This window comes from Ammodytes marinus (genome assembly GCF_949987685.1).
Source record: "Ammodytes marinus genome assembly, chromosome: 10".
Taxonomy (NCBI): Eukaryota; Metazoa; Chordata; class Actinopteri; order Uranoscopiformes; family Ammodytidae; genus Ammodytes; species Ammodytes marinus.
The window spans coordinates 20,350,648-20,411,595 of NC_137214.1; the positions used below are offsets into that span (position 1 = coordinate 20,350,648).

At 40.6% G+C, this 60,948-nt stretch overlaps 1 protein-coding gene across 1 annotated transcript; it reads right to left on the reverse strand.

Annotated features, from left to right (window-relative positions):
* Positions 1-13,551: 13,551 nt before the first annotated feature.
* pcgf3 (polycomb group ring finger 3) lies at positions 13,552-60,745 on the reverse strand. The gene is made up of 10 exons (XM_080034990.1): positions 60,656-60,745; positions 38,326-38,436; positions 35,890-36,007; positions 33,237-33,333; positions 30,741-30,796; positions 30,332-30,439; positions 22,018-22,106; positions 18,107-18,244; positions 16,305-16,385; positions 13,552-14,720 (listed from the first exon to the last, which is right to left on the reverse strand). The coding sequence occupies exons 2-10, from the start codon at positions 38,338-38,340 to the stop codon at positions 14,673-14,675; spliced, it is 750 nt and encodes a 249-aa protein (XP_079891116.1). The 5' UTR covers positions 38,341-38,436; positions 60,656-60,745; the 3' UTR covers positions 13,552-14,672.
* Between the last annotated feature and the right edge of the window lie 203 nt (positions 60,746-60,948).

Below are 60,948 nucleotides of genomic sequence, written 5' to 3' on the forward strand. Positions count from 1 at the left end.
CTAATTGGTTAAAGGTCAATATTTAACGTACAGCTGTCACCTAATCGGTACACTAAAGGCCCACTCACACTAGGGCCGTTTGCCTGTTCCGTGCTGCAGGAATATTCAGCAAGATTCCCCCCCTCTCCATTCCCCCCGATGGCCCGCCCGTGGTCACACTGCTCGTGGCCTGGGCACGATTGCACCTTGCCTACGCAGTGGCGGCTCCTGACAATAATCTCAGGGGGGGGGCAATTGTTGCCATGATGGGTAAAATGACCCAAAATTAACCTAAATCAGATAGCTAATATGACAATGTCATATTGCATTTAACAGTTTGTTTTTCCTGTTCATCTGGCATAACCACTCTGGCAACATTAGACAAGCATTGTACTGTACAGTATTTTTGGACATAAAGTTAGTTAATTTCTTGAATAAAATTATTTTAGCTCTAAAATGATTTAATTATCCGGCTGTGGCCATCACAGATAACTTGTAATCTACCAGTGTGCTCCTCAGATAGGCTTCCTTTAGAAGTTAAGAGACCTGCTCTACCATTAATCACAATAATCTGATTGACTTGACAGTTCTGTTCTGATTAAACAAAAATGGATGCTGGCATAGCATATGTGCAATCATCACATTGGTTTGCGTTACTACTGTCTACCTTTCTTTATATGTCCATGCTGTCTACAGCACCGTTACTTGGTAGGCGGGTTTATGCCGCAGACGGACAGCAGTTTATACGATCCCCCAATCCATCTTGGTAGATACTTGCTTGATGGTTATATTTTGTCTGGAAAGGGCCTAGTCCTTTTAATGATATGATCAAGTAGCTTGCCAGCCTAGCCTGAGTTGATATTAGTTACGTTGGTCTTGACTCTTGAATATGACCGCTTTGGGCAGCAGACCGAACATGTGACTGTATCAGTCACTGTAATTGGTTCATTGTTTACTGTACGTATGACGACAACACGTTTGGGCGAGCACCCCCGGAACCCATTGAGATTGCATTGAAGTCTATGAGAGCGCTCAGGGCGATTTTCAACCAGCCCGAAATCGCCCCAGAGTGACGGTACAGAGCACAGACGCTGATTGTACAATGATATTCAGACTTAGATGTAGGTAAAAACTGTATTGAAATAATAGATTATGATTATAAATACAAAAAAAAAAATATTATTATCCTTATTATATTTTTGTTTTTTGCTGGTATGGCTCAAGGAGGGCGTCGCCCTATCGCCCTCTATGGGCGAGCCGCCGCTGTGCCTACGTCACCGTGCGCGTTTAGGATTTGGAGCGTAGGCTACTTGTAGGCTATAAGACTGTTTGTGAATATTTTCATCCGGCCAAATTTGCATCATATGTTCCACTTCCACATTAGAGCAACGAGAATCCTTAAGCTATTGTTTTTTTTTTTTTAAATGTAGCCTTGACGTAATAGGTCGCGGTGGACAGTCTCATATTTGTGCAGCACGCTGTTTATTATTAATATAACGGCCCGTCATCAGACCATACGTACCGGATGGTTTTATACACACATACTTTTTGTATGGGCAGAGATCGTTATTTTAAGTGTCTTTATAAAGTTTCTTGTTAAACCTATAGTGTAGGCTACTGTTTCCTTATCACCGGGCCGCGGAGTCCCGCTGTGTGTTGTTTTGGGTTTGTCTCCACCGCCATGCGTAAAGACAGTATTATGACAGCTGACGAGAGGAAAAAGAAAAAAATCATCTGACGAACATGAGTAAACACGAAAACCTTTTTGCTTTGCTTTCTGCGCTCACCTATTTAGCTCTCTCCCTCTTGTATTAGCCCATACCTAGGCCTACACACACGTTAATTCTCACACCTTTTATGTAGCTACAGTCCAAGTGGTGGGCAATTCTGGTGCCGACTAGTAAGGCAGCGGACGTTAACAGACTATGCATCCTTAATAAATTCACGTCAGGAACGCCGCCTGTGCGCTTGCTTGTGCGCGTGTCATCTCATTAGCATCTGTACTTTGGCCACGGCACACCTCTCCCAAGTGTGCCGTGGCCAAGGGGCTGTTCCGTGCTGGAATACGGATGGCGTGGTCACACTAGCCAAACGTTCTAGACTTTAGTATGCAAATGAGCTCGGGCACGGGGCCGCGGCCCCTTAATGAAGACAGGCTATTGAACAGCTTAGGCCCTTTGCATACAGTGGCATCATTATCGTTCGTGAACATTTTATAAACATTCAATCAACATTTTGATATGCAACCATGACCTTGCGACCATGAGAGATATATGACACACTCACAAATAACACAAAAGAGGCAGCCCGCTGGTTGGTTCTATTCAAAATGTATAATCCGTTTTTGCCTTGAGCAGTGTAGTTTATTTAATTATTTTAATTGTGTGGTGCCAAATATTTGAGTAAATTGGAAAGGCAGTATTCTCCAGTCCCTGCTTAAGTGCATAAAACAAATTGTAAAGTGAATGCTGTTAGATTGCATAAAGGTGACACAAAGTGAAATTTAAAAGTGGCAAGAATGCAGATTAAAACACTGATTGGAAGTATTATTATGTAGAACACAAATTGAGCCAAACGCGTGAAACGTTTTAACAATGCAGTTGTATGATTCCATTTTATTATACACAGACACGCAGAAGCAATAATGAGTCTTGTGGGAAGTCAAACTGCTGAAGCCCTTTGTGAGTTAAGAAATCAGTCTGAGAGTGGGTGGCTTGTCAGCCTAAAGTTCTTAAGTTTGAGTCTCAGGAGGACAGCAGGCATCATGTGTTATTTAAATTCAATGCAGTTTTTAGGTGTGTCTCCATCAGTATGGAACTACATGGATAACTTAAAAAAATAAACTTACTAATTTAACTTTTAGCCAGTTTAAATTTAGTAGGCTACCTAATTTCTACGGAGCTTCATAGTTTCGTTCAGCTCACTGTTTTATTTTTACGGTCCCCAGATTCTAACGTTATGAGAAAGTGCCTGAATCGGTCAAGAAGATATTTGTCTATAACATAGCAGAATTTTTTTAGTGAAATACCTGTGAAATTTCATCAAAAGTTGTATAAAGTTGTTAAATGTAGGTTACACTCGGTCGCTGACAAATTATATAATAACGTGATAATTTAAAAAAGTATTAGACGAGTAAAATCTTTCCCCTGATGATGTTGCTCGGTAAAGATAGAAGTCACCAAAGTTATATCAAATCCGACTGAGGGAAACTGCACATATCTGAATCCAATTTGATGGCAATCCATCCAAAAGTAATTCCATCTTAAACCATGCGACCAATCGACAATATCGTCAATAATTGCAGTTTTGCTTGATTGTAAATGAAGCAAGCACATCATTTTGATTTATGATTTTTATGTTCCTTATATTTAAAAGTAACATCAGAATAATAACTTTGAGATTTGAATGTAGCCAATGAAATGTCCTTGCATGACTAGCAGAGTTAACGTGTCTTTGAAAATTGATTGGAAGCTGTTGAAAATGACAGCTATCATGGAGGGTCACTTCATGGAACATGTCATATTTGAGAAATTCTGATTCTGAAATAAAAATGGGGAAACTTACGACTGAAGCTTTGTAAACTCTTTCTGGGGTTGTACAAATGATACTGTATAAAAGGTGATTGTGGTGAATCATCTTGGTCCTGTTGTTTCTGTTGGTATCCCCTCACCACTTGAACAGAAGACTTTCAGAAGGTGGAGCCTAATGGGTTGAACCCAGCGGTGTTGTGGAGCGGATGAGAAGAGGTCAGCGAGAGGCAAATCGATTGAGGAGTTGATAGGATCACACGCTCAGCAGAGGAAGTAGGGAAGCTGATCCTGCATTGATGTCTTTCACTTCCTATGAACAACCTGAAGGCTCGGGATTAAAGCATGTGAAGGGCACTGACCGTTCTTTGGTGGGAAACAGAAAGTCTCTCTCCTCCCAAGAAATGCTATCCCATCCTGATTATATAGTAAACACACCTGAGTTACCACTGTGTTCACTGATTTGTATTATATATATTTTCATTTATTTTTTTTTTGGTTCCATTTTAGCTTTTTAGTTTTAGAAATACAATATATTCAAAAGAGAGAGACTCAGTGGGACCTGGATTTACCAAATAAATTGGCGATTAAAGATCACATGCTGGGGGGCGCCCTCAGCTCAGATGGTAGGGCGTCCCCCCCATGGGCCTCGGCCAGCAGCGGACCCGGGTTCGATTCCAGCCCGCGGTCGTTCTCTGCATGTCACTCCCCTCTCTGCCCCATTTCAACTCTGTCTCTACGCTATCAATAAAGCATAAAAATGCAAAAAAAAAAAAGAGAGATCACATGCTGCAAGTAATTAATCAGTAAGTGCAAAAGATTCTGTAAACCAATAACACAGTTTTTTCTTTTTTACGCATTGTCAGTGTAATAGTAATGTTCCTATCATTATAGCCTACTAAGGTATTGTTCTGCTGCTCACCTTCACTTTTACTTTTCTGTTTGTATGAGACGTATAAGACTTCCCTTCCTAAACAATGTCACAATGTCACAGAATTCATGTACAAATGCATTATATTGCTACTTTTAAACACAGAATTAAGAATACATGGCTGTTTTTTTTAAGAAGTTGGTCAGTGGGGATAGTAGAACAACTTGAATGCAGCTCATCAAATATCGCACACGTTCTCTGAAGGGATGTTTTGAGGCTGGGTTAAAGTGACCTGAACAGTTGGTTAGTATTCCCTGAGTGTGAAACAGGAAATGTATGCGCAGTCAAACTATATCATACAAAACCTGTGCTGTGGTTGGTTTCTAGCCACCTGCAGTGCTCCATAAGCCTCTGCAATCTCTCCACCAGTCACAAAGCGCCCACATAATATAGTGCGGTATACAGAAGTCTCAGGGGAGGTTATAATGTTTACACATGTTTAACGCCACAGTTTACCTCTTGTGAACAACTCAGTGGTGCTGACCATTGCTGCAGCCATGAAAGTGCCCTGTTTGTCTGTGTGTCTTTGGCGAGTGTAGGTTTACTAATGTTGCCATGGTGACAGTTAATGCCAGGAGGGCTAAGGGAGATGCTCCCCCGAGTGTCATAACTCCCAGTTCATGGGTGTTGACACCATCTGTAGTCTTAAATTCAGACAACATGGATTACAGTTTGAAAAATGTTGAATCTGTAGTTCTTAAATCACCATCGAACACGCACAGCTGTTTTATTATCTCCTACTTTTCTGATGCAGCTTCTCACCAGGTTTGTTACAACAGTTTGTGCCTCTGAGATGTATGCTGCTTGAAATTTAAACATTAGCCTATTCTATTCTATTCCTATTCTTTTTTCTTCTTTTTTACTGTGAATATGCACTTGTGATTTTAGGTTGGAGTCCAAAGACAGCCAGAGGAACCTAGTCTGCTGCTGTTTCTGGGGCCCTGAGCTTTTCATGTGTTTTTAAGTCTACTTAATTTTTTTCAAGATTATTTATTAGCATTTATCAGCTTTTATTAGATGGATTTGGAGAGAGAGTTGAAATGGGGGAAAGAGGGGAAGACATGCAGTTGTTGCCTAGTGAGTTGTTTATAGAAACACCAAATTGTAAATACAGTACTTAGTGGAGTTAAGGCTTCCATAACAGAGTGGTTGCTAGTACCATGCAATTTTCCAGTCATAACTTAGCAACTGCAGGCATGGAAGATCTCAATTGGTCAATGTTTTGATTTTTTTTCATGATGGTTATGATACAATTGCCATGAATCCAATATTTCATTGTCAAAGTTGGAACTTAAAGGACTAAATAGCTCAGGATGCAATGGAAGGTCCAAACAGGGCAGAACACAAGCAAATAAATACTTTTACAATTTCATAGAAACTTCATATAACAACAGTGTCTTTCCTCTGGAGCTGATTTTGTGTTGGTTGATGAATGATTGACCTTTCGTTTCTCGGGCGGTTTATTTGCCCTGTGTCGCACACAGCACTAATAACCTGAAGCAACACTATTGCCAAACCCATAAAGGGCAAGAATTGAAAATAAATTAAAATAAATAAATAAGAAAAATTAATTTATAAAGGACAGGACCGTAAAAACTCCTGTACGCTTCCAAGGTTCAATCTTCTGGCTTAAAGCAATTTGGGCCAGTCACCGTCATATTATACCCACTTTGATGCTCAATCTAATTGTGAATAAATAGTGATGGGCAAACTTTGAGGGCCTGGTCTTTGATGGACATGATATTCTGTCAAGGTTAAACTGATTTACAGCAGGGCTTTGGTTTAAGGCAGGCTTTTGTCAGGGCAATAGAGGCTGCTGTCAAAAAACAGCTGCACAGAGGATATCATGCAGCACAGGGTTCGTCTCGTTACTCCCCCCTCCCTCCCCCCTCGCATGGCTGTCTAGAACCATCAAGAGAATTGGGCGCACTGAGAGAAGCCGTGACACTTGCCCACCCCTCCACTTACCTCATGCAAGCAACCAAGCAAGTCCACTGGGTCGCCCAGTACGAGGGGAAATCTTGTTCATCCATGACTCTGGCTCAGAATTGCCTGATGTGCTGTAACCCCACAGCTGTCAGCTCATTCAGAGGATATGGTGGGGCCGTTTGAGGACAGTAAGTTGCACACTTTACAATGAATGTCCCTAAAAAATACTTGCACAGCATTGGCCTTACTCTTATGTCTGCTTTGTTTAGTTTAGAAGGTGTGCAAGGAAACGTTAGCACTGGTGGTCCCAAGAGAAAACTTTAACTAGAACAGCGGTCGAAAAAATATTCATAAGGTCTTTAAGAAATGGCAATACCAATGTGCAAAAGTATTGGGTAAATTTACTAAGGAACAAAATTGTAGGGCTGGGCTCGCTCTGCGGTCCAGCCAAAAATGTATATTTGTGTTGTTGTTTTTTTAAATTACGATGCATCACAAATGACCCTGGATAAAATGGGGAATTACCTATAAACACCAGATTAATGCACTGAATTGAAGTGCATGATTTTATTCTGAAATGTATTGGAGTAGAAACATAAAGTTGCACAAGTTGAGAATGCTCATCAGAAGTAAATGTACCTTAAAATTGTGCTTAAAAGAAAGTCATTCTACCTTCTGAGCCCAAATGCTAGGCTCAGAAGTTTTTAGCAAATGTTACTCAGTGTTCACAGTTGTAAATGGTGAATTGGTTGGGTACTACTCTCAGCGGCGGATACATCCACAAATGGTGCTATAATGAGTTACTGGAGCAGCTGGATGGCCCATTTGAGATTGAGTCAAAATCCCATCCCATATAATAGAGAACCCATGCTAATCATATTAGTTTAATGTGGTTTTAATGGTTTTTGGCCAAGAATGGACCTTTGAAAACACAATGCCTGTTGCTTGTTGCAGGACATGTCGACTTGTTGAAATAATAGTACTTGTAACTTGTAGAATGTTAGACTAAAACTGAGTTTGTGTGGTAATACACTTAACACTTGAGGTTGGAAACCACATTATTAAATCATAAACACCTTTCATGGGTCTTGTCCTGATTTTACTGCCCTGCATGTTACTCCCCCGCTGTTGTATTAATAGAACTATGTGGTGGAACAACACTGATGGAAAAGGAAAGATAGATCCACAGGCTTGGTTAATGAGTCAATAATATGCTTTTCCTCTTCTCAGTTCACACATCTGAGCTCTCCGCCCACAGCAAACAACACATCGCATCCTAATGTCTTATGAGACTCATTTCTTCTAAAAAAAAAGCAAACAGCAAATTAAACATGTTACTGCGGGAAAAGGGGGGGAGGGGGGCAGCATTGAAACAATATGGATGGAAGGATGGAAACCCATCTTGCCTGGAGTATCAGCAGCAGTGTGACAACATTCTCCATATACTGTATAGTGTTTTGATTGCACAATATGAACACAAGAACATACTTACTTTGTTTGAAATACTAGACATTGACTGGAGCTAGCGCGTCCATCAGTACTGAGCTAGAATAGACTATATACATATTTGTCATTGCAAATTTGGTATTAGTGGCACTGTGGAGAGAATTAAACATTTCCATATATTTGTATGCATAAAATCACACCTCCGTCCGTCACTGCTGCTTCAGATGGTCTCACTAAACACTGGACATGATAATCTTTATGAATGAAGTATCTACAGCATTTCAGGCTTGTTAAGTATGTCAAGGTATTTAAGGTATTCAATAATACTGTGTCCATCTCCTGTAGATTCAAAACCTTATTTATTTTTCTCCAACTAATACATATGTGTAGAAATGTATCAGCTCCGAATATCAAAACCTGATAACAGCTGAGAAGCAGCCACAAACTCTAACGCTCTAAATCAGTTATGTGTGAAATTGCATTTGAAAAATAATCCATTATTTGAATCTACTTGGAGTATAACATTGGCAGGATTTACCACAGAAAATGTATCAAATGTCAAATAAAAATCAGAATACTGAGAATTTTAAACATTGCAGTTTTTCAATCAGTTCAATTTCATTTAAACAGCTAGCTACAAATAACTAATAAAAAGCATACAGATTATACACTAACAGTTGGGTTTAACAAATGAGCAAACACTGCACAATTAGGACCACTTTTAAAAGGCATTTATTGATGAAATACACACTTAGGTTTTGACAAAAGCATCTGTAGTTTTGTTTCGTAAGAAATTCCAGACCCATTCTAGACCTAAAACTCCTTGAATTATTTGTGGCAATGGAAACCAGTTCATTACATGTTCAATAAATAACAATAATACAAAAAGGAGGCGAGGAAAAAGACACCTGAATAAGTGCCACTTTTAACCTGAAAAAAAAAAATCTGAGAAAATTGTTACAGGGGAAAAAAGGGAGAAAAGAAAAGAGAGAGACAAGACTAAAATATAATCCAGTCGTTTTGTATTTCGGGTGCATTAGTGTATGTTCTGAGATTTCCTGGTCACCCTCAGGACCAGAAGGCAATTTAGTGACCTGAGGAAACTGACTGGAAAAAAGAAAAACAGTAACAAAAAAAATAAAAAAATAATTAAATATTGGAGTTTTGCGCCGCAACCTGGAACCATCTGAGAACCGTATATTGCACATTGTCCTTGCAAATACAATAAACACATTGCCAGATTCAATCAATTTAGTTTTTTTGTTTGTTTTTTGACCTAAAATAGAAAAAGAAAAAAATTAATTTGCAGATTCATAATTTAAGCCATTTTATGTGTGAGTTCCATACATATTTCACAAAAAAGGAGGGATACAAATTTTTGAGCAAAAAAGGAGAGCAAATCTCTTCCAAAATTCATTGACCAGGAAATTACTGCAGAAGTCACCTTTTTAGCATAAATAAATAACATTAATAAAAAAAAGGACATATCATTTAATTGATGACATCTGTTATGGCTCATGGGGCGGGGGGGACAAGCCACTGTGAGGTTTGGTAGCTGTTGCAAATTGATCTGGGAATCACTGAACCAACCATCTCAATGTAGTACACAGAAATCGCAGAAAAAGAGAGATGTTGCCGACTACATCTTTGAAACAATTGAACAATCTCTAAACGCAACAGTCGCCATCTTGAATTGGTAAAACATTCCATAATTAACCGGTCACTTGCTCTTCAAAATGCACCACCAATGGCAGGCATGAACCAGTTTACTTTTGCGGACATTGGAGCAGGCATCGGTTGCAGGACAGTCTGCCAGACAATACCTATACTTTTTTGGAGTGTGTTTTAGTCCACAAAGCCATTTGAGTGAACCCCCTAGGTCTCCCTCTCTCTGGCACAGACAAAGCCTGCCTGTGAGATTACTGAGCTTTACATAGGAGACTCGTCAATGAAGAAGGAGAGGGTGAGCTGGACAACAATGAAACAGTGCCAGAGTTGAAACTCATTACAAGAGGGAGTGAAGAGAGAAGAGGCATTCGATGTTTCCAGGAAATGCCAACAAGCTTGAAATTGGACGGTGTTGTCTTTTTTAGAAAACAGGTTGCTGAGACATCTTTGAAATGAAGAAAAACTGCATACAAAGCAGCCCAAACACGGTTGTTTAATTGTAAGGACGGTAAGTTTGGGTGAACCACAATCTGCTGGTACTGACCGACCCCGTGAAGCCGATAAAAGCATTCTCGAATCAAAGATTTCACGCAGCTCACCCCCTCATCTTGGAAGGAGACAACAAACTGACTGACAGGTGATCAAGGTCAAAGCAGAGACGATGAAGCTCTGACAGCCCCCGGCCTGCCTCCCTCCGGCACACTGTCTGCAGCCAGGCAGAGTCCAGCCTCCTGTAGTAAGCCTCTTAAGCTCGGCTGTCAAGCACAGCAGCACTGATGTCTCCATGTAAGTGCCAATAGAAAGCGTGACCTTCCAATCCATTCTGGTGCATCGGCGGTGGAATATGCAGCCAGCAGAAGAAACACACACCATGAAGGTAACATTGCCCAAGAGAACTTTGGGAATATTAAAATCAAAACCAACCGAATGTGATTGTGTTTTGTTAAGGGATGTTCTGTGCTTGCAAAGCCAACAATCTGTTAGATTTAGACTGACTCTGAAGGAGGTGCAAACATCTCACCAGAGAAGCCTGTAATGAGTTTGAGTTTCAATTTCTGACCAGTTTTCTCTTATTTCTCACAGCATCAGCCCCATTACAGTCTATGACTTATTCAAATTCATCCTATTTGCTTTCCAGACCAAGAGAAGGCAAGTGGGTTAAACTAAACCCAACAAATCCATGAAGAAAAAGAATGGGGAAAAAAAACACCTTTTTAATCTGCACAGGGAGGCAGCTCTGACAAGAAAAGACACAGAGGACTGGAGCATGAACACACAGAGGGCAAAGATCAGTGGGAAAACGGCATTTGGAGAATGTTGAAACACAGTGCTTTTCAGTCTCTGGCTGAATCTTGCTTGAGTTGTTAGCACCATAGAGAGCACCAGTGCCAGAGACCAGTCACTTTGGAAGAGACCCCGCCCCCTTTCCAACAGGTTCCCTTCACGTTACACACATCACAGGGTTCCTGGAACAATTGTTTAAAAAAAAAAAAAAAAAAGTGAAAGGCTTTGTTCACACTGCAGCCCTTTTGTGCATTTGTGTTTAGTGTATGGTGAAACAAGAGGAACCGCAGGGCTGTAAAATAAATGTTTAGTTTTGCACATGAGATTTAGGGCGGACACCAAGGTTACTTGATCTACTTTCCACAGGTGTGTTTCTGTTATTAAAACTACGCCTCAAACTACTCACATCTTCACACCTAGTGCAGCAAAAGCAGCTTGTCACGTGCATTTTGGCAGCCACAGGAGCCAACACACAACCATTGCAGTTGGTTGTTTAAAACTAAAGAAAATAGATTACGCAGCATTTGGGAGACAGACATAGTATGACTGAAATATGAGCGTGCATTTACCAAGGAACCTATGTGAGTCAATGACCGAAAGAAGTGCAAAAACACCCTGTGACACGGCGGTCAAAATCTGAATTGACAAAGATAAGGAATTTATTTTTCTCTTCACAGTAATGTGGAAAAATCTGATAAAGGGGACAACACAAAAAGGTGCAGCGTGAACGCAACAACATTTAAACAAAAACAGGGAAGAAAATAAACACATAAACAGATGTAACATTTGTTTCAATGCCAGTCCTTCTAAACACTACATGCCAGTGTTCTGCATACAACCGAAAGATGTGTTGAGCATTTTTTTGTTCTGTTTGTAGTCATCATTATAGTAGCACCTTGTATGAGGGGAGTTACAGCTTAATCACCTGAGGAAAAAGCTTATGCACATTTCAGAGATTGATCAAAACAAGACTGGATGCTTACAGCAGAACTGTGAAGTGAACAGTAAATATGACTCTGGTTGGGTGAAGATAACATCAAAGATTGTAGTAACAGGTAGCTGAATGGCAAAATAACACTGACATATGGGATAGCTGATATAAAGTTCAAACAGCCTTTTTCTTGACAAACTTTCAAAAGCCGATTTAAATTAAATTGTTTCTAATTTATTGTTGTTATTTTAGTTGCGTTGTCTCTTTCTAGTCACCAAAACTGGGAAAAGTAAAATGAGGGATAACAGAAGATTCTAAGTAATTGGAAATTTAAAAAAAAACATGAACACTTGCTAAAGGATACTGGGTTGAGGGCCTTAAGGTTACCATAAGAAGTGAAGTTAACCACACTGGTGATGATGATAACGACTGCAGGAGGAGTTTTGGTTGAGCTGGTTTGGTGCAGACCTTTAGGCTATAAACATAAAAATGTCCATTTGATACACACGTCGTATAGGTCCTTCTGTTGCAGGGTTCCTAAACATTTTTTTTTTCCCATTTTCAAATTCTAAATTCTCCAGGTCTTGAGTCAAATGTTGAAAGAGCTAATCAACCTTCTCTTTACTTACTTTAAAAAGTAAGAGGATTTTTTAAACATATGTATGCGTTTCATGAGTGGATAAAAGTTTTTACCACACTTATTACATTTCAAAATAACAAATGAATACTTTTGGAACCTAATAATGGATAGGAACCCTGCATGTGAACAAACAGACAGAACAGCTTGTATTGGGCAGATACGATGCAAAGGGTAAATAATCGTTGAGTAATTACTGACGACACGGGTCAGTGAGGTAATACTACTTGAGGTCTGACATGGCGTTTACAGATCCAGTTGTAGTAATGTTAAAGACAGTTTAGCAGTTTGTTTGAATGTTGCGAGTTAAGACATTTTGTTGTTAGACAGAACAAGACTTGCCTTGTCACACAGTTGCAGTAAGAACAGCCTGTTCCTGAGGAACAATCGTCCTCAAGATTAGAAACATACATTTATGAGCACCAAATGACCAAACAGTGGTCATTTTATCCACAATTTCATTATCAAAATGTTCAAAAAACCTTGAGTCCACATGTGAAAACCTGAATCATTTCTCAAAAAGACTCTTAGTAAATTTCTGTCTTGTGAAGTCAACAACATTGAACATTGTCTACCCTGCAAAAAAAAAGTTTGTATACCCATTTTGTGACAAACTATATCCACTTGACTTTCAGCACAATTGATTTTTTTGAAACACTGTGCAACTCCTACTGGCAGTGAGACGTAACTGAAGAACACCCGTTAAACACAGCAATGTGACGTTAGGGGTCTACACTCTGGAGAGAAAGCTTGCTTACTAGACCGTTTAGATTTTGCTCTTAAATTACATATGTCAATACACTTCCCGTGTGTAGGAAAAATCCATAATTTACTTTGGGCAAATATAATATGATACTTTACTCTGTTGTGACTGCACATTATCAGTGAGGCCGTTACCACAAGTGGAGTGTACCTAACAGATATCCTTTCTATTGCAGCTCTATTGATAGTTTTTGGGCTAAAATTTCAATGAACGTAGCATCCCAAAGCTGTTAACATGTGGGCCTATCGGTATGTGCATGTCTGGTGTTGCTGAAAGACAGCAGAAACACAAGGATGGATAAAAAGACTACATGGTGTGAAAAAAACTACATGTTAATATAAACAAAAATGAGTTCTGGGCCTAAATATTGCAATTGTATGTCTTGCAGGCATTTTGAACATGAGTGTTTTCAATCGCATTATTGTTCGGACAGAATTAGTAGAAAGTGATGTCAGAACCAACAAAAACAAACCACGCCATTGTTTTCAATGGAAGTGGGGGGATAGTTTTGAAGCTTTCTTATCTGCCCTAAAGACTACTTAGAGCCCACATACATAACTGCCAGAAGAGTTGATTATATCTGTTTTATGTCTTTCTTAGACAACATAAAGATGCATTTATATAGTTTTGATAGTGATAATTAGTCTGTCTTTAAAAATCCTAATTTATCAACTCGGGACACTTATCGCCCAAAATATAGATAGCACTTCTGGGATCCACTCTATTTTCTTTAACAGTCTAAAATCTCTCTTACTCTCTCTTCAATCTCTCTCTCTCTGTTATGACATTGTATGTACAATATTGGTATATAGAACATAAATTACTACACAAAACATTTTAGCCTATTCACAATTGACAATCATCAAGAACCCAATAGCAAAATTAGACAAAGCCAACGAAAATTAAAAAAAATAATCAAATCAAATAAAAAGATTCGGAGACAATTTACTTGATAAACAGCTTAAAAATTGATGCCTGTTATATAACTTTTGCCATAAACTTTCTGTGCTCCCAAGATGAGTCAAGTGAATTGTGAGAAAAAAAAACACCTTTTATAAAAAACAAAACAAAAAGAAATGTCCTCATGTCCTCTCAGTCACTGTCTCGGGAGGATGAATTCTGCATGAAGCTCAAAAAAGACGTGATCCACGACATCTTGTTTGTGTGTAAACAGAGCACCAGTAGTGTCTTGGTTCCATGTGTCTCTTCTGTACAAAAGTATAAATATATGCTTTCTTTCCATCTGCTTTTTTTTTCTTTTTTTGTTGTTGTTCACATATCTAGGATGTAGCGGACATAAAATGGTTGTTTTTTTTTGTTCCTTAAAACACACCAGTGTTGCAGTAGCTGTGCTGGAGGTTGCCAGTTTGTGTTGGATTTGCCTCCCTACCTCCCTCTTTAGATCCAGATTTTGCTGGCTTTGTGTTGACTTGTTACCGTCAGGTGTTTTGCTTGGTGTTGGTTGATCGTCTTTGCATAAATAAAAAAGGTCTGGGCACAGTCCGCGGCCACTGGTCTCCCCCCTTCCTCCTCCCAGAAGAACCAAAAACACAAAAAAAAAACGTTGTCCGTTTTAGCTACAGCAGATCCATCTTGGGTCTGTAATGGAGCAGGAGGGGGGATTTCTGGAGGAAAAAACAAACACACAACCTCAGTTTGAGTAGTTTTTTTTTGTGTGGAAAAAGCCTGTATAAACCGTTCACTTAGCATCTCCTCTTTTCCATGACATTGATTTAAGTAGCTTAAAATGGGTTGGTCTGTTTGGCCGTCATATAACTCAATAACGAGGCTGTTATCGCGTTTTTCTTCATTCCCCAATGTGTTATATTTGTCATTTGTACACCATTAATAATTAAACAAGCACCTTGAATGTTTTCTTGCGGATAAGCAAACTGCTAACTTTTCGTTTGCCATCTTAACTCACTCTTTCAGAAAAATGTACAACTGGCTGCATCCCAATGTCTTTCATGTGAAGTCGGAAAGATCCCACAGGTGCTACGCAGGATGTGCATTAGAACTATTTGGCATAATTTAATAAATGTTTTGGGATTTTTATTAAACATTTTTAAACACTAGCAAAATAAAAGGTGACATTCAAAACCTGGAAAACACTTTTTTATTTTTTAAAGTTCCTAACCTTTCCTGGAATTATATGACTGTAGGAACCCTGTATAACACTAGGGCCTAGGGCTGAATTACTCTTCCCTGCAATGCAATAAGACTTCTAATAAAATATGTACATGCTTTGTAAATAGTTTAGTAGCTACGTGCTATGTTTTCTACGTGGATCATGACGCAAGTGCGCTGACATTTTGTCAGGGCAGGTGGCTTCAGCCTCAGTGCTTTTTCTGTTAGCATTATATTATAAATGCAGCTATAGCTTTGAAATGCCTCATTTGGGATTAAACATCAAACAAGTGTCTGCCAGACGGACTCCTGCAGAACTAAATTAGCACTGATTAGCTATTGAGCTGGCTACAGCTTATAAAACTACACAAAAGAGAGATGCCGTTGTAGTCTTAAAAGTGATATGTTTGTCATTAAAAACTAGAATTTGCTCTTTGTCCATCTATGTCTGAACATGACCACGACTTGCAAAGTGGAAATTGTATATGTGCAGTGCTAGAATTTGACAATCGTAGCAACAATAACTGGGGGGTGGGGCTTAGTAAACGGTGAGTTGGTGAGGATGCCTTTGAGTTCAGTTAGATCATTCCAACTCAGCCGGTGAACTAATAATGAAAAATACAGCCTATAACATTTCATAAGTTTGAGATTTGATCAATAAAAGGTTTCATTTATTGATACATTTGATCAGTCAAAACTATATTGAACTCATTTTTAACGTGACAGTGACTTATTTGCCATGTCTGTGTAGAATGAATAAAATCATAAAGTCAACAGAGCTGGGATGAATTCTTATGGCAATAACAACTTCAATTGTACACCTCTTCCCAGGCCCAATACAAAAACCATTATTAAACAATATTGGTATTTTTTTTTATATATATCTTTTTTGGCATTTTTATGCTTTATTGATAGTGTAGAGACAGAGTTGAAATGGGGCAGAGAGGGGAGCGACATGCAGAGAACGACCGCGGGCTGGAATCGAACCCGGGTCCGCTGCTGGCCGAGGTCCATGGGGGGGACGCCTACCAACTGAGCTAAGGGCGCCCCCTTAATATTGGTCTTTCTGAAGAATAACATACCTTAAATCTCCATCTTGTCACAACAACAAATTTCAAAGTGTGGTCCTTTCCCAAGATTTCTTCATTGCATAAAATGTCCAGCTGTGAAAAGACAACAAAATGACAAAATTATTGAACACATGTTGACTCAGAATGTTTGAACTTTTCACCATACTTGTTGTGAGGCTTCAAATCCCCACAAGGAGTTCAATAATATTACTAAACTATGATCGACGGGCCTCTGCTGCATCTGAGCAGCGTATTGCAGACATTCTCATCTCATCTCAAATTTTCTTCAGTCTGAGTTATAACTTTGCTGTTTTCTTGGGGAGGAAGCTAGGGGGACGCTTATTTTTTTGATATGGAGTGGCCTCTGGCTCCTGTGTTGCAGTGGGCCTTTCTGGGAGGACACAGACGTTCAATACTGAGCACAAGGCAGGCTCGCCAAATCTACCGCTTCCTCCTGTGAAGTCAACATTGATATTCTGCTGAGCAGAGCCTCACATCTGCATCCGTCAGTCAATACTGATAGGAGGAGGGAGAGAGAGAGAGTGAGAGTGAGAGAGAGAGAAGGCTGGAAACAAACACTGCCACAGCGCCACCCGCTGGTTCTGCCTGGAAGGGCAGTCTGATTGATAAACACCAGCCAGCCTTTACCAAGAAAAGAAAAGCTTTTTAAAGAGGCTGGTGGTGATGCACTCAGCTTCTGTAGAAACATTTAGATGGGTGACAGGGACCACAACAGTGCGTTTACAAACATGAGGGCTGGGTAAGTAGCCCACGCTGTTCTCTGACAAAGCAAAAGTGTTTCTGCAGCCCGCCACTGAACAACAGCTTTTGATAGCAAACAAGAAATGACAACAATGGGCTGGTGGGGAGAGCGGGCGGCTGTGCAATGGCAAGCCAACGATATGATGGAGCCTACCCACTCTTCTCTGAGACTGCCAGGAAAAGAAAGAAGCAGAAAAAGAAAAAAAAGGAATAGACACGAAGGCATCTGTGGTAATTATCTGTCAAATTATCGCCCACCCTTCCCCCCCTGCTGCTCTGAACGGGGCAGGAAAGACAATAAATAGAAAAAAATAGCACATCTAGATATCATAAGAGCTCCTTTCCTGCTAAATATAACATATGCAAAAGGCCCTATATGAGTCAGTATGAGGGAAAGTAAAATACATTAAGCTTCATGAAACTTCCAGTGACAAAGTTAACTTTCTGATACACATTGCTCACAGTGCCCAGCTGGTGCTCCAAATACCTTCAAAACAGACGCTCAGAATGAGAAACCTTTGTTCCAAATTGCTTCAAATCCATTTTGGGAAATAAAAAAAACATGCAGTTACTGTTAGACTCAAATAAGCACAAATGACTATATCTAGACTATTTGTGAGGCACAGGAATTATGATGGCTGAGAACAGTAATCCATGGTCATGCTGTCACTAAATGCTGTCAAATTAATTATGGACTAAAAACCACCATTCCACCCAGGTCACTTATATTCAATTAGCTGAAGTGATTCTCTACTATGTAAATGATTTTGTGTGTGTTGAATATTGCACCAAGTGTAAGTTTAAAAGGTTATCAACAAGTTCAGATCTTGACGAGAGCAGTAGAGAGAACAGAATCTCTCAATATACTGGTGGAGAAATAAAACAAAAACAAAAAACACAATTTTCTCTTTAGTTTGTTTCTTTATCCTGAGATCTTTATAGTGTAACGGTTTCTTTTACACCTTCATCTGAAGCAACATTTAGCATGTGACAGATCTAGTAATGATTTCTCTTCAGCGCGCTGCTGAAAAGTGGTTTTATAGTCGTTGTACCTCATTAAACGATGTCAGGTTAAGCTTTTTGGCGATGAACTTCTTGAGGTGGAGGACTGTGGCTTGTGCTGAACAGCGGATCCACTTGCGCTTCAGACCTCGCAGTTTGCTGCTGTTGCACTCCAAGCAGATGCTGACCTGTAAATGCAAACATTGAAAAAAAAATATGTATTTGCAATTTTTACAAGGCTATCAATGACCATTTCAGGTTAAAGGACTACACACTTTGCTGATCATAATTCAACATTACCCAAACATTTACATAATGGTAATGCTAAGAGCATGCATTAAGGGATGGTGATGACATTCAGCAGGTTTATCAGAACTAGAATCGGCTTCATGGGCCAACTACTGTATACGTACACAACAACTAGGAACAAGTAACAAATAAACAAAAAAAATCACAGGACAAACACGTCAGTTCATGAAAACATGTATATCATGTTAAGTTTTGCCTGTTTACAGCTGGCCCCAGTTCAGAGGATAAACACATCTGCTCAGGTTAGCTCCGATCCATTCAACAAAACTGCTGCTTCAGACAATCACTAGCTTGGTTTGCCTTGTTCCATATCAAAAAAGTGCGAAACAGCATGCAGTGCTGTTGGACGTTTATAAAACCAGTTTTATTCTAAACTTTATTCTAGTTACCTCAAATGCTGCTAGTCCGTTGTCAAAGAATTGGCCCACACAGTTAGTGTTTTCCCATGATCTTTCATGAAAATAGACTTTAGGATTTCCAATTCCGATTGTACTGCACTTCCCACTGACCCAATAGTGTCTGTGTGTGTTGTGCCTGTTTGGCTGCTTTCATGTGACCGAGTGTCACTGCTAGTGGCCCGTGCAATTGTTCTTCCCCTGAGGTGAAACGGTGGGTGGTTTTGGCAGTAGATGGTTGCAGGAGTCAGAATGCATTATTTATGCCACGCTCCTGCCCCCCCCCACGTAACCAAAGAGAAGATGACGACAGAAGCCTTGTATTTCTTCATGTGCTGGGGTCCTTCTGTAACACTCTCTTTCTATAATAAATAATAACTAACATTACTCTGCTCCCCCTGCTTCTACTTGAAAATCACCTCTGTTCTTAAACAAACATGGCAGCGCGTCAGTGCACCCAACCTGCCCTTCTGAAAGCAAAGAGCAACATGGTAATATATATCTGCTTTAGTGGCGCTGCTGGCAATAGCTCATAATGTGAAATAAAAGCCTGGCTGGTGATCTGGACTCCATGGTTTCATTACAGTACATTATTGAGCCAAAGAGTAAGAGCTACACACACACTCAGACGTGACTGATGCAATCGAGAGGCATATCAAGAAAAACAGCACGCGTGTCTTTATGGTGTCACACAGAAAAAGAGTAAGAAAAAATGTAAAAAAAAATAAAGCTTCACTTATGTGGGAGTAATGAGTTTGAACCGCTGATTAATCAGGCTATGAAAAATCAAGGCTCTTATAAATAATTTAGAGCAAAGATGTGTTCTCCAGTTTCTCCAAAGTAGAGTCTGGGCCCACAATAGCAGTTTATTCAGCAACATCTTTTGTTACCCGACAATATATCCTATCAGAATTTGGACAGAGCCCTAAAAAAGTGACCTGATCCTCATTCAGTCTGGCTCTATTATTATCATCCTCTTTTGTTGTTTTCGATGTGTCAGTGCTTCCATTAGCCTTCTCTGGCACGGCCTCAGGCCCCAAGGTTACTCTATGAAGGGTCGTCCAGAAACGATAACGGGGAAGTGTTCAGGAAGGTGGCCATGCGTGCCAGTTCTCCAGCCGGTTTCTTAAGTATGAAAGGCATCTACATCTTCAGTGATACTGCTACTATAATTCCATTAAACTTCACTTTTGTTCTAATCTTTTGTGGGTTTTTTTCATGTTTTTTTTCCCTCATTGTTTCTATCTTTTCTCTTCACCACTCGTCTTTTACTTTACAGTTAATCTTTCATCATGACATCATCTGCTCTCCTAAGGGCTGCTTGCTACATTCTGGAAAGCTTTGAAGGCAGCATGAGAGAGATGAAGAATATAACTAGTTAATCGTCTGTGTAAATGATACAGCGTTGTCTCAAGATATTGTTGCATTGTTATACCGCCCATTTGTTAAACAGTCAAATGTGGGACCTCTGCATTCGCTAAGTCTTTTAATAATCATTAGGTTGTCTGCACAGTGAAACGGATTAAGGTTCCCTGGAGAAGGTTTATTTTTATACAAGGAACCTGAAGCACCTCACCTCCACAACCATTTACACAGAACAGAGGTTAATGAGAAGATTTAACAACTATGTGAGGTTAGTTTATTGTGGGTACTGTCTCCCTTTTGATTTGAAAGATCCCCTACTACTGCCAGCATACTGCATCCTATTTCATCAAAGTGCTCTCTCTTTATATTTCCTTCAATTCAGACACTTTCATTCCATTTCGTCCGGCCCGAAAACTCATCTTCTCAAAGTTCACCATTTACATCTAAGTTACATGACCCCCTCCTTCCATCATGATTCATAAGAATTATATTCTATGATTTGGTTTTTTGACACCTCATCACCCTGCATGATGGTTTCTTGTTTTCGTCGGCAGGACTTTCCCAATCCTGCACATCTTTCATTTTCATCAATCACCCTCCAGTCCTCTACTCTTTCTCAGTGAAATTTGACTTTGCTGCATTCAGGTCACACAGACTGGCGTATTAGATATTCCAAACGCACTCTGCATCGCTGCAGGATATCCATAGGGCATGAGCTTCACCCTCACCGGGGCAGCCTGCCTCTCACACATGGCAGTAAAGACCTGGCTGATTGGAGACGACCGGCTTCTTTTTTTAATCTGCCACGTGAGTTTTTCTCCTTTTCAAAACAGATTGAAATTAAACAAAAACTAATTCTCTTCAGCCTGTGCCACATTGCATGGAAGATACAGTCCCCTCCATAAGTATCGGAACAGTGAGGCCAATTCCTTTATTTTTGCTGTAGACTGGAAACATTTGGGTTTGACACCAAAAGAAGAATATGAGACAATAGCTCAAAATTTCAGCTTTCATTTCCAGGTATTCACATCTGGATCCGATACACAACTGAGAAGATATCATTATTTGTAAAGGAACACCACATTTTTAGGTGAGCAGAAGTATTGGAACAGATAGACTTTAAATAAATTAAAGAGAATAAAACGTACTATTTTGTCGCAAATCCTTTGCTTGCAATAACCGCATCAAGCCTGTGACCCATTGACATCACCAAACTTTTGCATTCTTCTTTTGTGATGCTTTTCCAGGCTTTCACCGTAGCCTCATTCAGTTGCTGTTTGTGTTAGGGGGTTACTCTCTTAAGTCTCCTCTTTAGCAGGTAAAATGCATGCTCTATAGGGCTTAAGTCTGGAGATTGACTTAGCCAGTCTAAAACCTTCCACCTCTTGCCCCTGATTAACTCCGTTGTGTTTTGGGTCATTATCTTGCTGCATGATGGCAGTGTCGTGTCTGTCACTAAGTGGATCTATACGAATGAATCCACTGCAACACCAAAAACAAAAAACTAAGTAATTGTAAAACAGCCTGGTACATCCCATGGACCCCACAATTAAAAAGGCAATAATTGATGTGCCTTAATTGATCGTACCCACAATTATCACCAACAGTTTTTATTTTCCCCCTTGGTGCTTTTGTTCACGGAGAACTGCTTTGAAACCTATAATTGTTTTATCCAATTTGCTTCTTATATTCTAAAGACAAACCAATACATACAGCCTCCCAAATGCTTTGGTTTATTTATAAAGGGCCAGTTCACAAAATATTCACTTTCCCAGGGACCATATTGGGGGGTTTAAAGGCTGTTCAAATACTGTTGACTAAAAGGGGATTTTTTTTTTTTGGACAAAGTACAAAACCTTTAAACTGCTGTCCATGATTAAGCTAGGGTGTACCTGCTCGTCGCTACGGTGATAGTCGTTTTCCTCTTCTGGTTTCTCCTCTCCTGCCTCCTTATTGGCCGTCTCTTCTGATTTTGTATCACCTGTGCAGCGAGAGGGAGAAAGATCATTGAGCTGACATGTTGGAAGTAATGAAAACAAATGTACATTTGCTCCTGAGAGTAAAGCGAATCCAGTCAATCCAGTGATAAAGCAGCATGTTTCTGTCATCATACTTTAAGTAAGGAGGCCCGGAGATTAATCCTTAGTGGGCCTGTAAAAAAACAAGACTGGGGGAAGAGGCATGTTTGTCTCTCTTGAGACATTTAAACAGGCTGCGCCCATCGGAGAGTGAAAAAGCACCTTTTGCAGAGGTCCATTTGAAAAAGCAATTGCATGTTGGATGGTGTCAAAGCATCCTTATACAACTTATCCGCTGTCTGGGCACGTCTCTAATATAGGGCAACTTCCCAAAAATTCTACATAGTGATTAGCCTACATGAGGGCGAGAAACAGCGCTACCTTAATTGAGTTTGTTCAGGGTTTTGTCAGTTGTGCCTTTTTCTGTTAGGAAAATGAGAGAGCAGCAATCTCCATTGAGCATGCCATTAAATTGGAAGATAGAGACTTCCCCCACTGAACACATTACTGAGTCGACTGTATTTAAATTGTTTATGTGAAAAGCTTAAGGGAACATTTGTCTGAGGGGGGTGATTTAAAAAGAAAATAAGGTTATTTACATTTTTTAAATTGTTCATTCCCTAAACGTGTTCTGAAATCCGAAAGTACATTTTAATTATTCCCTGCAGATGGTAATACAGTAAGCACGGACTGACTGTGGACGAATGGATTATAACAGTACAATGAAAACAAGAGAATGGATTCAGATCTACAGAGCTGTCAATCAGCTGATAGGGTCATTTGGTACAGGTTTTTTTAATACATTTTTTTTCAAATAATCTCAAAATCATAATCGCACAGACAAAATTATCGCGCAGATAAGGCATTGCTTTTCTGTTACCTTTTTAAAAACAGAGAAATTCAGTCTATTATCCCCAAATTCAGTGAATGGATGAAGTGATTTGTCTCTGTTTGTGTGGACAGTGTATTTTAGCTCAGGCAGCAGATTAAATTGCGCTCACCCCTCTGTGACCACTTTCCGTTCAGGCTAACTGTCACCAATTCCCCTGAGTATTACAGGCAAAGGTCTGCGCTTGCTCTGATGTCTCCACGGTGATTGTCCCCACAGTCGGCCCTCCTGATTGCCTATCAAGAGGGGCTTGCTCCTGTTGTTGTGTCTCTCCTTCAAACAACCCTGGAGTATCACAGCAACTCTAAACAGACTCAAGTGCAAGGCCCTATTTTTGTTTGAGGTAATGAGATGATTGCTTGTGTCTGTAAGAGACTGGCTGCTCAGTTTGTTAAATCTCCCATAGGTTCTTGCTCAGTCAGTCATTTAGGGTCCCTCACATACAAAATGATCAAATCTAAAAGGCATGAACAATGACAATATGAGTTGGAGTTAACTAGCCATGTGCGTATTAATGTGTGGGAGTTTATATTGTCATGAAAGACAAAAGAGATCCTGCATAAAGTGCTCAGGAAACCAGTCGATTAAAATAAATCCGTCTGTTGTGTGCTGGTGGGCAAAAAGTTTTGGTTAGGTCCTTTTCAATTAAAGGGGTAGTTCAGGATTTTAGACATAGGGCCTTATTCCCAAGTTAGCCTTGGTGTTCTTTATCAGTGGAGACAGTTTTCAACACATTTAATTCAGTCCTTCTAGTTGCAGAGTGCGCTCGTGCTAAGCTAGCGCACGGCATCGGGGGGATACCTAGCCTGCTACTAAAACAGTCTTACCCACTCCACAGTACACCCGAGGCCAATCAATTATAACGCCAGACTATCGATGTAAATGTCTGTGTTGATAGAATAATTTTAGAAATAAAACCAACCTCGCATGAATTACCGCATTTTGAGGGACTACTTTCTTAGCAGCAGCGGACTTTTACTTTGCTGTGTAACCGAATCACTACAGCAGAAAGTAAACAGAGCAGCGTGGGACAGAAACTGAAACTGCACTGCCACCAGTCTACCGTCATTCTGTCCCGGTTCTCTGCTGCAGCTCCAGCGGGGGCTGTCTCTACAGACGCTCTTTCTCTTTCTGCCCTTTGAGCATCCCTCTCAATTCTTCATCAGTGTATTCCGGCTCGTACAGGTACGGTTCGTTGGATACAACAAATTCCTCATAATCGTCTTCAAAAGCAGACGCATTGCTAAGTCCTCCAAACGTGGCCATATCTTGTTTATTGCATAGGCTAATACAACTCCTTTGTGCACTGTACTCTGCGTCTGTAAGACGGCAGCAGGTAAACAAACTATTATAGAGCCTGTAACCTAGGTATTATTCCGCCGCTGCCGCAGCCTACATGGAATAAAGTCCCTCAAAATGCAATATGCGAGGTTGGTTTTATTTCTAAAATTATTCTATCAACACAGACATTTACAACGATAGTCTGGCGTTATAATTGATTGGCCTCGGGTGTACTGTGGAGTGGGTAAGACTGTTTTAGTAGCAGGCTAGGTATCCCCCCGATGCCGTGCGCTAGCTTAGCACGAGCGCACTCTGCAACTAGAAGGACTGAATTAAATGTGTTGAAAACTGTCTACACTGATAAAGAACACCAAGGCTAACTTGGGAATAAGGCCCTATGTATAAAATCCTGAACTACCCCTTTAAAGATGTTACGAAAATTCATTGTGTATGCACATACAGGTAGGTGAATATAGCTTAGATTCATGTTTAATATTTTGAATTGTGTCCTGTTATAATTTGTTAGCCAACATGTTTTTCTTTCCATTTGAAACATGCATAGAGAACCTGCATATGTTACAACTGTTGTACACCTTATCTATAAGTACGTATGCATATGAGCATGGTAAATAAAGAATGTATTAATATGTCCTTCAAACCCCTTTTAAACCATCCTTCAAATCTCAGCCACTGATTCAAGTGTTCAGTGTGTTCTTAACCATCCTGCTTCTCAATGTCATTAGTAAATGTGGTACCTTGGACTGATAGGCAGACATTCAATATAGGTTATAAGTGTGGAGTGATGGTGGTTATGAAGTTATAGTGTTGTGGAGAAACTGTCAAGAGCAACATGTCATATAGCATCGTGTCAATGACACTTTGTTTGAAAACCATTTGAACTAATTCAGGGTTTCCCTGTACTCAAGGTTAAACTCTTCTTCTAGGTGTTGAGGAATGACATTAACTTTTTCAGTTCCCTGTTGAATAAAAACTGAGAAAGCATTTCCACTAGCAGCAAGGATGTAGTTTTCTGTTCTGGAAAAGCAGCTAATGCATTTCTCTGCACCAGAGTCAGCAAGAAAGTATTGGCCCCTGTATTAACATTTCAGGTCCTGTTCAATCCAGACACTTCAGCTCTGAGGAATAAGGACGTGATCATCTGCCCAGTGTCGTTGGCAATTTGTAAGTCTATTTTTTTCTCAGCTGGTTAGAGAGAGGACCCAAGAGAATGTTTTTATTTCTGAGGGGTTCTAGATAAATGTATCTTTAATTAATTGTAATGAAGATCAGCTTGGCTGGCAGGGGCAACATGAACAAAGTGCACCAACTGTAGTTAATGTAGTGTGATCTCTGCTTTACCAAGAGTTAACTTGGATGCGGAGCATCCATTTTTCCAGGGTGGAAATAAACACGTCGCAGTCTGGCTGTGTGTTTTACTGCAAAATATATATTTTGAACCCCCTGTAAGGGTGCTGTATATGCAAATGTGTCCACTATTGCTTGTATCAAATACTTCAAAGGATGTTTATGGCATTGTTAGTGAAACTGCCTGGCTTCAAAACAACAAAGGACAGTTGGGTTTGACTGAAGGCACAGTACAGACCCTAGGAGGTCACTGGCTGGGCATCTGACTATCAGGTTGTGTTCATTATTCAGTTCTATGTCGAAGAATATGCAGGACAGCATCAACTGGCACTATCAAAACAGTCTTATTCCCCTTCAAATATTAAGCGGAACATCAAACTTAAATGATAATATATTACATTAGCTTTGCCTGAACTATGTTTAACCACGAACCAAGGATTGCAGATGTACAGTAGACCCCTTTTTTCTAAGTGGACTGTAGGGTCATTGGATCACTGCAGCTTTTAACACTCCCTGCCTACATAAAGCCATGATGAAGACACTTCCAGAGCCACTGACACAAGATAAGGTTTTTATACAACACTTCAGGGTGGAAGGTGGAAGCAGACCCTTAGATCAGCTTTGAGGTGGACTGTACTATTGACAGATTTTCTTAACCGCACTCAAGTTTAGACAGCAGCTTCCAAATAACACACTGCTGTGTTGTTATCAATACACATACACGTGTAAAAAGGCTGGTAGAAAGAAAATGCACAAAAACAACTCTTTTTGGAAGAGCGAAAAATTCCGGGTCAATAATCCTCCAAATATTACACAACCATATTTGATTTTAGTTTTTCTATTGTGTTAAAAGTTAAACAAATATTTGCATCCCAGACCTATAGATATTTTCATTTTAAACTGTGTTTTGGCACAGTGGATGGAAACAATGATGTAATGCAATCGAGGAGTGCCTGGGTTTCTATTTCTGTTGGCTTCTGCGAAAATTATCCTTAAGATGTGTTTGTGTATCAAAATGTTTGTGTGTTTGTTTCTGCGTGTGCTGTAGCTAAACCTGTCTTCAAGCGACGAGGAACGGGAAACCGGAGAGCAGTTCCACCTCCATTTGAGCCTTAATTACCAAAATCAGAGAGGGGGATTAAGCGAGCGATTAGGCCTGCCAGTGTGACAGCCCTCCGGGCACACATTTGCACCAGCCTTTGGAAGTGAGCTGGTACTGAAAAGCCGCTGTGCACAACAAGTAGGCCAGGGACTCATTCTGATTGGCTAAATTGCCTTAATCTCTAATGCTTAATGGCTTCCATGGTTACTCATGGACGTGCTTCTAATGTTACTCATTACCAGTTGGGGCCTTCATTTCTTGTATACTGTAGGACGATGAGAAGAACAATCATACTTGAATTTTTATTTTTTTTAGCAGTTTTGTTGTAGCACATTTATAAAGTTTGGTCCAAATTTTTAAAATAGCCTGTTTTCCACAGGCACGGTTTAGACGGCTATTAGTCTTGCCGATCAATAACACATATTTTAACCCATTGATGACTATGGCAGTCTAAGATGCATGTCCTTAATGCCTGAGGGTTTTCTGAAAAAATTGTACGAATTGTCAACGTCTACCAAAACCTTAATATCTAAGCCTGTGTAGCACATAGAAACATGAAATAAAATACATTTACAAAGGTAAGGTTTGCAGCTTTTATTTAAACATGCTCCCTTAGCGCTTACAAACCAACACATTTTTCTAAAAATCGGCAAAATTAGATGGGGGAGAAGATAAATAAATAAATAATATAAAATATTTAAAAATAATGTGCTAAATGAGGTTACAATCCTGCTTCCTTTTAGCATGGATAGTAGTGACCAGTGTTGGGAGTAACGCGTTACAGGAAGTAATGCATTACTGTAATGCATTACGTTTTGCTGTAACGCGGTAATGTAAGGCATTACAGCAAAAAAAATGGTAATATGTAACGCGGTACATAGCTCAGAAACGCGCGTTACAATGCATTTTAAACCCGAAATTGACTGGTTTGTTGTTTTTATACAAATTGGCCAACACCGCGAGTTTCGCAGAGGAGAAAAAACCCACGCTAATGTTACTGCTAGAGGAGAAGAAAACTCGATTTGCTGCTACAATTAATTCCAAAGATGCGCTAGCCTACTGGCTTCCGTCTCACTGCCCAAGTTATTGAAAACTTTTGTAGTGTTTGGAGACTCTGTGCTCAACGAGCAGCGGGAGCTGCCGCGAGCCCCTCCCCGTCTAAGGGCACTCGGAGGCGGTCAGTCTCGGAGCAGCCCCTCGGAGCGAGTCCCTGCCTGCTGTCAGAGCAGAGAGGTGACACACCTCCGCGTCCAGGCTGCAAATGAATCGCGCTGTTGTTAGGTGCAAAATCGGAGATAGTGTGCCACGAAGCTATTTATGCTGAAGCGGTGTTGCTGGATTTAGGAGTTATTTAGAGATATGGCAAGCAAAAAGTTGACGAGTAGGGAGTTGGTGTTCACTCTTTCTACGGCCCCGGTCACGGTGCAGCCATGCGACGCAGCATTATATATATATATATTAATATTATCATATTATAATGATAATAATGATGATAATAATATTAATGAAGAATAGAAGAAAAATTAAATAAAAATGGTGGTGGGTAAAAAAAAATCATAAACGCCTACTGTTTATATGAGTTTTGTGGTGTAGTTCTAGTTCTAGTTTACAACTGTTGGCTTACAACAAAGTGGACATCATTACAAATGAATGGAGGGGTGAATCTGATTAAATAAGTTCAACTCTCTTTCAAAATATCAGGTATTTCATGGAAATTACATAATATCCTACAACATGGCCGCCACCATATGACGTCATAATATGCTAATTAGATGGGAAAATTTAATCCCCAGATAAACTTTAGGTCATTCTCAATATTTGTCTCATTTACACTTTGTCTCTATCTCTAACCACTTTCAATCCAGAGCCTTCTGAAATTTAAGTGTCAAAATCTAGTATTTTTAAAAATAAAACCCGGCGCCTAAAGGGTTTGCTTTGATGCAAATTATGAAATCTTAACATAACGGCGGCAATGATGGTGCGTAAAGGACAGCGCAGTTGGCAAGCTCTCCTCAGCACTAAAAGTGCTGCAGCAAAAAAGTCACAATAAGAGTTGATCGCTTTGTCGATTCATGCCTCTGACACACACGTCGACTCCCAACATAATGAGTGGATGCTTTGAATTAGCAAAGGAGATATAGGCCTATATTTAGGCTACTATTGTTATTATAAAATGTCACGCAAGAGAGACGATAAACAAACATAATGGGCTGTTATCATTTAGATTAGATGGCAAGATGATAAGGCAGATTCTTTGGAACAACTAAAAAAGGCAAAAGTTGATGATGATGTGAACAACTTGTTTGTGCTTTTAAGTCGCCAGAACGCAAGAAACAAATCTTTGAGGCTCAATTTACTTTTTCAATCTACAGTAGTAGGCTCTAGCTCTATTGATATTAATATAGGCTAAATAAATACCTAAAGATACAGTATTTCTATTATAAAATGTATTGCACCATGAGCCATAACTGTGACCATTATATTATATAGCATAGGCCTACTTGTGTTAGCCTTAAGCCTAGCTCAGTCATTATGCCATACGATGTCACCTCCTGCTGTGTAATGAGCTGCATTGAACACAAGAAGATCTATTGAGAACACCAAATCCATATTTCATGTTATTTTGGTGAAAGTAATTCAAAAGTAACGTAAAAGTAGTGTAATGCCTTACAATTCAAAGACAGTAATATTGTAATGTAACTAACTACTTTGAAATGCCAGTAATAAGTAATAAATACCGCATTACGCTTTTGAAGTAACTTGCCCAACACTGGTAGTGACTGAGTGTGCAGTGGAGAGATACAGCTTTATTTTATTATTTAGTTCAATTATCACTGGCACCATACATCCGACTTCCCAGTACAACTGGAACGCAGACTGACTCCTGCTGTCGGGAGCCGATCAGCTGGTCCAAACGGCTGTATACCACGGAGATGAAAACGAAACTGAAACTCAACTATCGCCTGGCTGGGCTGAATTTGAGTTGCAGCAGCAAAATATAGCCTAAATTCATAAATATTGTTAATAAATAGGTACAATGTGTTGTGTGATTTTCGTCAGTAGTCTAAAGTAGACCTAGATTCTGCGCTCCGAACGCCACTAACTGTTCTGTAATACACTATAGCGGACACATCCGGCGTATTTTTTATTATTATTTTTTTTTTGATTGACGTTATTTTCGGCAAACCACACAACTTTTGGGTGGTCACGTGGTCTTAAAAAATCAACAAAACCCACCTCATGTGTATTTGAACCAATGAAAATTAAATAAAGTAACAATGCTGCGCTATGCAGCATCAGGCAGGAGATACAATGTGGCGTCGCGCAGCAGCCGTCATCAATGGGTTAACAAGGAGTGGACTCCAGAAAACTGTTTCTAGTCTTCACCTTCCAATGACTGGAATAGTGTTAAACCAGTGTGTGGTGTAAGCACATATGTAAAAAGACCAACTGATTAATTGAGCTATGAAAGACATCAGGGGTAGTAATTGGATTCACACAGGGGCTGGCTGCCCTAACCAATAGAGGAGGATGTGTGGGGTAAACCGTACCATTGCGCTGGTCTAGATGAGTCTTCATGTTGCAGTGTTCTCCTTTAATGTCTCCGGGCACCTCCATCCCCAATTTCTGGTAAAAATCTCTCTGCTTCTTTATCTCCGCTGCGACAGAGGAGAAAGAAAGACATTAGAGAGGGCCAGTGTCTTTTTCTCAAGGTCAGTGTGTTGTCACTGGTGTGTGATAATGCATGTGTTCATTGTAACCTGCTTCACTGTGTCTTCAAAGCCAAATAATGACAGCAAGGTTATTATCGTAAAATGCATTGGTTTCTCAACAGCGGCGAGACAATTTATCACCACATAGGGAGAATGATAGCCCAAGTATGATTATCACACAGTAAAATAAAGAGTTCTGTTAGATGGAGGCTGCATTATAAAAGGAACAAATAAACATGACTCTTACCCTCTTGTAGTCCCGGTACCAATTTGTAGACAATGTCTTGCATCGTTCTGTCATGGCTAAAAAGAACAAGAAATAGGTTTTAGTTGCGTCACTGGTAGATGGGAATTATTATTATGGAGCAACAGCACACTCGAAAAAGTGTACCAAGGCCACAAGATTATTGAGATTGTGAGATAATGTTGTTTTGTTTATTTAAATGCAAATACATCTACCCAATCAGGCCTATACAAATGGGTCAAATGAAGACATCCGAGAAGCAATAATCAGTCTTAACCGTACACTTATCTAACCTGTGATTAATGATAACAAACAGACAATGCGTTATATGTAGTCACAAGCCAGAAATGTTGGTAAACCCTCATCTATATAATTATAGGCACACAGCTAACTAAATAATGTCAGCTTGATTTGAAAAAAAAAAATATATATATATATAAACTGACACTGGATCATATAAAAAGCAGTATATGATAGCTGCTAATTCAAATGACACCATCTCTCAGAGGCCAGTGTGCAGAATATGCCTCTGTCAGAGTGTCAAATAGCCTTTCACTGTTTATGCAGTGCAGGTGACACATATGGCCGTGTAGTGTAGGGCTCAGGTCTGCCATCACCGTGATGGTGCATTTTGACAGTCGGCTATGGCAGCCGGCAAACGGGCACAACATGTTGACTTGGTTGCAACTTTATGGAGGAAAAAAAGCTGGAGAAGTTTGTCTCCCCTGCTGTCTACTGAGACAGTCTTTGTATCTGGGGCCAAGCCAAGAAGCTGCCTGATGCAGAAAAGCAGCAAAACACTAATCCCTGCTGGACAGAGCTGGTACTATATAATCTTCTCACGTCCAAGTGTAATGCTGTTAATGAGTTTCTGCTGTGTAAAACATGAGATAGGCGCTGCGAAAATGAAGACAAATCTGTGTCTCAGCCTTAGGATGGATTTTTTTAACGCCTGTGGAACTCTGAATGGATAAAACCATGCTTCCATATTTGAGGATTTGATGATAGCAGGTATCACCGTCTATGTCTGTATATATTGTAAGTGGATATTCTAACTTTGCGCACATTTGTGTTATACTTTAATTGTCCTGTTACAGTGAATTATGTATTTCTTGCAACTTTATTGTTCCATGCCTTTCTTGATTATATTTGAAATCTGATTGATTTAAAAAAATATCACTGAAGGTAAGCTGGGCAAGATTTCATATAGTGCATCTTTTAACAGCATGTAATTCAAACTGCAAAATGCATTGCAAATAACTATGTTGTAATGTGTAGCCATGGCAAGCTATACGTTTAGGTAGGAAATACCACTTGTAATAAAGTGTAAAATGCACTTACTTTGGAGAAAATAAAATTATTAGGGAGGCACAACACCAGGTTTAGATTTATGGTTGTAAAAATTGTCTTCAAAAGGTTTTTAGCCACAGACTAAGGCAATGACAACTTGGCATGTTATAAGCCCACTGACTACCGTCCATAGCAAGTGTAGCCACCATGCCTCTAATTTGTCTTCTATCAACTTCTTGTATCAACTTCTCATTAATATGCAATCTTGTACACAGGCTGTTCTAGTCAGGTTTTTATAATAATGCTAAGCATGATTTTGTGATGGTTATACTGTCATAACCAGAATCCTTTTAAATGTGTGGAAATAATAGGATAAACCCATCAAGGAAAGCCACACTTGACAGTACAAGAAGCAGGATTAGCTCTGCTGAGCCATTTCTCTGTGAGGAGACGTCTTAAGTGTGATCTTGAGTTTAATCTCAAACTACATCAACATTTATCAATCTTCATGATAAGCAGATGCGGTTTATCGGTCATCTATAGGGCATTTTGCCATTAAATCACTTGTGTGGTTTCACATCAACTCAAATTTCCTGCAAACAGTGAGGCAAAAAACAGCTGTGCAGAGAGCTAATGTGTTTGAAATGGAGCATTTCCTGCAATGAGTGTGTAGACAGCGCAGTTTAAATGGTAATGGCTAAATTGCTGCTACGCATTAAGTTTATGTGTCGCATTAATCAGACATTAATGCATGAGTGCTCAAGAGTGGGCACGGACAACACAATCCCTCAGCGAGAAGGATTCACTCCGGCAGTACATTTGCCAAAACAATAAGAAGCGGACTTGAACTACAACATGCAACCTTCTCTTTTACCCAAAAAGACAAAGACAAACATTTCATAAAATCTGCTGTTCGATATCTTTCTAATATTTTGTGACAAGTCAATCAGCAGTGGTGACCAGCTGTCTGTAGTTGTGTTGTTGACAGTGTTCAGTTTATCCAGTGTATGAGTTATGTATGATCAATATATATTGTACATCTACAGTATAATCAAGCTTCTATTGTCAATAACAAAAGGTGATCCAGTTAAAGATTTAATAATACGTACGTGTGTGTGTGTGTGTGTGTGTGTGTGTGTGTGTGTGTGTGTGTGTGTGTGTGTGTGTGTGTGTGTGTGTGTGTGTGTGTGTACACTGTTCCCTACTCACCCGATATACTGCAGTGGATGGCTCTGATGAATAACAATCCTACACGTGGGGCACGTGTTGTTTTCCTCCAGATACTTCACTAGGCAGCTTCTACAGACTAGACACAAAGACACACACGGGGGAAATAGGGTCACTCTCCAAGTTACATATTTATAAATAAAGCCAATCATTTTCCTGTGGATTGAGTACGTTTTCAGGTGGCTGTTTTTAGCACACTTGTATCGTCGAGTGTGAATGATTGTAGCTAAAACCATAATCCGGATTATCTGTTCTAGATACACTGATCACAATCAATCTTGACTGTTGAGGAATGACTAACTCAAACACAGGTTCAGCATTTTAAAACCTCTTATCTAACTTCCACATGCAAAGGGAGCAAACTGTACAATCAATCGCTCCAATTAGAGCTCGACTGACAAACTGACCGGCTGATTATATCTCACAGAAGAGAAACATCATGTTGTTGTTGTAGGCTTGTAAATTACAAAAGCAATGTCAGCAGTACAGACGTGCCAAACGTGTTTCCAATAACTGATTTGAACTGACAAGGGTAATTAGGTGAGTATATTAAAAACAGCAATTGTTGGCCGATGACATTTTTCGATTCACAAATGTGTGTCATTTAAGAGTCTGAATCTTCTTCTATACACTGTGTGATGATTAAACTGTAAATGTTGCCATTCGGATCTTAATTTTCTCTACAGTCACCGTCAACCTCTTGAAACAGCTGTGATAAGCTAGTTGTATTAATGATTCAACTGTTTAGCATAGACAAATGGTAGACAATAGTAAACAATGTCCATCATAATGTTCCAGAGTTCATAGTGATGTGTTCGAATTGATTGCTTTATCTGAGTCCACACAGTCCGTCAAATCCATCTCCACCCGATACATTTTCTATTGCAGCGGAGCGCCAAACAGCTGCAATGGTGACGTGATGTGAATCTCTTTGTCTCAGCTCTCCAACGGGGTAGAGCCCAGATTTTCAAAGTGAGAGGGAGAATCAAAGCCTGCTGGCTATATTCTGATGTTTCCCGTGTGAGCAGAATGCCTCCCATCTCTGGTAGAAGAGCTCCCTCTGAAGAGCAGACGAGGTATTGCACTGGGTTTGTCTCATAGTTGTGTTGATCATTATGCTGTAAGCTCTTCTTACCATTGAGATATTTAGTTCACTTTCATTTAAAAAGAAAATTGGAATCGTTTTAATCAACATCAGCATGGAGAAAAGAAAAGGTTGGATGTTTTTTGGTTTTGTTTATCCAAACAGATGCACCAACAACTTATGGTACTCAGAATGGGTTGGTCAGGTTGGTTTTCTTACTTTAAACCAACATATTATACTTCAATCTGTTTCAATCAAACCCAGAGAGCGACTGATTGGTCCACACTATTTGATTGGATTATTCTCAGCGACCCACATGCGCTCTACCAGCTGTGTCACGTTCAATTTAACAGCTCCAACTGCAAACACAGTAGAGGTTCACCTTTCAAAGTGAAAATCCACAGACCTTTCATTATTTTTGTAGAACCAAACAATGATTATTTCAGAACGAAAGTCTGAAAAATGTCAACGTGATACTTCTCAAGCAAACACAACCTCCTGTAAGTACAACTGCAATTATGTATGTGAGCACTTAAGGCTGCAGAAGTGACCTTTAGTGCCCCCCCCCCAGACTTTACCAAAACGGCTTATCCAAGTTTGCACTGCTTCCATTCACTCTAGCAGGCAGTAAAAGAACAAGCAGACTTAAATTGCAGAAAGCTTCTACCTCAAACTTTGTTTGGCAAGAACAATCAATGAAAGCTCTCAGATGGTTTACATCTGCATTTTATAATGCATTGAATTTTTTACATTTTAGACATTTTTGGCCTCAATGCTGTTTTGTAAAATCACTCAAACTGATTTGATGATGTTGGATCCCAATCTTAAATTCGAGCTGTTTTCTACAGTCCAGCTGATCCAACAACTTCACATTCTGCACTGCACTTACTTGTGTCCAAGACGTGTTTTTTATATATAGTTGAATCACACCTGAACTACTTTAATGTCGTTCTCTACACACTCAGATTACATGTAACCTTTAGCATAACTTTCAAATAAGGTTACATTTGACAAGATCATTTGTAGTTAAAAACTGTCTCTGAATAGCTGATAAACAGATTAGTATTATCCTACTTTATCTGATACACGGCCAATGATGTACCACTGTGTGCATGAGAGATGACATCTTCTCACCTTCTTATGAGTGCTAATAAATGTACAGGTTACCGGGGGGTGACAAGAATCTAATTTCCTGTGATTACTGTCGGTTTCTGTCTGTCTGTCTGTGTTCACCTAAGCTTTCCAGGCACCGTTCACAATTTTTGTTTAGATGACATTTACATAAAACATAACAGTGGTTTGCTTTTTTTGTGCGACTTGTAAATCCAGAGTAAATCCAGAGCAACTTTTGAGTCAAGAAAATACCCACACAAACAGAGCCAGTGTGTTAAGTAAACAAGAGAAAGAATGGAAACAATTGTAAAATAACAAGAGAGATAGCAAGGAGAGAGAGAGTAGAATGTGTGGCAGCAGTTACAAAGGCACAGGAAAAGAGAGAGGTTGTGTGTGTGTGTGTGTGTGTGTGTGTGTGTGTGAGGAAGAGGGACCTACAGGTGTGTAAGCACTCTGTGACAGTGGTGGCGTCGATCAGGTAGCCCTCACACAGGCGACATGTGATGTGGGCGTTGATGTGACAGAGCTTTATCTTCCTCGTCAGCATGTCGGGGTTCTGCGGAGGAAAAAGCAACAAAAAAAAAAAAATCAGGATTGAAAAAATAAACGTCACACAACCGAACCTAACGTCATTTGGCAGCCTATCGGGCTCATGGTGTAGTGTTTAGAGCCCCAATGTTGCAAAGAAAAGAGTTCAGCATGTACTAGGTACTGCTATTGTGTGCATATGTTTGTTTCATGTGTGTTAAGTTTAACATTTGAGTGAGTCGGTCAGTGATAGCAAAGAAAGTTCCATCTTTTTTGTGACCAATCATTGCGTCACATGTTATTGGATATAAACACGACAAGGAATCCAAACATATTTCCCAAAAAAGCAAATGTAAGATAAATACCAACAATAATGCCTCCGAGTACAAAGCAATCACCCAGTTTCATGGGGATGCTTCACCATTAAAAGCATCAACCAATAGAAAGACACTGCAAGTACAAAACAGACAGTAATATTCCCGTAATCACAAGAATGACATATGTAATGTCCGCTAGCTGGGCTTCAATGTGTTCTATGCCTGGGCTTATTGTACCCAAGGAGGAGCTAGTTAAATGGTATTCCGGCTTTCCTGCCCAAGCAGTTACTGTATCTCCTGTGTTTTCACCTTTTGATTGTGTGACTTTTTGAAGAAAACATTTATTTATGGTTATTGCAGGACTGGCAGCCTGTTAAATGTTGCTTGTCTATATCTGTTGCACTGTAACTGTAGCCTCAACACGATCATTTCATAATTCACAATGGCACACACATGGAAATACAGTATAATTAATTAGGCCGGGTCATTTAGTGCTGACAGAAATCCATTAGCTTATCACATCCTTCAACCACAGTGAAGACACTGAACCCAGATCAGCTGTAGTGTACCTGCATGATCACAATCAGACAAAGCAGCGCTTACATGCAGCGACAGGGTTGAAAGCAGTGATTTACTGAACAAAAGCCTAGTGTGTTGAGTAACTAAATGACTAATTGTGATTTCGCTCAGTGGTGTATTTTAGTACCAGAAGTTGCTGCCAATGTGTAATACAAAAAACAAATATATAGGAGTGACAATCATTCTAAGCTAAAGCAACAGAAAGCTATTTTTATCATGAAGACAATAGACCTCAGTAGCAATAAATTAACATGCCCGGTAGAGACGACTTAAAAATGCCATGTCAAATCAAAACCATAAGGCTATAATAACAGTTTATCAGAAGCAGGGCTGCCTTTTAAATATAACAAGGGACTTAAAGAGAATCTCTGAGTTGCATTTGTAAAAAAAAAAAAAAAAAAAAAAAAAAAAAAAAAAAAAAAAGGTTTCTTCTGATGTAACCAGACAGCCTTCTGCTATCAGCTGGAGTAGAGAGAGACGGCCCTGTGGCCCTGTCTGGCTCCGTTGTTGGTCTGACTCCCGGTGACCTTTTTTAAATTCAAGCCATCTTTGTGTCGGTACCATGCATCTATTTGCATTTGATGGTTTTTTTTGTCCAACCGCCCCCCACCCCCTAACTCTGAGGCCGACTCCTGTGTCTCCCTCATCCGACAAATCAACCCAAAGTTTTTTTTTTCACAGGATTTAAGAGCAGCTTTGTTACCGAGTGTTCCTATTAAGTTCTAACACTAAAGCACAGCCCTTAAATTTTGGGTTCAACTCCACTTGATGATCAAAGAGTGCAATTTTTTTTTTAAACTGACATTTTTTGCATTCTCATTTCTCACCAACCCGTTTGCTTTAACAATAGGATAGAATGCTACTATAGTTTGGCTCCAGCTGTCGTGTGGAGTAAAAACACAGTAAGTGACTGATGAGGCTGACTAACCGACAGACTGTAGCAGCACACAGTTGAAGCCAAATCATCAGATGGAAAAACTAAACCCAGCTATCACTCAGATAATGGCTGTTTGTTCATGGTGAGTTACACACCGAGACAGCTGACATCCATCATGCTGAGGCTCCAACCTGTTGTCAAAGCCTCAGAGGGTGGCGGCATCTGGGCACTTACAATACTTTGAGAAATGTGATGATCCTTTTTAACCGTTTTCTATATATATTTTTTTTATTTTGGACGTATAATGTTATTAACAATAATAAACATAATTGCCAGTTAAGAGTTAAATTACATTTTTAGGAGCTATGTGGTATCAGTTTCTAAGACCATCATTTAAGAAGCTTTGTTCAAAAAGAGAAATGCTCCTCTGTTTAATCCTAAGAAGAAAATCAACTTCTACTAAAAGGCCAAATCTTACAATAAAGCGCCGCTGAGAAACAATACATCATTGGCTCATTTTTATTGAATTATTTATTAAGGAGGAGTGAATGCGGACGGTGTGGTTCTTCTTACCCCTAATACCGCCATGCGTCGACTGTGGATGGTGCAGCAGCCACGTGACTTCCTGCTGGTTGTCCGGCCGACAGTGTTAGCTCCTCATCATGGAGAGCCTCTCATTGGAGCCTAATGAAAAAGAGAAGGACAAAGGTCAAGGTCCACTCTGAAATCTCATTGATGGTGTTACAATTAATACTCAAAGTAATAACTACTTCACTGCACACAGTGATTGATTGATTGACAGGCCAAAGAAATACCAACGTGATGATGAGGGCTTGGCAAGAGATCAAACATCAAACAATGCATTACCACACAGGTTTAATACTGTACTGTACAGCGTAGCATTTGTACCCACACAATGAGCGACACATTTCTGACCTCTAGGCAGCAGTGACTAGTCCTGCCATCACTTTGTATGATTCATGGATTAATCGTAGGAGGAGCCTGATCACTCCGGTCACGACGGGAGAGGGATTGCCAGGCTAGCACACACCACAGTTTCATCCTCCCACAAACACACATAGTTTAAAATAAAGAGAGAGAAAAAAAGCTCTTTAAAGTCTGGAGTGACAATGGTACTCTGCCATCCTGCCTCTGTCTGCTCATCAGACCATGAAATTAGCCCAGTTACTCGACAGAGATGAATTGTGGCAGGAGCTACTGAGGACACACACACACACACGCACACGCACACGCACGCACACACACACACACACACACAGTCCTGCCTATTAGAGAGCCGTCACACGCTGATGAGCCGCACACAGATGTTATCGTCAGATGACGCCGGGCGACTTCTCTGTGATGTAATGTTCCCTGTGTGCCTCCAGCGGGGTTAACTTGAGGTCATGTTCACACCAAGCAAGTCTAAATCAAACTCAGGAGTGTTCCCTCTTTTCGTTTGGTGTCCGTGGTTAGATGGGAGAACACACACACTGTCTGTACTAACATGAACATAAAAACAAACTTCAGAATGTTGTGGGTGTACGAAGACAGATGTTGACATCTACTACCATGCCAACGCAGGATCAAGACCAACATACGGGGATATACTTGAAATAAGCAAATGAGCAGTGAAAGGAAAAAATATAGGGAGATGATACAAAAAATATTTAAATGAGCGACACTATATAGCCAAGAGTATGTGCACACATCATGAACATGACACCCATGGGGTTGTTAAATGTGTTGTGTGCTCCGTAGACCAATTCAGTTCTCTCACACTGAACCGGAAAAAAATATACATGTATTTATTTTTCCTTTTTTTTTTGTGCACAAAACCCCCCGTTATATTCCATCTTTATATCCGGCAGAGTGTTTCACTACACCAATACCAATGGATCTTTCATTTTGTCAGGGAGGAAGACACAATAACTTTTCTTGTCACTTATTCCACTTGTGAACAGTTTCCTTAAATTTGCTAATTTCTCATCAACCATGACGCTTATTCACTCCCTGCATTTGCTCAAATATAACATAAATTCAGACATTCATCTCGGTAGTAGCATCTCAGAGACATAGAATCCCAACTGACAAGTATTGCACATTACTGAAACAGGGTACTGTCGACTTCACAATCTATGTTTTAAACCCTTAAGACATGAGTTTGCGCAGAAATGGAAATCGTTTTTTCAACAGACATGAGTAAAACTATTTAAACGATAAAAACCAATCCAAGTTATTAAAGCCAGTAAATATCAGGAGGAGGAGGTAGTTGGAAAGCTTTTTTTCTTGCTTTTTAAGTGACTCAAAATAATATTGAAATTGATCTATGTGAATTGACCAATTAATGAAATTGATTCAATGAAAACACACCCCGAGGGAGAACAATTTAAACATCGATCTACATTAAGAAATCACAACTAAATAATGTAAAGCTAACAGATGTCATTCTTGTAATGAGTCACACAGAAACCTGTCAAGCAGCAACTGTTTACCACTGACACACTGACACACTCTCCATTCACACCATGAAAGTGTTCAAAAACCTGTCGCTCTGGTTTAAGCAGTCAGTTTACAACTGCAAATATCATCATGTCACACCTGCCTCATTTCCTTGTGTGTTGGATCATGCACATGGTTCATATGTTTGGCTGATATAAAGGACTCTGGAGAACGCTTGTTGTCAAAATCCCTTTTTGTTGAACTCAGTGGATATCTCACACACTCCGCTACCTGTCCGTACTGAAAAAAACAGTGTTGTTAATACACAGCCTAGGCTCTATAAACTGGTATGTTAACAAAGGGGGCTCACCTTAGCTAGCAACATGCCTGTTTTCAGAGCCTAGGCTGTGTATTAACACTGGAATTTTTTTCCCAGCGCACTCACAGTACAGAAAGGTAGCGGATCGTTAGGAGATATTCACTGATTTTGACAAAAAGTGATTTTGACAACAAGATGTATCCAGAATTGCTGACTCCACCTTTACTTAAATGTTACTTTATGTGAAGTCTGTAGAGTGTAAACAAATACAAGGAGGCAATGACTGTAGATACAGTAAATGCTAAGTCCTACGATGCAGTTATTTTAATGCCGCTCTGAGAAAACACTTTACCGGAAATTTGCTCTTGAAAACAATAATCACCACAGCTGACTTTGTGCCTGGATGGTATTTATAAAGTCTTTGGTAAATAAATGCATGAGGCTAATATAGCCCAGAGATTTCCTCCATGCAAAGTCAGACACTTTGGCATATTGAGGGAAAACAACAGTGTAAACAATCAAGAGATTTCCAGCAGAGAAAGGCTTCTCTTTAAATTATTCATACACTTGTAAGTGTGTCAATTCTCTGTAGATAGTTACAAAAGGCTGAAGTCTGAAATCTACTGGCAAAACACTTCTTTCTTTTTTATCCACTTAAACAGAAATTTGTTTGCAGTCATCTCTTTCACATGACTATTTTGAGACAGGAAAATGGTCAGGTCTCTGGCCCCACTCTACTCCTTAAAGGCCAGGACACACCAATCCGACAACCCGAAAATCGCGACTGCCGATCCAGGGAGCTCCAGTCTTCCCGTCGCGGCCGAAAAAGTGCAAAGAACACACCAAACCAACTGCTGACTTTCCGTACGCTCTGCGCTTGCGCGGGACGTAATGTCTCCATAACAGCAGGCGGCGCTAATCTGTATTGTGGCCCGAAAAAATACGGAAGCCGGAAATGATGGGACGGCTCTCTAGACCATACACATAGATATAAATACGTATTTATATTTATTATTTATTATTATTCTTCCGGACAATTACACATAATACATAATTTTCTCATTGCATATTCATACATATTACTTTGTGTTATCATCCGAAGGGAAGCAGGAGAAGCCAAAGGTCCCGCCCCCACTGCCATAAGATTCAGATACACAGATACACAGTTACTACAGTTAGAAATGTATTTTTTGATTTATGGACCATAAAGAGCACAATTTTTAGCAGAGAGTGTCGAGCATGGTGTCGAGCAGTCAACAAGGGTTGATGCATTCGAGTACTCGCTGAACGAAACAAACAAACACATTAAAACGATGGCTAACTGTTGTTAGCTGTTTGTGCTACCCGCCTCACTTCCGGGCTTCACTGATTCGCTAGCCCTCCACAAATCAAATTGCTCCAACTGAAAGACTGTCCGCCGCCGATTGAACATGCTCAAAAGAAGCCCGACGACATCTACTACGACCGATTTCACGGCACACACCAAACAGATTCGTGTCCCCGACCCCTCCCGACTCTACGACGGCGATTATCGGGCCGGTGTGTCCTGGCCTTAATAGTGGCTGCTTGTATTGCGACTGAATAGAAAACTGTTGCACCAGTCACACTAGATAAGAGGATCAGCTAAATGCCTTATGCTGGTTGACTTTGGTTTTTGGTGCCCTGACGTAACAATGTGAAAGCAGAGCAGAGTGGAGCTGCCACTCAGAATGGTGCACTAAGCAGCACAGGTGAAGGAAGGGTTAGGATCTGGTGGTCTAATAACTGTGTAAGCATGAAGGTTCAGTTGCCAGTTTTGATCCCTGGGAAGTTTCTAGTTACAGTCTGGCAAATGGTCAATGGACTCCACTTATATAGCGCATTTCCTTATACACCCGTAGGATGGAACACTGGTATATGTTCCTTTATAAGGCAATTTTGCACGATCTGCCTCCTTATTTGTGTTCTCTAATGGTTCCTAAAAACAGTGCTCGTATCACTCGGTCTAGCAGTTTGATTATGTATAACGTTCCTCGGACTCGCACTGCGTTTGGTGAAAGTGCCTTTAAATCTTTTAAGTGTGAAATTTTGTTTTTTAATGTGAAACTTTTATGTTTTTATGCTGCCTTCTTGGCCAGGACTCTCTTGAAAAAGAGATTTTGAATCCCAATGAGTATATTCCTGGAAAAATAAAGGTTAATAAAAAAAATTCCCTGGTTTTTCACAGACCCAAACACTTTCCATTGTTTTGTACACATTCACCCAATCACACACACACACACACACACACACACACATTCATAGCCGATAGCAGCAGCTACCACGCAGGGTGCAAGCTAACTATCGGGAGCAATATAGGGTTCAGTGTCTTGTCCAGGGACACTTCGACATATGACGGGGGAGACGGGGGATTAAACTACCGACCCTGCAACCCAGTGGAGGACCACCCTACCCTCTTTGCCACAGCCGTTGGCAAGCACAATCCTATACTTCATAAGAATAGATTTATACATGTAGATACTGTCACAATACTCCAACAATCGAATCACTAATCACACGTGTAACCAGTTTTGAAACAAAAACTGTTTTTAAAATTTTTGAAATTATTTCAGAGTGTTTTGGAGAGACAGATTATTATTACACTGTTTAGGGGTGATAAAAGCTAATATTCAGAATGAGCCTGCCCATAAAGCGATTGTGTGACAAATCCCACATTTTAAATAAACAGTTGAACGGAATACACAGAGGGACACAGGGAAGAAAAAATTATGAAGTTGAACCTCAGGTAAAATAGAGGTAAAACTATTAAAACCGAACAAATTTAAATATAATGTCCTGCACTGCCATCTTGACCACATGACCTCTTCTGATAACACTCAATTAACCGCGGCAGCATCGTTTGTTCAGTGCAAACACTATCCCGCTCTCTTTTAAAAGGTTGTTCACATATGATATGCAAATACTGATATCAGAGTCTGCTGTTTGGCATTGTGACAAGATAGTACTACTGTCACATGGGCCATCACGCTTTCCAGTGCGTGCATTAACTTTGAGCCACTAATGCAATGTAATTCATGCCTTAACCAATGCAGACAGACAAGATATAGAATTCCTCTGGATACAGCTATAAGTCTGGAGATTAACAACATTTTGCAGTCAATCTTGAGCTGAACAACTGTCCCAGGAGCTGATAAGTACACACAGAGACACACAGAGACACACTCTGGCATCACAAAGAGCCTCTGTTGGCTTGCCTGTGGGTATTGGAGTGTTTGGCTTCAGTATAATTTGGCCACCAGCTGGAGCGACGGACACTGAAGGCCTGCATCAGTGGACGGAGCCAGGAGGAGAGGCCTCTTCTTGTTGCGGAAAGCTTTGGCTTAACTTCAAAACACACACACACAAACACTTAGGCCACACACACGTGGGCCACACACTAACACACACACACTTGGATGCAGTAAACAATGCACACCAAAGTACACAAAATAAATGGAAACGTGCTCTTAACCAACTGTAAGTATATTCACACACGTCCACCGTCACGCACATTTTTTTTGTCTCCTCTTAATTCCTTTTGATGGCCCTCAATCCTCCATCCAGGATTCAGTGCTTGGGGGAAATCAGGCAGACAATAGACGCAATCCAGGGAGAAGCAGACTGCAGCCAGTGAGGAGGCTGTGCATACTGCCAAGAAGCAGCTAAACTTGAATAAGACCCTGTTTCCACCTGGCATTAATATGTGGTTTTTAGGATCCGATCGCGCTAACTACAGGTGGAAACACGCTCAATGCGCATTGAATGCGCATTGAGATTATCCACATTCGGAGGTGGTTTGAGACCACATATCCACATACCCATTAACAGTGGAAACACGTATGCGTATCTCATACACATTAGGCCCCGCCCACTCAACTGCGGCGAGTGACTGGGCGGAAAGGCGTACTCATTCACGCGACAATTCACGTCATAAAAGCGCACCGTTGCAGGTAAATAATAAAGTCTATGTGTGGAACAACTGTGGTCAAGCCAGCGGTCTCTTGTTTTTGCATGGTCAAACCAGCCGCTTCTTTATTTATTCCCCCCGTGTTGTTGTGAGCACAGAGACGGCTCGGTGCAACTGATAGAGACAGTGAGCGAACAGCTCTGGCTGCGGCAGCTTCGTGACATCGTAGCAGTGGGACACAGTGTAGCCAACTGATTCATTTAATGACGAGGAAAAACACCACACAATAAACAGTGCCGCGCTCACATTTTCGCCAAAACACACTGACTCTCTTCACTCTAGCCGAGGTGACTACATAAGGCGGAAATGATTCTTTCGACCAACTGTGGTCAAGCCAGCGGTCTCTCGTTTTTGCTCGGTCAAACCAGCCGCTTTTTTATTTATTCCCCCCGTGTTGTTGTGAGCGTGTATTTAGCCTACTACTATCTATGGCGTAAACACACAGAGACGGCTCGGTGCAACTCATAATAGACAGTGAGCGAACAGTGCTGGCTGCGGCAGCTACGCAGTGGGACACAGTGTAACCAAGTGATTAATTTATTGACGAGGAAAACGCCACACAATAAACAGTGCTGTGCTCACATTTTCACCAAAACACAAGACTCTTGCCGAGGTGACCATAGACATTATAAAGGGATTTATAATGTCTATGGTCGTGGATGGTCAACACTTCTTCTTCTTCTTCTTCTTTTATTTCCGGCAGACTAGGCAAGGGCGGGGCACTGCTGCCCCCGCCGATTAAAAACAACAGTAGCCTATAAGCGGAAATGATGTACGAGCTGATTTCCATACAGCGCGGGGAATTCGAATCCGGATCGCAAACGCGCATAGAAGACGCATTGTTAAGGCCAGGTGTGAACAAGCATATTACATTTACATATAACGATCGGATTCCTCAGAACCACATATTAATGCCAGGTGGAAACAGGGTCTAAGTGTGCTTTGAATGTGTGTTGAGATAGAAGGCCCTGAGTGAAGTTAGGGAAGCTAATGTGTAATACGCCTCGCAAACAGAGACCGAAAATACCCCAAAAACTGAAACTCCAGCTGCTCAGCTCGTCTTAAATGGCTGTTTCTGCTTAAATATGCACATATCTTTTCCATTTGGGTGTACATTTAGCCGTAGCTCACAGTCTTAGAGAAATGTAGCAGGCGTCAAATTAGTAAGGATATAAGGAGATCAACAACTGGATGGCAGCAACACAAAAATTGGCAACAGTTAGCAACAGTAAGACATTTTTTCCTCCTCCACTATAAAGCTATGAGGAAGAGCAGTGAGGGGGAAGAGATGGGAGATGGAGCATTGAGCACTTCTCCCTGTCAGCAAGTCTCTCCCACAGACGAGAACAACAAATACCAGAACAGACCAAAACCCATATGCAATTGTATTTCCCCACACGTCATCATATGCAACCTAGGATTTGTTATGCTATGTTCATATCTAATGAGAGTTCAAACTGTTTTAAAGAAGTTATCCACAACACAACCCATGTGTTCATGTTACACATCCAAGGTAATGGTAACAACGGACGTTGTTTTAAACTATTCTGCTTAAGCAACTATCTGAGGCCAAAATGATGCCGTTATTAAATCGCAGTATATATTGTCCTCTGATTAGAGGGCAATCAAAACAATAACTGCACGGAATGAAGAACTCCTGTTTACTTACTCACAAGACTTTGAAGATGTTCAACAACTTCTGTTAGAACATGTTACTGTAATACTCCTTTGGATTTGGATTAAAACCATTTACAACATTTTACCAAGGAGCTATGTGTCTGTCCCATGTGTGGAGATGAAATAATAATACCAATTGTGTGGACCAAACCAGTTGTGGACATGAGTATCTCAAGATGGGATAAGCTGAAGTGATCCTAGATTGGAAATAGTGGTACGACTCTATTCTACCCAATCTATGCTTGTGTTTTCTTCTGGTTCTTCCAACATAGCTCTATGGGTTGAAGACCACACTCATGCCAAAAGGGTGGGATTCCCACCAGAGCCACTAATAGAAATACGGCAACACGTGTGACACTAAGGAGCTTTGGATAAATGTTTCCATTTAATTGTATATTTAATGTAACCTTTATTTATTATACTTGACAGATCAATTGAATTTTCATGAAAGCTTCACCGAATGGTATTTTTTTAAATCCAGCTTTGAAACACTGGAAGCTATTATAGAGCATGGGGAGGTCCCACGGTGCAGACAGACATTGACACAACATAAAGAGTAGATAATAGTAGATATCAAAGAGTAAACAATTTTAACAAGCAGAGGCTCAGGGCATACTGGCACTTTAAGTGAAGAACAGAGGCTGTGAAGAAATCTGCTCAAACATGCTGTGCTCCCTACATCTCTCCATCTGCTGAACATATACAGTATTATGTGGAGTGCTGATTATTACATTTTCTTAAAATCTACTTCAAAATGACTAAACTTCACTGGACCAATTCATTTTCAATTAATCTTTCCAGTTAAGGGATTTTTTCACTAAGGGGCCGGGGAAACAAGTTCACAACTGTGTTTAAGTTGATATGGTGAACAAAGCCACATGATCATTCATTTGGATTGTGTGTCTCCCTGATGAATAAAAGTCCAACTGTATGATCTCTTTCTGGCCTCTACCAATTCCTGAGGGAAATAGCTGGCTCTTTAGCTGCTAAATGCTCCCCTGTGTTCACCAGCTAGTCGCTAACTGTGTCTGTCTATTGTTTGCTACTGAGCAGGTAGTCTTATTCCTCTGTAAATTGCAATTAGAGTGGACAAATAAACAGTAAAGCCACATTGTTTTGAAAGACAGCTAAACAATTATCTACTATTTTCTATAAAGTTGTTATTGTAAATTGTGGTTATTGCCAATTCAATAAACTACCGTACTTTTCGGCCTACAAGCCGCGACTTTTTCCCCGTTTTTCGACCCTGTTATTACACAGCACAGTATATATTCTGTAGCTACTGGGGATGGGCGTTAGTAATCGAGTACTCGAGTACTCCTCGTTTCAAATGATCTCGATTGGTGGATGAGGAAAATCGATTTTTGTTTTTTTTAGTGTTTGTAGCCTTTAGGCCGGCCGGCGGGCCGCCCCTATTTTAAAATGTTATATACGTGTACAAAACGGCACAAAACGGATATAAAGTTTAACAAAATTAAATATTTTGATCCAAGTTAAATAAACTAAGCGTTGTGTCAAACAGAAACCGCAAATAACTGCCACCTCCGTGCAGCGCAGCCAGTGTGTGGTCTCCACAGCACCGCGGAGCTGAATGCGGTGCTGGAAAACTTGGAAAATCACGTAAAGAAGCCAGGCTGACTTCGGGCACATTCGAGCAAACGACATTTAAGAAGCCTTTATTATGGAATATAGGATTGAGATTCAAAAGCCGACGGTGTAACGTTCCGTTAACGAGGAATTAGTCGCGGTAATTAGTCACGGACAGGAGTGAGCATTACGCGGTAGCCTACTACTTCTACTGCTTTGGTGAGTTATTTAGCCTATCTATGTGTTTAAATTGTAGGACAATCATTTTATTGTATTTGCTGCCCTTCTTATTTTAAATGTCTATTTTGAATGTTAGCCAACTACAGCCCATTCTTTTTTTCTCTCTCTCTTTTCTCTCTCAACCGCAGACCTACTCAATCGGTTTAAATTGTGGCCCGCTTATTTAATTACTTTCAGTTAGGAAAATGTGTTTTAAACTTGTGGAAAATAAATCCTTAATATCATATGGCAACTGTGACTGTTTGACATAAGCATTGAGCGCTTTATTGCGGTCAACCGTTGTTCTGTAGACAGATGCGTTGCGTCCTAAAAATAGAAAATGTTTTAACAAGGAATCTATTGATCCTCGAGGAATGCAAGCATCACACGAGTAGCGAAAACACTCGTGCCCATCCCTAATAGCTACTATGGCACAAAATGGTAACACTTACGTACGTTATGCAAATATGCAACTTGTTTGTTGAAATGTGGGAGCTTCCTCAAGCAGCCATCTCTTTCCCGACAATCCCCTCTGTGCACGAACTCTTACATGGTAATTAAACATTATAACACCTGCGGCTTATTGTCCAGTGCGGCATATAGTACGGAAAGTACGGTACAGTTCAATTTCACTGAGGTTTGTGTCAGTTGTAAACAGGCCTGTCACGTGTAGTCCCCACGTGCAGCTTTACATGTCATTTCAGTCCAACAGTTCTCATCACAATTGTTTGAATCTGGCAGCTGTTTTCTGCAAAACATCTATGATAAACCCATGATAAAAGTCCCAGCATCCAATATTCAAAAGGTGTATCCTCTGCTTTAACTGTTAAAAAGGCTTGTTTACTTATGTTAGGATTTCAGTGGGATTTCCCGCTACTTGTAGCTATGTGGTTGCAGCCTACTTTATTTCTTAAGTGTGCAACACACTGCACATGACCCCTCGAGTTTATGCCAAACAACAAAGTGTTGTCAATAGAAACATAAAATGCATCATACCATATGGGAGTGGGACTGGGTTGTTTTGGGGAAAGATGTCCTACATGTTGACACAAAGGCTCCTGTCAAACTGCTACAGGCTATATTATCACTGTTTCACATTAGCTAGTGATAATACCGCAAAGACATTTTATTCGTATGAAGACAGAAGATTGAAGATCTTTGTCTACAGGTTAAGTTTTTTAAAAGGTCGACATGCACATTAAGGTTCACAGCTCTGTTAAAATATGAATGACAGCCGGGTCATTTGATCAATCACACCTATTCGCTAAAGTATATCCTAATAACCTTTCCTGAACCTAACTGCCATGTGGTCCACAGGTTTGGGAATACCAATAACAATCATCAAATCTGGAAAATTAAAATTGCTTGGCTTCAATATTACTCGGTGCGGTGGACAATTTGGCAATGCACCAGACAGAACAGTTACCAATAAAGATGAGCAGTCCTGACTGCTGCTCCAACAGTGAAGGGAAACAACGGGCACACAAGCAAAGCGGCAGTGAAAGTTGAAAATGTTCTATTTTAGATATGCTGTATTAGCCAGGGCCAAGGAACTTTCCTACAATACAAGAGGATAACACAGGTGTGTAGGGCTCCAGAATATTTAGTATCACAGATATTAAAAGGCATTGAGATAAAACTGTATGTTTAAAGTTCTTTATTCCAATGCATTACGGTACAATTATTATGAAATTTCTGTGCTACAGTTTGCTATTTATCTTGGAGTAGCAGATGGCTGATAGAGATGACTACAGAGCAGCTTGAAAAACATAAATGAACCATGGGTCAACTACATGGACGACCTCCAGACAGCCTTCAGTGATGTGTGGATTAAATAACAGGCTGGCAGAAGACAGAGTGCTTCCTCAAACGAATGTCAAATACTTCCTTTCTAGTTAGAAGCCACAGCGTTGAGCCAGGCTTTGCTGCAACAGTGTAATCTTGGTTAAATGTTGTCAAGATGCAAAGCAGCTCTTTTCTATAAAGGGAGAATACATCCTTAGCGACCACCAGCAGACGGCTATTTTGACTGCGACTGATGCATTGCTGGAGGTGAGGGGGAGGAGGCCGGGCGCAGCATTAGCCATGTGCAGTTGAGCGGTCACTTTGGAGGGAAACCAACGGGTCTCCTTTCTGTTCTGCTCCATTCTGACAGCTGCATTGAATTTACATTTCAAATGATCTACAGATATATGTTAGACATGCTATGAAGAAAAAATTTACATAATATGTCAGGGTCAGGGTACTTTATTGCATTTAGAATTACGTTTGTTTGAGTGGTTTTCCTGCAAAAATAAAAAAAATCTCCTGCAAACACTGACAATGTTCCTAACTTGAGTTTTAATAATACACACCTATAAGTAACACAATGTTATTACTTTATTCCCAGCTGGACACATTTTAGTCAGAAGAGACTAGTGTGGCAGGGATAGTTAGTACATTTACATGATGTATGAAAAAAAATGTATTACTCCGACTTGACACCAAACTTTAAATTGCATGTAAACATGTTAGTCCGACTCGACTCAAACTCGAGCTAACACACCAAAATAATGTGATTGGGATGCAAGCTACTCCTGTGAAACGCCAACCATAACAAGTGAGCAACTCGCTAGCGGTTAGGAACTCGTAAGGTCCACCGGAAAAGGGTCCAATGCTACCAAACTGAAATCAGCTGAAAGAGGGTATATCGATTCGCCACCTTTCATAGCTTAGTCGTTAACACTTTGGTCAATGAATCGATTCCCCTCCCTTGCTTGTATAGCCTAGTGGGACAATCATATGGACTGGTTCTATAGCTGAACCTGGTCGGAGTCCGTATTAGCAGGCAAGAATGACACACCAAATAAATAGGTTTTGTTTGTGATGATGACTGCAAAGATGTTGACGCAACATGAAGCTGATCACAGCGGTGGCATTAGCCCAGACAGTATTAGCAGGGTGCATCTAAACCGTCGCTCACTTGCTGGGATCATCTGTCTAGCTTACAATCACTCAAATGAACTGTCTGCCACAAGTTTGATTATATTCCCTGTATGCAGCAGTGTGTTGAGGCCCAGTGGTCTTCCCCGCTGCTATGCTCAAAACAATCTTTATAAAAGCATAAGGACTGAAACAACAAGCCTTTGTCTGGTGGAGAGGAATCAAAGGATCCGCTTTGAACAGATACAACAAAGTTAAGATACACTTTCAACAAAAGACCAACACTTTTATGATTTAAGGCTAAACATTATTGTCAACTCCTGAAGTAGCTGGATAATGTGTGTTAAGCTGTGATTGCATCATACCAGAAATAATCCAGCCCAGAACAAAATATTTAGCAGGAGGTCACTATTGTATTTATTTAAAGCATAATAATGAATACACATGACAATTAATGAGTGTATTATCTTTTCCATCAGGTGCTTTGTGAAAATTGTGTATTTTTACCTCAGGTCAGCCTACATGTTGGCTCTGGTTAAGGTGAATGGAGAAGAGTTATGGTTTGTCATTATCAACCATAACACTTCATGAAGACTAGTATTTTAAAATTCCCTTTGCTTGACCCTGCCAGTTAAAATGCTCTCCTGTCATTCAGAAACGTCACTTCATTGATAAAGACACTGCTGGCAGTGTGTAGGAGTCCAACAGCTGCCACTTATCCTGACAATGCTTAAGTGATACAGTGGATTTTAAACCTTTATTTACCCAGGGAGGGTTTGCTGGGCATGCATTTTTCTTTCAACATCACACTGCTTCGTATTCTCAGTTACACCCAGCAAAACCACAACCACCTACAATGTGCAACCTAGCAGCTCCTCTGCTTAAAGCCACAGGAAAAGAGCAGGTAAGTCAGGGGGGCTTGTCCACTTCACCGCCTCATTTCCATTAAGACCGTTACTTCCTGTTGCGAGGACGATGTTGCCCCTCATTTCCCTTACTTGTGTTTAGGGCTGGCCCGAATGCCATTTTTCAGGCTTCGAGTATTCGTTGGTTTTTCCGAGCAAATATTCGGATATTCGTTCCAGAAAAACACACCATCAAACCAACATTAATAATGCCAATGTACTCACTGAAACCGAGTGTGTGAGCCGAGACAGCAAGCGGCGTAGTTTGTCGATGCTTTAATAACTTTCGAACGGTAGTAAAGTCGGAGTTCCTTACTTTTTCCCCGTGGAGGCAAACAGCTGTTTTTCCGTTCCAAATCAGCTGTCCTCTGCGCCATCTTAACCCATACAGGAGCTTATCAATTCATCCAGGAACGTGCATCTTTTCGGCGATTTATAAATCCATACAAAGATCCAATATTGATAGTCTTTTGTGTCCATATTATATCCATTATTGACTGCCTATTCCCATGATGCAAGCAAGTCACGGTTGATGATGGCTGAATAGCATGGCTGAATGTAAACAAACAGCTGAGCTAAGCTAACGTTAGCATTACGTCAAGCATTACATGTCCTTCCGAAATCGCGCTAATGTTGTGGTAGCCTATAGAGTTATTAGGAACACAATCTATTCTTCCTCCATCTCTCTCTCCCGCCTGCGCTTGGTGCCGCTTTTAGTTTGCCTCACTCTGGTAACATCACGTAGCCTACTACAGCTGATATCACCGGTTGCACTTTGAAAGGGCACCGGCCAACTAGGTCAAAGTTCAAATAATTCGATAATATATTTTAGATTAACGTCTAATTTGTATTTTACAATTGTTTTATAACTTGTATATCCAAATATTATTTGCTGAAAAAATATACTGCAGTTTGAGCTACCTTTGAAAAATAAAATAAAAAAAATAAAAATTGGAAAAAAACGAATATCCCGAATACTGAATTGAGCTCCGAATACTAATTTAACAAACGAATACTCGGATATTCGAATAATTCGGGCCAGCCCTACTTGTGTTGCACCATTGATTTTACAGCAGCATGGAATGTATGGCATGGAATGTATCGGGCGGACTGAAAGCTTTAATACAAAATAATACAAATATTGCATATTATTAATAGTCCCAATTGATGTTTATTCACATATTGACACCTATCATGAGAAGGTGGAGTTTTTTTCATTATATCTCAAACTCATTCCACTACCTGTTACTTCTGGCTCACACCTGTCACTATGCTAAACCAAACACCCTTCAGTGAAAAGGGCTCAGTTCAAAGTGGCCCTCTTCTCAAGTGCTTGGCCTACTGACCCCCATGATAATGAAACCACAGATGGAGAGGGGAAGTGAGGATTTGGGGAAGGGAAAGGTCCAGGACTATCTAATCTAACGCCTTATACAGTGAGGTGAGCTCTTCCAGGAGAGGTCATTCGAGGTTACTTTAAATAGTGGAGGGAAAACTTAGCTGGGTAATACACCAAAAAATAATGGGACAAAAAAACAATAAAATCCCACAAAACCAGACTGTCCTCAAATTGAATTTACAACAAAGAGAAAAGTCATAAAACAAAACATGAAAAAACAAATGCACACTTTTCAGAAGCTAGCAACTAGGGGTGTGCACGTGTAACCGTTTAGTAAATCATAACCGTTTAGGAAAAATCAATAAACGAAAACCGTTTTTTTTTTTTTTCTTCAAATTTCAAAGTTTTTAAATATGTTCTGGAGACGCATTTATTGATTTTACATCACTAATAAACTAATTGGGGAGGATTAAAGCTAGTCTGCCGAGAATCTCTGTCCCTCGGCGAGTGTGTGTGTGTGAGTGAGTGTGTGTATCGGCGCACACACACACATGGGGAGTCGCCGTGCTGGGGCTCGACTCACAGCCACGGAAGAGTGAAGAAAGATAACCTAAAGATTAAAGTTACCCGGTTGACGTGAACTACGCTCGTAAGTAGCCCAAACTGTATAACACCTGTTCAACATGCATTTAACGTGGACATGTAGAAAGCGATAGGCTATATTAATCAGGAAATGAATGAAGCGCGATTATGACGGCGAACGTGTGTGTGTGTACCATGGACCTATTATAAGAGGTGTGTAAACGAGCGTAGTTCATGTCAATTGTGTGTTTACAGGCGAATGAACGCGTATTGTGTGTGTGTGTGTGTGTGTGTGTGTGTGTGTGTGTGTGTGTGTGTGTGTGTGTGTGTGTGTGTGTGTGTGTGTGTGTGTGTGTGTGTGTGTGTGTGTGTGTGTGTGTGTGTGTGTGTGTGTGTGTGTGTGTGTGTGTGTGTGTGTGTGTGTGTGTGTGTGTGTGTGTGTGTGTGTGTGTGTGTGTGTGTGTGTGTGTGTGTGCGCGCGCGCGCCTACAAGACGGCGGGGGCACGAGGACAATGATGTCACGGTTAACCGTGTACACGGTTAGGCATTTTTGTAAACGTTCACACCCCTACTAGCAACTATGCAGCATTTTTTCCGCTTTTCTTTCAAATTAAATAATTGATGATCAATTGCCAGCTCAATTTCTGATTGATCAAGTATAATATACTAATTCAACCCTCCCTCTGAACAACTACTGTAAGGCATTACATCAATCCTTATCCTGTTGTACACTGTGCAGGAAAGACAGCCGTTTAAACAGGGCTATGTTTACTTTAACAGCTGTATATGACAAACTTTTCAATTTCAGACTGAACGAAAGGCAATCATTCCCCCATTCCATTTCTCAGATTAAACCTATTCAAAATGCACAATTCAATCTGCGGTGGAGACGAAACTTGCTGCAACAAGGAGGATGTAATGAGCCATTGCGTGGGTTTGTCGGTTAACAGGCTCGCAGCACTGTTGTCCTGTCTGGTTTTTCCAGTTTTAACCACAAAGTGTGGGTTTCAGGCCGCAGGCAGAGACAGGGTGAGTCGCACACGGACCGGGGGATGACAGTTATTACCCATTTATTGTACAAGCTGGGCTCAAGCACAAGGCAAGCAAGTAATTAATTCCTCATTTGGGCCACCAACGTTCATTTACAAAGGGCTTTCTTGGATCATTACATCGACAGAGAGTCTAAATAGATATGTCACTTGTGCATGGCTGTTACAGACTTTCAGGAGAAATGAGTGCATCTGCTGACATTCTCTGACCCCTTGATCACTTTATCAAACAGCTGACAGACCCCTTAATAAAAGCTGAGCTGATATATAGTCTGTCTGGTTAAGGCAGCCTCAGCCCAGTGTATTACAGTTAGGTATGAGAGGACCAGGTGATATTGTGTTGTTGTCCTATGAATACCAATCTTTTAACAAATTGTCAATCTCTAATTCAGTGACATCTACCAGTCTTAATTGATGCGAGTGAGTAGAAGCTAAGCGATCAGTGAATCATACAGCTGAAGGCTTAGTGGGCAGGGGAACTATAGTAAAAGAAAATGTCATCTAAACTATGATGATCAGGTATGTCTTATAGGTTGATTCACACAAAATCAGGTGTTGCAGCGGAAAACGCAACTTTTCTCACATATTTGAATGTGGCCCGTTCATTTTAGCTGCTGAGGTTGGCGTCGCATGAAGCAACATGCAACTGGCTGCGGCAAGAAAGTAGAGACTTGCTCATCGTTTGGAGGAACGCAGCCCTACGTCATGTTGCAGGCAGCAGCCCATCACGGCATTTGAGCGTCTTCCAGATACCGCCCGAACGACAGGCAGAGGTGGAGTATTTAATTAAGTGAAACTCCCACTGCCGCACATCACTGCTGCGTTCTGCCACACCACCGGATTTGGTTTGAATGCAGCCTTACAATCAGCACTGAGAAGAATGATTGTTTTAAAAACAAATTGTGGTTGAATACAAAAAAGCTGTCCCAATTATATAGAGGTGTTCAATGCCTTCATCAACACCTTTCTTGATTATGTCTTAAACTTTATTAACTACCCAAAAATTATGATCTTATCTACCAAAGTAGCCACTGAAACAGCTTTTTTCAAAGCTTGGACAAACAGCAGAGTAGCTTTATACAAAAAGCAAATATGCAAATCAGATGGGTTTACAGGAGAATCAAGCTCAATATAAAAATCAAACGTGCACTGTTAAGATAGATCAAGTCACAATAATAGAATCACAGCAACTCAATACCTCTGATATGGCTGCCAGGGAGATGGTTACATCACCAGAAAGCCCAAAGAGGAAACCCTTCCAGGGCAGCTTTCAGCATCCATACACACAATGTACTGTCTTCATTAAACTGGCTGAGCTAACAAGTGAGACTGGAAGCTGCCCAGCTTCTGCTTTATTTTCCCATTACTGCACTACATAACAAACACACACAAGTGCTGTGGAGCACTGTGAGGGATTTGAATTAGGCTGAATGCAGCTGACTAATCTAAATGTCATGTGATCATGTCACAAACACTTGTAGGAAAACATTGTTCTCCCCGAATTGAACTGACAAGACATGAGAAGGTTACCCATGGAAACACTCAATTCATTCAACCCTTCTGGTGTTCTCTGTCAGCGACTGTTTTTAATTGTTAACCTCAAAGGCAAGTCAAACTGTTTCAATCTTCACACAAGCAGTTGACAACCAGTCACACAAGATGTTGACATTAAAAAAGTCAGAGAGAAATGAGAATAGACCTGGAAAGCACAAGCAAGGCCATGAATCTTATCTGAAGAGAGTGAACAGCCGGAGTAGCACTACCTGATCAAAAGGATATCCATCGGCATGTGCGTTCCTCTGTCCTCTGAATGTTGCTTCAGAAAATGTTTTGAGTTTTCTTCACACTTGGTCTTAATATTGCTCGTAAGCACTATCACTTATATTCCTACAGTTGTAGTATTGATGCTTGATCTATAGCGAATGAAAAGAGATGGTGTCAGTCACAACAGTTCAAAGCTTCTCTTTACACTCTGTCATGTGCCATTCAGTTGTCTCAGGATTATATCCTTTCAATTAAAGTCTAAATGAGAGGAGATGCACTCATTTGGGGCAATCTGGCCCTCTATTGATCAATTCACTAAGCAGAGGGCATTAGGTAAGAAAAAGGAGGGGGGGGGTCTAGTAAAGAAGTTGAAAGTGGCTTAACATTTGCTACAATGTAAATGTAGTGTCAAGTCTGAAGACTTTTCTGTTTCCATTGTAACCTGCAATTTTAGTGTATTTAAATTATTTATTTCTATTCATTAGCTTGTAAATGTTTTATTTCTATTCATTCGCTTTTCTAATGTGTTTTATGTATTTCAATCTTGCCCCTGTAAAGCACTTTGAGTGGCCTTGTGTCTGAATTGTGCTATATAAATAAACTTGCCTTGCCTTGTGGCAACCAATAATATGTCAGCGTGCTGTTTAGTTTCTTTTTGCTGTTCATCATGCAAATGCAAGACACAGGATGAAATGTTGTGATAAACTTGACAGTAAAGAGCTGTACAATCCTGTCACACAGCATTATACACCTCTTTGTAGTGATTGACATCAAAAGGGCGCACTCACACTTGGCCCAGTTGATCCGTGGCATGCTTAAGCGCGATTGCCCCCCCCCTTCCTCCTCCCCCTCTGACCAGGCCCGTCCTGCATTCACACTGCTTTAAAAGACCATGCAGGGCCTAATCACGATTGCTTCTTGTCAATACGTCACCACGTCTTAACTCTTAATGCTTACGGGTTCAGGGTTTTCGAAAATATTTGTATCAGATGGTTTTTGTTCCACTACTACATCAGACCAACACAAACCCTTGTGTGCATGGTCTTGGTGGGTTGCTGGGAACAGTCTGATATTTAAAATTGAAGTCCGAAAGGCTGTATATGCGCGTGATCATGCGGGCCTGTACATTAGCCTCCGTAACCTTGTTGAAGCACATCTCTTCCAACCGTGCCAGGGCCAAGGAAGTGCACTGTGCTTGAGTGCGGTACAGAGCACTCGCACTGGTCAAACAAACTACACTGTAGCAGTCAATTGTGCTTCGGCACTGTACGAATGCCTCCTGTCCTGTCTGATCACATTTTAGCGCCACAGGGTTGCTGGTTGATCTACTACTTTCTTTACAGAAATTATTTTTCTGTTCTCATCAAATGGACTAAGTAACAGCATTGAGGACGAGAAAGTGCTAGCCAGCGCTACGGATTTGAACAGCTTCCCAGGAACGGCAGCTTGATTTTCAGGCGAGGGATCCGTCACAGTTGCCCGGCAGCTCATTTAGGAAGTTGCCCGAGATAATATCCTATCCAGGAAAAAGACGAATGCATCTCTGAGTGCTTAAGCCACTATTGAGTTTTTTTCTTTTTTTAATAATCAAGCAGCGCTGGCCCTAAGGAGGCCTCATCTGCACCGTAGGGCCGACAGTTTTATCTGACTGCCCAGCAGGGCCATTAACGGTGTTTAAAACAGAGCTGGGGATGCATGTTTTTCGGGTAACGGGTCAAAGTAAATGTCCTTTTTGTTAATTAAGAAGCCATCATGTATTATAAATCTTGCCACAACAGTAGAACACACTCATTCGAGGTTATTCACTAAAGGTCAGGGGTCAGCTATCCAGAAAAGCTGGGGGTAAATAAGGGTTTCCCTGCACAGTAAGCAGAAACCTGACATGAGAGTTCATGCTTGGCGGGCGTGTGCAGGCTTATGCAACAGCCGTATCATATGCTATCTCTGAGTGCGGGGCCAAGAAACATTCAACTGGCCAAGAACAAGTATTCAGCTCAGTGTGGCCTTCGGTGGAAAGGAGCCTGTCAAGATGAGGTACGCATGGTGATATCTTTATATTAAAAAAATTCATCCGAGTCCCAGCCTTAATTTAGAAAAAGAGTGGCTGTGGTGGAAGAGAGCTGCTTAACACTTCACTCAGTCAGGCTCCATAGATTTGGACTCAAGTGTCAAGCTGGTACACGTTTCCACGGGAAATTTTCAAAAATACAAAGTTAACTTAAAAGAGTGAGTTAAAGCCTCATCTAAGAAAAGCTGAACTGCCCAGTTTTTCTCTCACTGAATTATATAAATAGTATAATAAAAAGACCCAGAGAGCAGTTTTAATGCCAATATATAGTAACTTCCCCTTGATCTCAAAACCAAGGGGATTAATACTCCTTGTTTTCCCTGCACCAAAAGCCTGCTCAGTGTGAAGCTATGCAGTTTGCAGTGCATGTATTGATTTGGTGACCTGCAGGTCAAAAGGTTTCTGGTCGCTGACACTACAATTAGGTAAACTTTGTAGAGTCAAATATTTAAGCCACCCAGGTCACATGTCGGTGTTGTTTTATTAGTGTTTCAATTACTCTTTGTATTTTTATCAACCCATTAATGTACAGTACACGTGTTGTCTAACCAAGTCATTTCTGTCCTAGTTTTCCACAGATATCAACATGGGAGAGGGTGAATTAGCTTCTGTATCTACAAATCAAGAACAAGTTGGAGGTAAGATGAATTGAACGTGGTGTTCAGAGACTAAAGAAAATGATTCTTTATTCATTGAATGATTACCTACATTGCGTCTGATTAGGTTTTCCCACCTCGTTAGAAACTAGACTGTGTTGCTTATTCGAAAAATCCAAAGTCTACGAAAATGCAAATATGTTTTATTTTGAAAGTTCAAAGCTGTGCACACATGATGTATCCTACCTTACTGTAAGCTCTAATGATATTGGAGCCTCCAATATCAGTGTGTGTGCACTACCGGAGGCATCACACATACACTTGAGTGACTTGTATAATGGACCACATTGACTTCCAAACAAGCTGAGATGTCAAAAAAAACCTGCTCGTGAGTTGAAATGTTAGGATGCGTCAGATTAACGTTGAGACAGCACGTCTAGTGCTAGAGGGAAGTTGAGGACGTGACTGACCACCAACACATGTGAGCTTTTAGCAGCGTGTCACCTTAAGATGACTTAAACACAATTCTTGTATTCAGACAGCAAAAAACAACAACAAAACCATCACTTCTCAACCAAATTTAACCCAGTATAAACCTAGACACCTACATCTTTTGACCTGCGATTCACCCAAAACCACGCTTCCTGTGTTGCAGGGGGGAAAATAAAGAAGAAGAAAGTTGAGGAAGCCCCAGATTCTAAAGCCCTGTACTGACCATCACGCAGACACGTTACTCTCTGTGTGGGAAGATGGTGTTTTTAGCTGCACCCCCCCAACCTAAAGAAAAACTGCACACAGACTTGTTGGCTGCTCTTTGCATGCCGTCCCCCCCAATGTCACACACAGGGCTTGCTGCTGCTGCAGCAGTCTGGCGAGGGGAGACATCCACCCTGAAGAAGAACAAATGCACCAACTTTCTGTCTTGATTTTATCTGAACCTCATGTAGATCCACCACGCGCGCACACTAACACACACACACAAATAAACACAAGCACTGAACTTTGGACAGCAGGAGGAAGAGGTTAGCCTAATGGTGGACCATGAGATTTTTTTTTCAAGAACATTCCAGCTCAATGGGAAAGAAGAATTGGCTGAGAGGAACAACAGCATTTTAAACGTGACGAGACAGGCAGAGAAGCGGCTGCAACAGCCTCGTCTCCGGCACGGCTAACCGTGTGCATCTCCCAGCTAGCATTAAAGCCGCCTTCCCAATGCACGTTTCCCCTTACAAGAACCCATCCCCGGTGTGTGCAACTGCAGGGCCCGGCGCCGCCATACACCACCACATAGACACATACAACAACACGTATAGCATGCCCCGTAGCACCAAGCGGAAAGAGACATGCGAAGAATCAGGAGGTGGGGGGCACAAACCGGGACCGTAAAGCGGCGATAGACCCGCCGAGGACGGAGCATTAAGAGGACAAGAGCAGTAAGGCGAACTAACCTGTTTGGGAGCAGCACGGTCCGCTGGATATTGGGTTGAATCCGAGTTAAATCCACTATCAGTAAAACAAAGAGGCGAAAATGACCGAGCGGCCGCGGAACAGGCCGAAACAGCACTCCTGGAGCCGTGTTGCGCATGCGCGGAACACGGCCGGAGGTGGGGAAGGGGGGGCTGGGGTTGAGTGAGTGTAACTCATTTCTAAAATTGATCCGTGCTGAATGTGTGTCATTCATTATTAATTCCAAGGAAGCAGCCTGACTCAATTTTTTTATTTGTTTGCTGCGTGTAGCCTT

Bases quoted from the DNA above. Each gene is read 5' to 3' on its own strand.
- pcgf3 (XM_080034990.1), bottom strand. The intron at 22,107-30,331 runs GTACGGTTTACC...CTCGCTGCACAG, and splicing joins TCATCTAGACCAGCGCAATG to GTGATACAAAATCAGAAGAG. The intron at 16,386-18,106 runs GTACAACGACTA...GTCTTTTCACAG, and splicing joins ACCTGACATCGTTTAATGAG to CTGGACATTTTATGCAATGA.